Source organism: Ruditapes philippinarum, unplaced genomic scaffold, assembly GCF_026571515.1.
Source record: "Ruditapes philippinarum isolate M1 unplaced genomic scaffold, ASM2657151v2 ctg1613_1_1_1_1, whole genome shotgun sequence".
Taxonomy (NCBI): domain Eukaryota; kingdom Metazoa; phylum Mollusca; class Bivalvia; order Venerida; family Veneridae; genus Ruditapes; species Ruditapes philippinarum.
Genome location: NW_026866318.1, coordinates 113,584 through 185,672, shown reverse-complemented (window position 1 = coordinate 185,672; position 72,089 = coordinate 113,584). Strand labels below are relative to the sequence as shown.

Sequence of the window (72,089 nt, the reverse complement as noted above, 5' to 3'; positions counted from 1 at the left end):
ATAAGATCATGTACATGATTCAAGTTGATACAAGAACATATTTATATGACAATGATAACAAAATGAAAACGGGCTGAAAAATTGTTCATGTTTAGCATACTTACTTTTACCCCGTCAGTGTTTTGCCTTATGCCCTGGGTTGTTTGACAGTGGTCCTATGTTGCTGGGTCAAGTGCGTACATTGAACAGCACCCTTCCTTGTGTTATCTTGTTTTTCATATTTTTTTAATGTTGTTATCAAAAAAGACTTCTTCATCATCGATGTCTTTATATTCCGTATTTCCGTGAGTTAATGAATCAACGTTTTTGTCCTCCTAAACGTTTGTAAATATAGGTTACTGCAGCAGTTTTATTGATGTATGAGGACATTTTTTCTATAGTACTCAGACATGAATTAATGACTTAGTCACCCCTAAAGGGATGCTCTTTTGGTATGACTTCCTAAGGCGAAGTTATCACTTACTTACGGAATTCCATAAACGACAGCCTACTGTTTACTGTCAACTGCCTACTGTCAACTGTTTACTGTCAACTGCCTACTGTCAACTGCTTACTTTAAACTGCTTAATGCTGACAGCGACTGTTTAATGCTTACTGTTAATTGATAAATACATACTGCTACACCTGTCTAATACCCGATTAATTGCCTGAAAGTAAATGTTGACTTTTTATGTCCTTGTTCCAATGTGTTTATATGTTACATTGAGGCCGTTTGAAACAGTATTGGTCAAGGAATTACTCAGTATCATTTATGAAGACTTTGACTGAAACCTTGGAACTTGTTACATTGATATATGTACATGTATAATTCTCGTTTTATTAAGAAGAAAAATAAGTATATATCTTTGCAGGCATCTGAAACTTTTCCAAATCATAGACCTGTAAACTTTATAGAAATGTTAAAATAACCAAATATTACAATTTTTTTCTGTCGTTAAATCTTGTTCGGTAATTTTGAGCTACCAAATATAACTGCTTGCTTAATTATTTATACATGTATATCCCTGTTCAAGCTTAGATACATCTACCATATAACATGTATATTATAATATTTGTTCATTAAATGATATTGACCCTACCCTATAACTATAGAGCTTAATGGTATTTTTAAACGGAGGCCTTGTAATGTCATGAACGTCTTTGTTTTTACATTTAAATCACAATGGTCAGTTTTAAGTTCGCATTTTGAAAATAATGCTATAATGTTTTGTTAAAAAATAATCTAGGTAATGGTTCTCAAAACATAGATATATAGATTTTCAGAAAAAAAAATTATATATACCAGTCACGTAGTTTATTCTGATAAACGTTAAACGTACTGGGAGAGTATACACACTTCATGGTCCAAATCATACATGGAACCGTTTAGTTCTATCTAAAAAAGTTACTACTTGTTCTGGTGATTGTAGACCGTACATTTATACCTAAATTCTACAAAGCCTTAGATTTGACTCAAGAAAATGTTACTTTAGTAGATGTTAAAAAGCATGACGAGTAACATGTCAATTATTGTGTTATAATTGGAAAGTCGATGCATAATAAAATCATTGAAAGATCTTTGAGTTACTTAGGCATTATTAATACAAAGTGTTGTTAGTATTTGTTTATCGATATGATGAACTGCGATATCCTAAATTTGAGTCACTATAATGCCTTCCGCATGTAATTTCTTAGTTTTTTGCAGTATTGCCTGTGTTACATTCTGATTTTTATAATTTATGATAAAGGCATTGAAACCACATGATAGAAAACAGATTAATCAATATATTGCTGTTATTCAGTTAACTTGCCAGATATTGGAGCTTCAGATGTATTTCTTATGGAGCTAATGGTATAACGTAATCTTCATCTTCCTAATACATACTTTTCGCGATCCCATCCATTTAAAATTGATGGACTAAGACACTGTTTAACCCATTACCCGATATATACGCCTTTTAACGCCTTTTTCACCCCCTTTTTTGTTGTCTCAAATGGTGAAAAATGCCTTATTTAGACCCCAAACACTTGTTTTTGTTTGAGAAAGGCTGTTTAAAAAAGTGACCACATTTTGGGCGCGACCCCCAACCAAAAGATACAGGGGGTTGCCAGAAGGAGGCACAAGAAAATTTTTTTTTGAGAGGCTAAAAATGACCCCAGATCGATCATAAGGTAACGTGTAACCAACGCCGAAAAGCATTTGACTCTATCTCAATCCATTTAGAATTTGAAGCATTTTGAAATCAATTTTGATTGAAAAAATCAACGCAAAATAGTGATTTTTGGCAATTTTGAGATGTCCCCTCGTTGCCATGGTAACAGGAAATTTAAGTCTGGGCATGTTGTTACAAAGGCAATGGTCCAGTCAACATTTGTGCCAAGTTTGATTAGTATTGAAGCAGTTTTCATAGTTTTATAGCAATTTGAACTTGTAACGGAGAGACTTTTCAATGAAAACAGACATTTTTCACAAAATGCTCATGAAGTAATGGGTTAAATGTGGACAATGTTGAATATTGTTTTTTTTTTTCAAATTGGTCATGTTACAACATTCAACAAACAAACTTTGCTCTATGGTTAACATATATATAACCATTTTTAATTCATTTTGTCATAATTTTGTTTTCCGGGGACCTAAACATAAACAAAATTACAAGAAAATTAAGATATTTTATTTTTAAAGAACTTTTTTATTTACAATTAAAACGAAAACAAAATACAATTACTGATTATAACACCACATAAAAAGTATGTTTAGTCCGAATAATGAGACCAGTAAGCTAATATTTTCTTGTATACACCGTTATTTAAAATAAAAATTATGACACGCCTGTAAAAAAATCAAAATCTATATAAAATATTTGTAAAGTTTCGGGGTAAGCAATTAATATAAAAGCAGAAATATAATTAAAAGTTCTGTTATGAATTATATACATGTAGCTGTTATGAAATTATATTAATGTACTCTGCAATGTAAAGTGATATACACGTTGTAAGAAAGGTAACTTAAAAATGCTTCATATCATATCATAGAAGCTCTACACTATCACGATGTCTTAGAACTGTTTAACATTGTCTTGTGAATTGAACTTGTCAAACCTCTAGAACCCTGATAGAAATAGTAATGACTTTCATTGGATGATTCTGGCAAATACGAAGGCAGACTTGCTCATTGGTTTTACTAAATAGTAAAAATAACTAAAAGTTCACTTTTAAGTGTGTTTGTTAACAAGATAATTATAAAAATTATATTAAAGATGGATTTTAAACAAACACGTCAAAAATATATTGTGACATTAACATGATCATTTTGTCTATTAGAAATTTTTAAGTAAATTTAAATAGTTAAGAATCTATTATTTCTCATAGTTTTTCAATAGCACAATTGAATTTAAACAAGAGAATAACGATGGCTTTTCATAAAAGTAAAATAAGCTGGTCCAAACTGTAATTTATCACTTCATGTTTGCACTCTTTTCTTAATGTCATTGAAATATTGAACGTTTTTTGAAACAATTTGAATACAGGCAAGTTTGTCTTTGTTTATGCTTTCAGAAGGAAGCCGGGTTAAACTCGCCTTTAAGATCCAATACATTTATGTAGTCTTTTCCTCTTCCATTGTAATTTCAATATTTTTATGCAGGTGTATTGGTTCTGTTACTTGTCTCTGAAGTCAATGAAAGTATAGGCTGTTCCTCCATTGAAATGTTTCTGTCAGATTTATCATCCTCTGTACTAGAATAAATTGATTCTACAATTGTATTATTAACCTTCAAAGCACATATCTTTGCAACATAACTATCAATAGTGCAATCATTTTAACAAAAATGCATTGCATAACATCTAATAAGGAATTACACATTTATAAGCTATAACTAACAGCCAATGAAAACTGAACCTAAATGATCTCGTAAATGAACTCACATATTTTTGATTATGGGAGAATGTTTAGCCTAAATTTCACCAGTGATTTCACCAGTATATTACAGATATTCTTCTAGAAATGTATAACATTGTCAAATGAAAATTTAATAAACTATGAAATTCTAAATAAAATAAGGGAGTGTTGACATAATGGTCCAGATCTCCGCCTCTCAACCGAGGAATAGTGGTGGGCTCAAGCCCATCCATGTTGATTGTTGAACACAGATTCTTTGTGAATAAGTTATTATTAAGTTGATTTACCCTAAAATGAGTCCTATATTTGACAATTTATCAATCACCTGTGCAAGAGGCACGTGGAACCATTTCATAACATAATCAATGCAGTATGCAATGGTGGGACATACACAAGTCATTGCAATGAATTCGAAATTACAAATTATTAGGCTTAATTATAAAATAATCCTTTTTTATTTACTAACCATTGTTTTCCCAGCAGATTTTTTCAACAAAATGGCGGGTGCACATGTGTGTACATTCGGAATACTTCTATTTGATCCATACATAGACTTAGACTGTCAATAAGCAGTTAGCAGTAGGCAGTGAGCAGCAGGCTGCCCAATTAGCAGTAGGCAGTGAGCAGTAGGCTGTCGTTTATGGAATTCCGTACTTACTTGAGTTACAGACATCTTAATATGGATTACTCAATTTACAATCCAACATGTTCCAGTGAAATTTACCTTATTGCGTTTTTATTTGTCGTCTTTTATTTCGCTGATGATATTCTTAATATGCGTAAGTTTCAAAGAATAAAAACTGTGGAAGTTGATTCTGTAATTTTTTCATAATATAATGCTCAATGTAGTAGGAATAGGATTAACCAGTATTTCGTTTTAAAACTCACTTTATCTGGAAGAAAAAATACAAAACGAAAAAACGAATTGTCGGGAGCAAAGGTGGTGGTGGTGGTGGAAGTAGTAGTGGTAGTAATCATTAGTGTTTTTTTATTATTATCATTATCTTGGATGATGTTATACTGTAACACTAACATTAAGCAATGACTTGTGATAAATGTGTATCTGTAGGTCCAATACTGCTATATGCTGTTTGAAAATATGGTCATTAATCAAGTGTAACAAGAACATTATAAGAATGGAATGGCAATAAAACATGTTTCTAAATTAAGTATACAATTAAATGGTAATTTCATTTCGTTTCAAAAACAGCTGATGAGCACGATTCAATATAAAAAGACACGTTAATGGCGTGTTGCCTAGAGACTCAACACAACTATTTATCACTGTGGAAATTACTAGATCGATTAAACAACAACATTCCGAATTATATAATCATTAAGGCAATTAAACTTTTGTTAACAATTTGCTGCAATTGTTACCTTTGCAACGCAACAACAATGGCAGTGTTTATTACACTGAATTGGAAAGCAATTGAACTAAATAGTTTATTGACTAAAATAGTTATGATGACCTATAAAGCAAATTTACTTTATTTGCGCCCGCATTGTTTTTGATTATGCCGCCTTAACCGCCTCCGTGGTCGAGGGGTTAGTGTCGATGACTTCTTATTTAGTTACCTCTCTGGCGTGCTTTCGATCCCCGGGAGATGCATTGGTAATTTAGCGCGGAGGAAGGTAGTCTAGTACTGGTGTTACTCTCTCTCCAGGAACGATGGTTAGGAAACTACCCGCCTATATGACTGAAATACTGTTGGAAAAAGGCGTAAAATGAAACAAACAAACAAACAAATAAAGCGTATTTTTTAATACACATATGTTCGTACGTTTTTAACGAGGGTCCATCTGCCCTTTAAGGCTAAAAAGGTACGGGCCCGGTACATGTCAACAGTTATTTCCTTGAGTGGTTTATTGTTTAGGCACACATGGTAATAATTACCTTCCTTCAGAGTATTAGTCGAATATGTGAATTTTGATCCGAAAGTAGGTCACTGCACAGAGGTCAAAGAAAACTAAACTTACAGTAACCTGAAACAATATGAAAACGGCTCTTTGTGTCACGCAAATGACCTACCTTTCAAGTCGTCAATTCTCGTCGTTCCTGCCTATTTGATAAGGCCACACCTCTTGGTTTGAATCAAGACATCGGCAGCCAGTTCTTTGAATGCGACATTGACTCTCCGTCTTTGTGAAGTAGTGTGACGTGACCTCTATGTGCTAATACAATACATGTATATTCGTGTCCTTGGTGAAACGAAGTTCTCCGTAGTTTCATACCTTCTGCCGAAACGCTGTGCCCATCTTTCATAAAGTTTATTTTAGCTCAAATAACAATTGTTTTATTTGAATGTTTACTATTGTATTGCTAGAATACTTAGACGTACCAAATATGTATATGTATTAATTAGAAAACATTGATCTGTTAAGATAACGATTATTCGTTTGTTAAAATAGTTTTCTGCTTGTTTATTTGTTTGTTTGTTTGTTTCTATTTTCCTTTTTATTTCTTTTTTTCTGTTCTTGTTTGGTGCTGCTTTCTTTGTATTGGTTTTGGTTTGTCTCAAGCATTGAATCATCTTATACTCTTACAGAAACAAACTCCCTCATAGAAAATAAAACCTCTTAAGAGGAAAATATTCTTGATGAATCACACTTACATTCTAAGATGTAAAATAAATTTTAATAACAACCAAACTCCCTTAGGCAATTAATTCAATTATTTTAAGATGATAAATTCAAGCGATACCTCTTCTATTCTAAAAGTACATTCAACGATAATAAACACTCGTAGAATATTGGCGTCAAAGATGAACATCAGCATTTAATTGCAAACCATGAATGCAGTAAAAATATATTGCAAATGTAAATAGATCAGTCATATGCTGTCACTCAATTAAAAAATATACCTGTCTTCTTGCAGTCTTTAATATATAAGTATGATATAATATATCAGGAACGCTACAATTAGTTAGAGCAGCAGCATTATTTCAATATAAGCAATAATGCTATTGGGAAATAAAACACTATAATATAGGAGTGATAGCAACGTTCAATAACAGGGTTTTAAAATAGTTTATATATTGGTATTCAATATGGACTAAACCATTAATCACGCGGAAAATTTCAAAATATATTCCGACAACATAGCTTACAGCGCAGGCCATGAATTGACGACACAGCTGTACCGGCTGATCTTGGTCCCCACTGCTTTTATAGGTAGTGTCTGTTCCTGCAATAGGCCAAAAAGATTTAACAACCACAGAGTGCGTAAATAATGTTCGATGCCCACAGTTTACCATGATGATAATGATTATCTTTCTTAAATATTCTGCCAGAAAGGGGCCTCCTCATCTAAAATAAATGCGTTACCGATTAAACAAATAGTTTGTAACATTTTTAATATAATGTTTGGTATAAATAGTTCTTATGGTAACAACCAATACTTTATGACAACTGAAATATGATAAGTGATGTCGCCCTACTTTAAGCACTATTGATGTGAAAAATAACACGAGAAGGCCTATTGTGTTACGCATGGATATTACATTTTCTACAACATGTGGTATCTTATGGAAGATTATTAACTGGTTCCCTTCCTTTTTGACCGTATTATGCTGCTTTAAGTAACAACTGTCGCTTAATCCAAATTATTAGTATTATCCAATATCGTAGATGAAAACAAAATAATGTTGAAGGCAAAAATCGTTTAAAAAATTTGTCTTCGAATACTGAAAAGCAATAGATTGTTGTTAGCTAAAATAAATTACACATTAACCATTGTAAAGTTTTTTATGAAGTTTAAGCTGAATTGTTTTGAAATTAATGTCCACACTTCAACGGGACACTCCTGTGAAATTGATCCGAAAAGAAAAAATAATAATTCACGAGAAATTTTTTTTAGGCTTTTGATCTCAATTAAATTTCTATAAGAAAGCGGACAAATTTCTTACAAATTGTTATTGCTGTAGCAGAATTGCGCTTAATTGAGCGGGGTTTTAATGACATTAATTGGTTTGGTATGCAAGTTATTCTGATAATTATACAGATCTGTATTTATATAAAATATTTGCAAGCTGTTGCTAAGCAACGGTTTATTAATGTATAACAGTGTCATTTTTAAAATATGTCGCGACAAGCTGCTCATGAAACAGCATTCGATTACAATGTTCTTTTTTTAAAAAAAAAGGATAACGCTGATATCAATATTGTATCTGTAAATCTAAACACTTGTTTGGACATTGAATGGTTCACTTTATAGACAATGAATACAAATGACAGTTGAAACATAAGGATATTAATCAGTTTGTGTCTTTACTTTCATAAGGTTATGTATAAGTTTTATTCAAATAAGAAAATTACTATATCGTTACTATCGTGTATACGTTTCCTACATTAACTTTGTGTGCAAAGTTTCACATCATTGGCTCTCTTCGTTTTTCCAGAATTAGTATTCTTATTCTGAAAAGTGACCTTAAATTGAAAAGCTTTGCAATGCTTTTCAGCCAAATCGTTCAAGGAATAGCACAAAAAAAGATTTTCATTTTATTTCAGAGTACATTTCGTAATTATATTTTGCATATTCTGTTTTAAGTGCCCCAGTTAATCTTATTTTTTTTATATTTTTTAGACTTTTCGACCTCAGTGAGGTTCCTTTAAATGTGCATAAAAATAGGCCCCACTTGCAAAGTCATTAAACAAAGTGATTGTAGAATTAAAACGAAATATATGCATGTATGGAAGTGTGTATGTACCATAAACCTTTTATATTTGCCTTTAATGTTACCATGTCAAGCTTAAATAAATCAGATATAATACGTACAAAAACATTCATGTCATCAGTTTCATATTTATATGCCATTTTTAGTCATATTAATTTAAAAAGCTTTTGATAAAGAAAAAGTATGTCAGACTGTCTAACAGTATTGGCACTTCTGAAGTAAATGTAAAAGTACACACCCACATTGTCAATGAAATCATATAGAAGAAAACCACCTGAAACTTCCTCAATTAATATTCCGCTTACTCGGCAAATTGTTGTCAACACCATGATATATTGACATATAAGAATTAAATATGTTTTTTTTCATATTAAATTTGTAATCAGATAGTTTCATCTTAACTTATGCAAAGTATTTTAATGGAATGAAGTGGTAATTGTTTCAACTGATGTAAAGTTAAAGGTATTTTCGTTTATTACATACATTAGAGGCATGATTTAGATTAATATTTTTTAGTTAAGAATGTCTGTCGTGCAATTATTCTTATTTGTAAAAGGATGTCAATGGTTTTAACACAGTCATCTGACCTATAAAAAGTATGTTCTTATACTTACAAATTATTCGGTATTAATAATAATTATTGCTTATTCGGTCAGTGACGGGGTACACATTTCGTGATTAAATAGTTCTTTCTGACAATTTTTTTCATATACTTTTAAGAGTTTTGCATTGTCTGTGACTATGATATCTCCGAAATAGGTATATAACTACTAGTAACTTCTAATCGTCTTCGGTTTCATTATTTGGAAATTTTGTTTTCTTATTTGGTAGCATGGTGCTTTAGCGTATAAAGAACAGTGTGGTTAGAGAGGTCGTATTTTGCCACTTAATGACACTGGCTCTTGTTACTGAGTCGTGATGGGGTTGCGTTCATTGAACGCCGCCTTTCCTTGATGATCTTGTTTAACATATTTTTTTTTTTTACTTTTGGTTCATCTGCCCAGCTCAATGGGGTGAACTTGTGACTTGTAATTAAAGGGTGGACTGGTTCGAAACGTTGGCGGTGCGAAATTTATCCGTTACTAGTGATCTCCCACATTGAGATTAATGGATATTTGTCTCAGACAGATGATTTTGAAATCAAGTGTGATTTGTAGTCGGTCACTTGTGGATTAATAATTAATTACTTGTAAGTTATCCAGGAAAGCCGGCGCCGAGACAAGATCAAATATATGTTAATATCGGTGTCAAAATTAGATAAACAAACAAGCAATACCAAACATGCGTAAACATATGTTTACTGTCTGTAGGCTAGATACAAAAAGTATATGATTATAAATATAACTATCGTACAACATTATAATTAAATACGAAAATAAATACTGTATCATTTAGGTGACAAAATAAAGTAATGTGTGTTTTAATGTTAAACGAAACAACGTATTAACCCAAAACGAGACTGTTACAAATTCAAATAACTGCTTTTTGTTTATTATAATCTTACGTTCGTCACTAGAGTTTCACAAGCCTCTGCTGGGGGCGTGAGGGATGTTGCACTTATTCATTATCCCTCATTTGCAGACTCAATCAAACCGAGACTGCAATTTTCATGTAATTGTGTTATGATTGATGCTTCCCAGATATCACGTTGTTTCTAGATGTTTTTTTTTACTTTAACGCCCGCTTCTGTTTGCACAATTTCTACCGCTTTTCGTGTGATATGCAGCAATTAAATGCAACTATTCTTTTCCTGGCATATAAATGTCTATTATTTGTGTGCTAAATTTTATTCAAATTCAGCATTTATGTCACAATTAACTAAATGGGTATTTAACTAAATAAGACAGGTCGACATCAACACAAGAAATAACATAGACGCAAAATTCGTGCTTACACATACATGTATTACTTTATTCTATATAAGGATGTACTTTAAATTCAAAGCACGCTCGTTATAGTTTTCCCGTTTATAAGAATAAAAGCATCTAGTGTACCGACCAAAAGAGTTCCATATATATAAGGAAGCTGTCAAGCTTGCTTAAAGAACGTCAGGAGTTCTTCTGAAGTGTCAGATCCTGCTTAAAATAATGCACAGAGGGTCACCTGAAGTCAAGTAATGTTGGAAAGTCGTCGTATGATCTCTATTGTGTTGGTGCGACGTAAATATCAACCACAATAAATTTAATTACATAATATACTGCTTTTGTTATACAGCTTCAAATTGTATCGTTCAACCAAAATTCATTCAAATGTGAAAAAGAGTAATCCCTTGGAAGCATAAATCACAACAAAACTACATGAAAGTTGCAGACTCGGTTTCATTCAGTCTATACATGAGGGATAATGAAAAAGTGCACATCTTTCAAACCCTCCAGCACCGACTTAAGCGGTACTCAATTTTCAACACTTTAAAGTGCTAGAATCAATAATACCGGCGACCAAAAAATGTAGCAACAAAAAAGTGAAGAACGGGGCAAATTTTACAGCTATCAGCAAGGCATTCGATACCTGCTGTTATGAAGTATTAAAGTCTGGAAGTCGTAACTTTGTTTACATATCTATACGTGCACAGTGCCGCCATATTCTTTATAAATGATGAATATTGATTCTAGGTCTTAGGCTATTATTACAGTAATAGCAGATATTCAAGGCACGGCGGAAATTTAACCAGTTTGTTTCATAAACAGTTTCCTACCAGACAGTTATATTTTCTCGTTCATTCTTGCCAACGTGTCGAGGTTATCTATTTATATCCATTACAATGGGCTCTTTTGTGGAAGATAAGTGCAATAATGGTATATAGACATCTGAACAATAACTTTAAAGATATTTGCTCTTGTAAAATTTTAAAATGTTTGCAAAGTTTTATAACCTTATCAGTAAAATAAAAAGTTTCATCAATTTCAAATACATTATTCAACCAAATTGTATATGAATCATTATATGTTATGTACACTTTCAACAAACTGGCAGTATGATGTAATATTGGTGTTTTTAATGGGGTGTCTGTAAATGATGCATATTCATATTTCGTTGACGATCTGTAACTGAACTTTAACACTGATACATGTATTACATTTGGTATTGTGACATGACTGCTTACTACTGCTGTTGTGGCTGGAGTGTGTCGGGGCAGCATCTAGTAAACGTTGCCTTTGCCCTGTTGATCTTGTACTCGTTTTTTGTTTGTTTGCTTTTTGTTATTCAAAAAAGAAGCTGATGGTGCAATTTTATAAGTTAATGTAGAAAAAGGGTCACTTGAATCGTAGAAAAGCAGTAGCAATAACAACATATTTACTCTTTTGCAGTTCTGTTAAAGATGATACAGTGTGATATAATGCTATATATAGTATATTTTCTTGACTGCAAGACAGAAGAAAAGAAATGAAACAGAGAAAAACAAAATCCCTTAAGAACGCCCAAAACAACAAAATTGAATACCTTGCAGGCTCGGTTTGATTGTGCATGTTGATAGACAGTACTAGAAAATGCAAGTAACTGTCAACCCCCTCCCCCATCCCCCTAGCAGCGACTTAATCAAAATCCGTTTCTATATTAAGCTGGCTTAGAACATTCTCCATTTTGTTTTTAAAGTAAATATACAGGATTGATAAGATAGTTGTATACCAAAACTGAAAAAAGTATATGAAAGTGTAAGAACAGTCACACTGTCAATTTGTCACAATTAAGAATATTTATATTTAAAGACACGTTATGCTCCATAAACGAAAGAAATTCTTCATATCAGTATAAGAACTTTAAATTAATGGTTTAGGAGCATGTTGAATGTTGAATGTTTGTTACTTAAAAAAGTAGCAAAAATAAGAAATGATTTGTCATAAGAAAAGCAATATGTAAATAAAGCTTTATTTTGACTTTCATACACTATAACTGTATTAATTGCCAAAAGAGCAACAGAAGAAAAATATGATGATGAGCTTCTTTTTTGAAACAATAATCTTTGCACCAATAATCAAAAAACTTTTGAAAAATTGAAATCATTTTTCTTGTATAATGGACCATTAAAGTAAAAGGAAAAAGTGATAAATCGCAAATAAGATTGAATATTGATTGTGGTAATTTTTTTTTCTTTCTTCATTAATTTTGTAAATTTGCGTTTGATCATGTCGTTATCATGTCGTTATCACTAACATGCAGGGAAAATCGATGATAGAATCACATACATTTTCATCTGATGTCTGTGAATTAATGAAATTGACTCAGTCTAAACGAATTATCCTGTATATTTATTTTGTATAAACAAAAGCAACACGGTCCTTGTAGCAGACACTCTTCGTAAATAATCAGTGCTTCATCGCCACAAAATAACGTTTGAATAAGATCATGTACATGATTCAAGTTGATACAAGAACATATTTATATGACAATGATTACAAAATGAAAACGGGCTGACAAATGTGTTTATGTTTAGCATACTTACTTTTACCCCGTCAGTGTTTTGCCTTATGCCCTGTCCTGTTTTTTTTTTGGGGGGGGGGGTTGTTTGACAGTGGTCCTATGTTGCTGGGTCAAGTGCATGTTGCGTACATTGAACAGCAACCTTCCTTGTGTTATCTTGTTTTTCATATTTTATTAATGTTGTAATCAATTATTCAAAAGACTTCTTTACCATCGATGTCTTTATATTCCGCATTTCCTTGAGTAACTGAATCAACATTTTTGTCCTCCTAAACGTTTGTAAATATAGGTTACTGCACAAGTTTTATTGATATATGAGGACATTTCCTCTATAGTTCGAATTTTTTTGGACTCAGAAATAAATTAATGATTTAGTCACCCCTAAAGGGATGCTCTTTTGGTATGACTTCCTGAGGGTAAGTTATCAATTACTTGAGTTACAGACATCTTAATATATGGATTACTCAATTTACAATCGAACACGTTCCAGGGAAATTTACCTTATTGAGTTTTTATCTGACCGTGTTGTCTTTTATTTCGCTGATAATATTCTTAATATGCTTGAGTTTCAAAGAATAAAAACTGTGGAAGTTGATTCTGTAATTTTTTCATAATATATTGCTCAATGTAGTAGGAATAGGAATAACCAGTATTTCGTTTTAAAACGTTTCTTATCACTTTATCTGGAAGAAAACATACAAAACGAAATAACGAATTGTCGGGAGCAAAGGTTGTGTTGGTGGTGGTGGTAGTGTTGGTTGAAGTAGTAGTGGTAGTAATCATTAGTGTTTTTTATTATTATCATTATCATGGATCATGTTATACTGTAACACTAACATTAAGCAATGACTTGTGATAAATGTGTATCAGTAGGTCTAATACTGCTATATGCTGTTTGAAAATGTTGTCATTAATTAATTGTAACAAGAACATTATAAGAATGGAATGGCAATAAAACATGTTTCTAAATTAAGTATACGATTAAATGGTAATTTCATTTCGTTTCAAAAACAGCTGATGAGCACGATTCAATATAAAAAGACACATTAATGGCGTGTTGCCTAGAGACTCGTCACAACTATTTATCACTGTGGGAATTACAAGATCGATTAAACAACAACATTCCGAATTATATAATCATTATTGGCAATTAAACTTTTGTTAAAAATCTGCTGCAATTGTTATGTTTGCAACGCAACAACAATGTGTAGTGTTTATTGTACTGAATTGGAAAGCAATTCGGAAAGATATGTGTCAATTATGTTAATTGATTTCAATCAATGATTTTGATTAAAATAGATATGTGACCTATAAAACAAAATTACTTTATTTGCGCCTGCATTGGTTTTAATGATGGCGCCTTAAGCGTATTTTTAATACACATATGTTCGTACGTTTTTAACGAGGGTTCATCTGCCCTTTAAAACAAAAAATGTACGGACCCAGTACATGTCAACAGTTATACCTTTGGGTGGTTTATTGTTTAGTTTATTGATTGGTTTTACCTTCCTTCAATTACCACAGAGTGTTAGCTTTGATCCGAAAGTAGGTCATTGTACAACGGTCAAAGAAAATTAAATTTACAGTAAAGTGAGACAATATGAAAACGGCTCTTGGTGTCACGCAAATGATGTACCTTTCAAGTCGTCAATTGGCACTAGGGGCTCACGCGCTATAGTATCCCTTCTCGTTGTTTCTGCCTTCTTTGTAAGACCACTCCTTTCAAGACAGCAGCCAGTTCGTTGAATGCGACATTCTCTCTCCGTCTGTGCGAGGTAGTGTGACCTCTAGGACCCTTCTTCTATGTGCCAATACAATATACGGATCGTTACCTGCCAACAGTGTCCTTGGTGAACGAAGTTCCCCCTAAGTTTCATACCTTCTGCCGAAACCCTGTGCCTCTCTATCATAAATTATTTTGTTTAAACGTTTACTATTGTATTGCTGAAATACTTAGACATACCGAATATGTATACGTTACTTACGTATTAATAAAAAAACATTAATATGTAAAGATAACGATTATTCGGTTGTTATAATTGTTTTCTGCTTGTTTGTTTATTTACTTTTTCTTTTTTTTTCTGTTCTTGTTGCTGCTTTCTTTGATTTGGTTTTGGTTTTTCTCAAGCATTGAATCATCTTATACTCTAACAGAAACAAAACTCCCTCATAGAAAATAAAACCTCTTAAGAGGAAAATATTCTTGATGAATCACACTTACATTCTAAGATGTAAAATAAATTTTAAGAACATCCCAACTCCCTAAGGCAATTAATTCAATTATTTTGAGATGATAAATTCAAGCGATGCCTCTTTTATTCTAAAAGTACATTCAACGATAATAAACACTCGAAGAATATTGGCGTCAAACATGAACATCAGCAATTAATTGCAAACCATGAAAGCAGTGAAAATATATTGCAAAAGTATATAAATCAGTCATTTGCAGCCACTCAATTAAAAACGTCATACCTGTCTTCTTGCTGTCTTTAATATATATGATATAATATATCAGGGACGCTACAATTAGTTAGAACAGCAGCATGAATTAAATATAAGAAATAATGCTATTGGGAAATAAATCACTATAATATAGGAGTAATAGCAACGTTCAATAACAGGGGTTTTAAAATAGTTTATATATTGGTGCTCAATATGAACTAAACCATTAATCACACGGAAAATTTCAAAATATATTCTGACTACATAACTTACAGCGCAGGCCATGAATTGACGCAAAGGCGTACCGACTGATCTTGGTCCACACTGCTTTTATAGGTATTGTCTGTTCCTGCAATAGGCCAAAAAGATTTAACAACCACAGGGTGCGTAATTTATGTTCGATGCCCACAGTTTACCATGACGATAATGATATCTTTCTTAAATATTCTGCCAGAAAGGGGCCTCCTCATCTAAAATAAATGCGTTACCGATTAAACACATAGTTTGTAACATTTTTAATATAATGTTTGGTATAAATAGTTCTTATGGTAACAACCAATACTTTATGACAACTGAAATATGATAAGTGATGTCGCCCTACTTTAAGCAGTATTAATGTGAAAAATAACACGAGAAGGGCTATTGTGTTTAGCATGGATATTACATTTTCTACAACATATGTCTATAATTGTAATGTATCTTATTGAAGGTTATTGACTGGTTCCCTTCCTTTTTTGACCGTATAATGTTGCTTCCAGTACCAACTGTCGCTTACTTCAAAGGTATTATCCAATATTGTAGATGAAAAAACAAAATGTTGAAGACAAAAGTCGTTAAAAGAATTTGTCTTCGAATACTGAAAAGCAATAAATTGTGATTAGCTAAAATACGCATTAAACATTGTGAAGTTGTTTATGGCAATTTTTCTGAATTGTGTCTGAAATTAATGTCCACACTTCAACGGGACACTCCTGTGAAATTGTTTTCCCCAGAAAATTATAATAATTCAGAAGAAAGTTTTATTAGGCTTTTGATCTCAATTAAATTTCTATAAGAAAACGGACACATTTCTTACAACTTCCGCCGGATTTTTACAATTTATTGTATGATAAAATTGCCGCAATTTTATTCCTTCAGTGTAACAGATTATAAGTGAATTAAATTATTTATGTATACATAAACTAAACAAAGAAAGAACAAAACTATATCCATTTTTCATAATATACTCATTTGTTTACATAATCTAACTAAAACATGTTAAAAGATTTAAGTGTTCTGTCTTTCTTGTCTTCAATCAATAAGTTTAATTAAAACCTCTATACAAATTCTAAAAATAGCTTCATGTAGTTTATTACATCGTGTATTGAATAATTTAATCAGTTTAACATTAAAGTGGTCTACAATAGGCACATTTTCCATGAATCATTCAAATATTGATAAATATAATTGATATGTATCATTTTGATGTATTCTTATAAGATGCGTCATTTAAAAGGATGTTCTTGTAAAAGAGTTCTAATTGATCTAGCATGTCCATAAACTGGTTCAATCAAACCAAGTCTGCAACAGTTACAATTTTATCGTTTTAGGGGTTCTGTTTTTCTCTGTTTTAGTATGAACATTTATATGATTTTATGATCTGCCATACATAGATATGTTATATCGGGTCACGTCCTACACACTTACCAACAGCATCCATATATAATTATTTCGTGGTTTGCTGTCACATGTGATACATAAGTATTTACGGTACTATGAACATTCTATTATGGACCACTCCACTTTAATTTTGTTTTTTTATGATTTTGCTTACTGAACATAATGAAGCTAAATTATATACTTGTAATTATGGTGTGAATTAGAATGATTAATACCTATAGTGTAAGTAAGGAAAACGGTCTGCCAGTAATTATTAGACAATATACGTCATCTTGCATCCATATAAAACAATTGATAACTTAGATAACTTTATACATATGTTCTTGAACAGGCTAAATCGAACAAAGCCCGTTACATTTTTGATTTGCCGTGTTGGGCAATCTTGAAAGTTTCTCTTTTGAACTTTTGTATATTCTCAACCATTTTAAAATCAATGTTTTAGAAACTTTTATCTAAAACTCTTATGTTAAGTTAAGTTTGTTTGGTTTGACATTACTTTTACATTAACATGACAATATTGCTGGGATAACGAATTAAAGATGGATTGATTGTCGCTAGGCAACAAACAAAATTAATGTATATTTTTTTTGTTATCTTCAACACAAGCTGTTTCTGAAATTTTATGGATAACAATAAAAAACGCACTAAGTTCATGGATTCAATTCTGAAATAATACAATCAATTTAGGTGTGTATGCATTTTTAGACTTGTAAACAATTTAACAATGATAATGTAAAGCTCCGGATTTGAAGTTTATACGGCTTGATAAGACATGTATAACAATGAACTTGTCGTATCAACGGGTATTCTTCTTTGTGTTATATGCTTTGTAGTAGATTACGGGGCTAAATTGCGAGAAATGTCATTTCACAGGAGCAAAATTGTACAATCATGTATTTAAATTTAGACGAAAAGCATATGTCATAAATGAATAGTTATTCCACCTGGACAACACTTCATCCTAAGAAAGGTTAAATGAAATTAAATTAAAGTAAATTATGTATATTCATGTTTAAGCATAACAAGATACAAAATATCATCTGATGGAGACGTCATGAAGAAAACTAATAGCGTTTTTACACCAAATGCAAAAACGTGACATATTAGAAAAAATAAGATCAAATGAACACCAGTTGTTACATGTCCATTTATTGTTACGCAAAACGTTTATACAAAGCCTAGGGAAACATGTTTCAAATAGATTTAGGGATATGGTTTTAATGCATGTAAAAATGTCAGACAAAACCCAATAAACACACATACATGGACCTGAATGACAACTAAATGTGTTTCTTAATTAGACTGCAACTTCCTTTATTGCTATTCAATATTGTTTTATAGTCAGCACGCCAGACGGACTAAAAACAAACAGCATATTTATAGAATGGTACCAAGTTACCCTTAATAAAAGTTTCTATAAAACTGTGCATTAGTAAAGCAAGTTATATTTAGACAGTCTCGATTTTTATACTATATACACTCTTTTACAGGCTTTATATTCATGTTGTCCTGATAGGCACCTTCCCGGTGGCCCTGTGTTGCTTGGTGGTGTAGGATTTGTGGTCATTGAACGCCACCTTCCTTGTTGATATTGTTTTTCCTATTTTATATCAGCTGACGGCCGTTTATATAGGCAATACTACCTTTCAAATATATATAAACACTTTTTAATAAATGAAATATTTGAAGAGAATTATAATTTCGGTTCAATTGAAGGATTGCAACAAAACAGAAAATTTAAAGTAAATACATGTACTCTTGAAAAAATAAGAGCTCTGTTATCTGATTTCCCATGTGTAAAATTAACAAAATAAATGGCAATTCGTGCTCATTTTGAAAACCGTCTTGAGGTAATTTTAGTCCTCTTTGTACTTTACATTAACTATTTGTTCGTTGAAATTTAATTAATACAGCCTCCTCTTGAGCTGTTCTAAAATATGTTTTCAAAGATAATAAACAATGCGGAGATATTTGCAACTCAGCAAAATTTGCAGCCGCATTTAATTGAAAGCTACAAAAGTAGAAGGGAATACATCTTATAAAAGTGGGAAAATATTAATTACTTTCACTTGTCATCGTCTGAAATAAGGATTTGTTTCACTTATATGAAATAAAACCGGTATCCTGCTAGAAGTTCCTTAGACCATACGAGGGATGTTAGAAAAGTATCCGGAAAGGTTTCATAACTTTTTTATTAATAAACATATCTAGATAAAATAAGATAAAACACTGTTACTTTGGAGAATTATGCTTATGATCCGGTTGAAAAAAAATCACCATTTGCATTAATGCATATGCTACCATTTCTATAGCCATAGTGACTGTAGGTAACACACACATACACATATATATGTATATATGTATATATGTATTACTTTTTCTGCCGGACTATAAGCCTAATTCCCGAAAGTATCAATGTTGAAAATTTCATCACGATAAGTAAGTGCACAAATGAAAAAATATGAAACATTTTCGGATACTTTTCTAACAGCCCTCGTACATCATGAATGTCACCTTTTCCTCTTACAGTTTTGTTTATTATAAAACAGTGTTTGTTTTTATTTGATAAAAAGTAGGGCGAAGCAACCAAGGAGATAGTTATTTTGATACTTCACTATCTATTGCTTTACTAATTCTTCATATAATTGTTATTGTCATTGCCAATGCAATGACATTTACATACCTATTAATTAAAGTCATTCTTTGCCGATGAAAGTCTTTTGCGTATAAACTGTCTACGTCGGTAGTGTTTATTTCACCATTCTTCTATGTTGAATAATCAGAGCAGGCGTCTATGAAAAACATTTGTAAAGAAAATGTAAGCCGGTGCTGGGGGTCATGAAAGATGCTGCACCCTAGACCTCTTGAAAAATTGATATATTTCATGTATAGTGGATGTAATATTCTGCAATCACATTCTAAAAAAATAAATTCTGGAAAACCTAATTCTATTGCCACATAGTTTATCATAACTTCTGATAGTCCGTCATGATTCATGATTATTTGTATTAACATAATTATGTCAAATTGTTGAAAATCGTTGTTATCAGCTGTCTGGATGTTATTATGTTATCGACCAGATAGTCAAGTATAAAAATTATTATCTTTTATTATTATTATTTTTATTATTATTATTATTATCATCATCATTATTTCCATCATCATTATTATTATTTCATTATGAATCTTGTCATTATAATTATTTCAATGTTGCCTTTTAATATTACAATAACATGTTTTTAATCAAATCAAACTTGTAAGTAAAGACCCAGTATGCCCAAGAAATGCTTTTATTTTCATATCTCAACAGTTTATTTTTGGTTTACTTGTGTAGTTCCAAACAGTGACACAGTGACAAATTACCAGAACCATCATTTTCTTCTGTTGCTTTATGGAAATTAGTACAATTCTTGTGATTAATTATTTTGCAAAGAAGTTATAACAGTTTGCTACTTATATGAAAAGTGATTTCATATTTAATGCTTCTTGTCGAAATAAGCATCTTACATGCTCTAATTTATTATCTAATGTCATAATACTCATGTTTCATCTTTCTAAAGAAATACAATTTTATGCGTTTCTGATGCACGTTGTGCCTTAAAGGTAAAATACATTTTAACAAGTTGATTTTAACATGTAGTCAACAAGAGACTGTGTGTGTTTAAATCTATTTTATACAATTTATATTCCCTTGGGTATTAATGAAAATTCTGCAACCTGTTACTTAGCAACGGTTAATAATGATGTCGTTTTAAATGCGTAGTAGGTGGTATTAGATATTTATTGCTTAACCGTACATTGTTAACAAGTTTTAAGATAAAGTGGTGATGGAGACAGTATTGGATTTGCAATGTTAGACAAATATCGCATTAACAATACGCTGCTCTAGGAAATCCATCAGTAATTCATAAGTTGTTCGCAAAGAAAAGAACGGTTTTAAAAAGTTTGGATGATAGGACTTCATCGTTTATAATGATGTACATTTATCAGGTACGTTTAAGCAGTATTTAATTGATTACTGAAAAAATAACTCGTTCACGTTTACGTGTTTTTCTATCAAAAATATAATATTATTGCCTTAAAAGTAAAGCATCATTGTTGGCTTTTGTAAGATAATGTTTGTACGATTTATCATATGAGTTAGGAATAAAAAAAATCATCATTTTGTGTTCTCTTTAAAAAAAAAACACAATAAATATTGATTTTAAAACAATGTTTCTTTATTAAGCAATTTTTTATTTATGTGTTTCTACAATACTTATATATACCATTATTTTGTTAATCAATCAGAACTATTTGATCTTTTATTGTAAAATATGTGAATAAATCATAGTTTTTTTTGTAGTTTTTTTTGTTGTTTTTTTGGTTTTTTTTTTGGTTTTTTTTGTTGTTTTTTTGTTGTTGTTTTTTTTTTTTGGGGGGGGGGGGAAATACGTACTTCCGCTATGACTATTTTTTTCTTATATAATAAAAATATATATCAACAATGTTCAGGCAAAAATAGAAGGCATAATTAAGAAGAATGAAATTGTTATTTATTTAAAAGTTTATTTCCATGACATGATAATTATGAAGATAAAATTACGTATTTATTTTTTTGTTTTATTTGTATGCATCTTACATGTAATATATTGATTATTTATTTATTTATTTATTTATTTATTTATTTTTATTATTTATTTATTTATTTATTTATTGTTTTCATTTTCAGAAAACAATTTTAGTTTTCGTACTTTGATATAATTATTTATTTATTTATTTATTTGTTGTTTTCATTTTCAGAAAACAATTTTAGTTTTCGTACTTTGATATAATTAAAAAAGTCTAAAATGATATGATTCCAAATGTTTAAAAACGTTTTTGCATACTTAAATTTATACAGCAACGGCATTTATGAGATTTTTATTATTTCACCACGACACGCTTTAAAATGTCATGAATGAATTTATTAATGAATAAAAGTTACAAAGAAAAACTGATGACTTGGTACAAAGTTTTGGTTACATCTAAAATCTTTAAATCAAACAAGTTATTATCAGGTCGTGCAAGGACCATTGTAGATATTTGAGGCAACTGTTTACGTAACTTATCAAGACTGACCGATTTAATTTAGAAACTTTATCGTATGTACAAACAGCAATATGAGACTTAAGGTAAAAAGAAGAAGATGATTTAATGTTTATTAGTCACGTTGCGGTTTTGTTTAATGTAATTCAATACTGTTATTCAAGCACGACGAAATTAGGCTAGAAAAAGGTAAACACTTGGTGAAGAAGTATTTGATAACAATGTTGATAACAAGCGATCATGCTATTAGTTAAAAAGCGTTGGTTTTTAAACAGATGTTCAAACTATTGCAGAAGCGTCAACCAGATATATTATTTACTTTGTAGGGTATATTTATTTTAATATAAAAAGGTTATTTGTATAGCATTTGTTTGTTTACATAGGATATAAGTCTACATATATTTGATCATTCAGTAGTATTTTCTCTTTATAAAGTGCGCTTAATGTTCTATTGTTTAGCAAGAAATCAAATCAATATCAAATTAATAGTAATAAATCCAATTTAAATATATGCGTGAACGTTGATTAAGATAAATGAGGCATTAAAGGTAAAACAGCGATACAATATTATATAAATAATGCATTCGTTTGTGAGAAACAGTAAAACTTTCATACCGAGAAAAACACTGTTATTCAAATACAGTCTTTTACGAGGGATTATTTTTTTGCTGCTACTCACAAACCAAAGTGCTATTTATTTTATTACCCGGAACAAATACTTTATTGGGACACTGTTTCTCTATGTTTTTATCTTTCCGATTTTTTACTGTGAAAATGTACTATTACCTAGGTAACTGTACAAAATTTCAAGTCACGTGGTACATTACATTTGAATTATCTGTTGGAATAACTCCCCAAAAAAATAAAAGTGAGGGATATTTATTAACAATATCTTACAATATTAATGTCATTATTTACGTATTCTTAACATTAAAAGACTAGGTATGAAATAAGCATTTGATACATATTGAAAATGACAAGTATTCTGTATAATGTACATTTTGTAGTTCTATGTATGGAAAAGTATAACAACATTGCATTTTTATTGAAATTGCATTCAAAGTAAAGCAAGCAAGAAAAACCAACATAACAGTGAAAGACAGGTGATACTATTTCAATTTGCACTTTTTTCCGGTTCAAACCGGAATAGCTGGTTCGAGAGTAACTGTCAAAAACGGTTTCGAGGTCTAGCTAAGCTTTCGCAACGCAATTACCCAAAAAAAAACGTATTTCCTGTCTGTAAAGACCACCCGTGTAGTAATATTTGTCTTGAATGTTACATATGTATCTTATTTCTGAAAGAAGTTGCGAAAACTAATTATTTCATTGTAGCACATTTTTCTTATTGTAGCGTATGAATTCAAAATGACATTCATAATGGCGTCGAAATGTCGTCATTTACAGCATGACTCTTGCCTTACATGTGAGATGTAAGATGAACATCCATAGCACTCTTGTGAACAGTAGAAAATCCATTCTAATATGCAAGAAACTTTTACAACAACTTTGTTTGATTTATGAAATGAAGCAATGTTTTTTAGTCTCATATACAAGTTATATTTGATATAAGTATATAATTTTTTAGCACCCAATTAAACATTGTTTTAAAAGCAAGTGTTAATTACAATCAGATTTATGTTTTGTATTGAAGTGTGTTATGGCTAATTAACTCTTGTTGATATATTATTTACCGTATAAATATAGCTATTGATGATGTCAACATGCAATATCATGAAGCAGAGTATCAATGTTTGAACGAACACATCTGCGGATATTTCTTAATTCAAATTTTCATCATTTTCGTGTTTGAATGTTGAATTCTGTTTGAACACCCATGAACAGGCTCAATCAAACCGAGCCTGCAATATTTTTAATTGTGTCGTTTTGGCCGGGTTTTTTTCGGGGGGAAGGGGGAATTCCATTTTTCATTATTTGTTATTGTTGATGAAATATTTGTTTAAATATTGCCCAAACTACCACTCTTAAACTGTATACATAACATCACATCAAATTACATTAGTCCAGTCCAGATATTTTAGTCGAACCAAGTAATTATCTATTGTGGAAATCTTTTAGTTTAACCTTATTTATATTCATATTGCGAACACCAGCGTTATTTTCTTGTAGGAGGATATCAGTCATAGCAGAAATGTAGCTTTTGAGATAATTTGAGATATGAAATCCATTTAAAGCGATACTCCCACGAGTTCCTGTATAATCTTACACCTGTATCATTTTCTTGTAAAAAAATGTGCTAACTCATTAATACGGTATATATCAAGGGAGTGTCATCTCAAACCATTTCAAGGTTAATAACTGGATAAATTATGATATCATTTAGATAGTTGTAATCAATTTGTAACCTACGGTGGCACAAAGGTGACATGTGTGTATTTTTATTTATCTCGTGGCCACGAGATACTATGTCGTGGCCACGAGTTACTAAGTCGTGGCCACAATATATCTAAGTCGTGGCCACGAGATACTATGTCGTGGCCACGAGTTACTAAGTCGTGGCCACGATATAGCTAAGTCGTGGCCACGAGATATTATGTCGTGGCCACGAGTTACTAAGTCGTGGCCACGAGATACTATGGCTGCCGGTACAGACCAGAATATCCAGCTCGAGGGTAACTGTTTCCGTCTGTACCGACAGCCGGTGTTTGATTCTTTTACTTGCATATTATTGAACAATTATTTTCTGAACAGAAATAACGAAAACTCATATTCTTAGTATGCACTTTTTTTCTTAAAGTAGGGTATGAACTTACAACTTCATTCATAACGGTAAAATGACGTCACCCCAAGAACACCATTCATAAAAGGCGCGCGACAATCACGTCATTTAAAGCACGCGACTTGTCTTAAATGGAGTTGTAAGACAGCTTTTTCTAGCACTGATGTAAACAGTAGATGTTCCTTTCTGATGTGCAGGATTAAGGATCTCCACTAGTTGTGATTTTATGGTGTTATCCTAGACTTTACAAGTCGAGACATGTCAGTCTTTCTATCAAATATTATATAGGATTTGTTTATTGTTGCTCGGCAACGGACAGAAATGAGATATTTTTATCGCTTGATTTAATACAAGCTGTTCCAAGAATGGAATAATAATATAACAATACAGAACTTTATTCAAATATATATTTCAAGATGTTATTGCCTTTATACGAGTAGAATATCATACTTATCATCGTATATTGAAAGATCGATTTCTTTTGCATTTGCACTGTATGTATTCACAATATATGGCAATCCATATTAATAACTTAATGAGCTACTACTTTTGTCATTGGTTGTATTAGACAAATTGAATGATATTTACGGTCTCATTATCAATGATTAAATCCAAACAAATTGAATCTTTTCACAACGAAACAAACATCTGAAAAATCAATACATGTATTATTTTCAAATGATGAGGGAAAGAAAAGTAACTGTAAATTGTGACCTTATCTAGGTCACTTTTTTCTTATAATAGTTTTTTCTCCAGAGTTTCAATTTCTTTACAATAATTGGTAAGAATATTTCATTACAAACACGTCAATATTGTCTGAATATTATGATACATATTTCTCGAGAGAATAAAGTTCTACCATTTAGAGATGTTTCTGATTATTAAATAGAAGAAAAAAATGTAAGGATAGATTTCAAAACTGAGGTTGTGGGTATAAACAGTATCGTAAAAAATCCACCATTTGAAAATTTGTTGCGTTATTCTGCTTGGAAAAATGTTTAGCAGTCAAATACAAGTATCATGAAGCTTTAAAAGCAAGGTGTTTAATCGTGTATATATTAAGTATGTGAATTTATTTCTTTTGATACGATGAGAGCATAATTTGAGTTATTTTTCAAAATGTGAATTAATTTCTCATTTTTTTTACTTTTTTTTTCTACCGATAAAGATGTGCACTCAAATCAAGTATGAAACCATAAGTGCCTAATTTGAGTGTTTGAACGTGTGTACATTAAGCAAACATTTAAACTTTTGAATTTATTAATTTCAGCAGATCATATACACATGTACTCGTATGAAAAAGAAATATTGTTAAAACACTTGCCTTAAATAAACCTTTTCCGTATATTTATTTCTCGAGTCTTAAAATATATGGGAAGTAAATCAACTATATTTTCTCAGACAAAAAAAATGGAATAACTTAATCATAAAATGTTACCAGTATTAAAGGTTAAACTAATTTCCCGCATATTCGTAATATACGTATTGCAAATACCAATCCAGAAAGCCAAAAGACAATTACATGTAGCAGAAAGTAGAACCAGTATAATTGCAAAAACAAATAAACATAAAATCAAAAGACAATTACATTAAATTTGCAGAAAGTAGAACTAGTATAATTGCAATAAAAACAAGCATTAAGTCAAAAGACAATTACATTAATAAGAAAGTAGAACAAGTGTTATTACAAGAAAAATAAACATAAAGTCAAGAGATAAATAAATTAAATATACCAAGGAGAAGTACCCGCAGATTTGATAAGGGGTCTTTTACGGAATTTTAAAGTACATCATAGCAACATTAAAAAAGGGCTGATTTAATGTTATTTTAATAATAAAACGCAATTAAGTCATCAATTACAAAACAAACATTTGTGTAGAATCATTTAGTATGATCCTGAGATAAAGACGAAATAAGTATCTTTCAGATATTCTGTTACAGTCGTTTTGTGTTATTTAATATGCGTTTAGATGTAGATAAAATAGATCATTTTAGTTAAAATATATACAAATTGTCATATTGTTGTTCTTATCGTTTGTGCCGAGGTACATTGAAGGTAGATATATAATTAACAGTTATTTTACAAACTCACGTACCGATACTTGGAACTTCTAATTGTTGAGTTCTAAGACAGCTGTTTTAGAAATATTTTTAGTTCAGTTCATATTGATGGAACCGTCAAATACCTCGGGACTGTGTCGTTTAACTTCTTTTAAAACTTAAACTCGGTTCGGCCTTAATGTGACTGTTAATGTTAATTGATAAACTAATAAACTATTTGGAAAATGTGATATTTAATTAAAGGCATTATTTTGGGCAGTACGTACGACCTATCATTAAAGTTTAACTAGATCGATGCACGTAAATGTAGCAAATAGTTTAGTGAATATATAACGAATTATAGTTAGACCTGACTGGCAGTTTATCGTAAAAGTTACAATGGTTTGATTGTCATTCAATATTGCTTAATAAACAACGTTCAATTAGGCTTTATTGTGAAATATAACAAATTTACGGTGTGTTGCCTAGATACCCTACGAAAATAGTTTATTGATAAATTGTTCGTAGTCTCTATCATTATCTTTCAGTAGAACAATAATAGTCTAAAAATAGCATCATGCTTATGTTAGTACATTATAATACTTTTCAATTATAACTTTTCAATAATATCTTTTTAGATTGTATAATGTAAATTGTATCATAGTTTGAAGATATTTTTGTTGAAACTGTGTCAGAGTTTAATCGAATATCAAAACATACACAATGCGATAACTTTAGTGCAGGTACGAGTTACCGGCACCCCAGGTTCTACACTGTCTGTCGGGGATAATAAAAATATAGCATGGTCGTTGATTTGCTCATTTTTTTGCTGCGATTTACTTATTCGACAACAGGAAATAACGATAGAAAAGTACATTGGACAGGTTATTTTTGCCAGTAGTTACATATTATGACGACAGGGAACGTGTTTTTTGTTTGTTTATTTTTTTGCCAATGATACAATAAAAGAAAGAACATGGGTCGAAATATGTGCCTGATCTAAATACTAAAATATACCAACTGTCATTTTATCCAAACCATCAAGGTATATCCGAATGAATTGTATCTAAAAGATATATAAATATTTGTTTTCGTACACAAATACCAGGTTACAGAGAAATTGTTGGTTACATGTAATTGTCAGAGAAATTGTAGAGTTTTCCCTGCTGTCGTATATTAAACCTTTTGCTTATTACAAATTCATTGTAATTTCAAGAAATTATATAGTTTGCTATGAGCAACGTTCGCACCACTCAAGAAAAAAACATCAATTTAATAAATTCATATTATTTTTCTTGCTTGACTTAGTTAAATGATAATAAACAATTTTAATACATTGGCATCTTAGCATGTGTGCAGCAACGATTTATTGCAAACCACGAAACCTAGGGGAAGAATAAATCTAGCATTTATAAAGAATATCAATTAATTTCATACGACCACCTCAACACCAGAACTGTCTCACTGGTATATGAAAGTCTGAAATATGAGGGTCTGAAATCTTTGTCACCAAGTTTTAGTATCAGTTCTGAAACGGAAAAACGTCGTTTATTATATATATTTTTACTTAGTTTATATATCATATCAGTCAATCTTGAAACACATGCTATACGCAATAAAAACACCTACAACTAAAAGCAACATGCCATTCAACAGTTTTAATTGTGAAAAGATGTTGATGTCGTGGCAAGGGGTGGTGGTTGGTATTTGATTTTTGTTATTGATGATGTTTCTTCTTTTAAAAAAATGCGTATTATATTTCAAAGAGGCTTTATATAGTGTGGAAATGTAATTCAATGAAAAACAATTACTTAGTGTGCCCAACGATAACAAAACAACGTAAACCGAATAGTAAAGCTAGATTTTTCTAACATATGTCTGGGGTATCTGCCTTTGAAATAACATGACAAAAAGCAAACAATTCAGTGAAAAATAAATCGAAAAACAATCTGAAAGACTAATTAAATTCGTCCCGTTATCCTATTATAGGAGCAGCCAAAGATTACATAAACTCTGTTTTACAGTCTTCATTGTGTTTATATATCTACGAGTATATGTAACTGGAGTATAAGTATTGATTATATACATTATATAAACTGGCAAACCCTATTTTCATTATATGTCATTTATTTTGCACTATAAAGTGACCTAATTCCGTTTGCAAAAATTGCTTCTCTTAATTGTGTCAACAGTTGTTAATACCGCTATTATATTTTTATAGTTATTATCGGGGGATATTTCATCTCTCAGTACATTGTAAAAAAACTGTGGAATGTTTCTTTGTTACGGACATATTGCTAAGCAACCGAATTGCATTTCAAATTTTCACCTTTTTTCCGTGTTATTCATTTGATGTTATGAATTGAATAACGATAAAGAAGAAAAGAAGAATGCTGTTTAGATATTTGATACTAGAATTGACCAACATTAGATAACTGGTAACACCATATACGCGCACAAAGAATATGATGTTGTGAACATATTCAGTTTTCAACAACACGTTATCTGCGTCATTAACAGTGTAAATGTTGTAGGAAATATAATACTATATAGGAAATTATATACTACTGGACTGGAATGTTAGCTTCCCAAATGCCTTATTTAGTTTGTATACTTTCGAACTAAAGGATATTTCAAGTGAATGAATGTAAGTAATTATTCATATTATTTTGCGGTTGTTTTTTTTTCAGTCCAATTTGGTCAACGCGAAGGATATTTTCATAGAAAACAAATATACTTATAGGGGATGAACAGAACAAAATTGAATGGAATAAATCACTGATAAATCACTATAATAATAACCCTCTCGCTTTATAATTGTCTTGATATTTTTGTATATTATTTCTTGTTGCTTTCAAGTCAGATGTATATATTGGGAAATATGAAGAGGTATAATAAGAAACAGACATTTGTTTTTATGCAATGTAGAATAAGTCAATTTTATAATAAATGATAGACGTTTGTTATCACAAAAACACAAAAATGTATATTTTATTGTAATCTGCTTCCAGAATAAAAGAGGATTTTCCGAGTGTCCCTCTTTTTGGCCCGTTTAAGAGTTATTTCTTTGAAAAAACACACTTAAAAATACTGCTTTTTGGGCAAAATAGGACAAAAACAGAAAAATTGTAGCAATATATTTTTATTTTTCAACAATTTTTGTTCATACGTCTGAACAAAAAATAAGAATAGTGTAAAAAATAACAAATATATTAGCAGTTTCAAACTTGTTCATACGTATGAACAAATTTTTTTCTCAACTTGTCAAGATTTTGTTCATACGTATGAACACTGAATAAGTTCAGCAATATTGAGTATTTTTTAACAAAATTTTGTTCATACGTCTGAACAAAATTACCTCACATACTGAAAAATAGCACCATAAATTAGACAGACGCTTCAATGTTGATCAATTTTGTTTTCAACTTTTAAGTTTTTTGTTCATACGTATGAACACTGCATGGTCATTTTGAAACAAATTTGTTCATACGTCTGAACAAAAACTGACACAGAGCAAAAATACCCACTTCGATTTTGTTCATACGTATGAACAAAACTATTTTTCTTTTTAAATTGGCAGGTTTTTGTTCATACGTATGAACACTGGAATAATTTTGTGGTTATTTTAAAACAAATTTGTTCATACGTCTGAACAAAAACTGACACAGAGCAAAAATACCCACTTCGATTTTGTTCATACGTATGAACAAAACTATTTTTCTTTTTAAATTGGCAGGTTTTTGTTCATACGTATGAACACTGGAATAATTTTGTGGTTATTTTGAAACAAATTTTGTTCATACGTCTGAACAAAACTAACTCACAAAGCGAAAATAGCACATTAATTAGCATTTCAATTTTGTTCATACGTATGAACACTGCATTATTTCAGTAATTTTGTGGTTATTTTGAAACAAATTTTGTTCATACGTATGAACAAAACAAACTCACAGAGTGAAAATAGCACATAAAAAAGCTGCTTCGATTTTGTTCATACGTATGAACAAAACAAACTCACAGAGTGAAAAATAGCATATAAATGAGCCACTTTGATTTTGTTCATACGTATGAACAAAACAAACTCACAGAGTGAAAAAAAACACAAAAATTAGACACTTCTATTTTGCTCATACGTATGAACAAAACAAATTCACAGAGTGAAAACTAGCATATAAATGAGCCGCTTGGATATGTTCATACGTATGAACAAAACAAATTCACAGAGTGAAAAAAATGCATATAAATGAGCCGCTTCGATTTTGTTCAAACGTATGAACAAAACAAATTCACAGAGTGAAAAAATGCATATAAATGAGCCGCTTGGATTTGTTCAAACGTATGAACAAACAAATTCACAGAGTGAAAAAATGCATATAAATGAGCTGCTTCGATTTTGTTCATACGTATGAACAAAACAAATTCACAGAGTGAAAATAGCACATAAATAAGCTGCTTCGATTTTGTTCATACGTATGAACAAAACAAATTCACAGGGTGAAAAATATCATATAAATAAGCCGCTTCGATTTTGTTCATACGTATGAACAAAAATAAAAAAAACACTTTTCAACTGGTCAGGTTTTTGTTCATATGTATTTCAATTACTTTGTGCTTATTTTGAAATAAATTTGTTCATACGCCTGAACAAAACAAACTCGCAGATGATTGAACAAATGTCCCCGAAATTGGAGAGAAAAATAAGAGGTTTAATCAACAGTAATTACATAAAATAAATACAATTTAAGATATTCTGTCATACATATGAACAAATGTCTCTAATAGGCATCATTAGATTAGAGTAAAACAGTGTTTAATATGAATTCAAATTTGTTCAGACGTTATGATGAAGAACATTTCTTCACAATTTGCCAATATAAATATTTTCAAACATCAAAAATAATTACATATATTAAAAACAAGAGCCCGGTTTGAGCCGGGTGATGCTCCCCAAATAGGTTTTGGACACAGGAAAGTACAGCTCTTGTAGTTTCAGAGTTATGTCCCTGGAAAAAGTTCAAAGTGCAATAATTCCAAAATAAGGCAAGGCAGAGTTATTGTTTTTATGCACTGCACTTTTAATTAATGCGATCTATCAACCTACAAAGTTTCTTGTTGATATCTCTTATGGTTTCCGAGTTATGTCCCGGACAATGTTCAAAATGTAAAAATGAACAAAGGGCAATAACTATAAAATTTGGCAGGGCGGAGTTCAAGTTCTTGTGCACTGCACATCTACCCATTGAGACCCATCTACCTACAAAGTTTCATGTTGATATCTCTTGTAGTTTTAGAATTATTTCCTGGACAAGATTTTTTTAAAAGGGGAGATAATTCAAAAATTGGGCAAAACAGAGTTATGGTTTTTTTTGTACTGCACTTTAACTCAATGAGATCTATTTACCAACAAAGTTTCATGTTGATATATCTTATAATTTTAGAGTAATTTCCGAGACAAAGTTCAAAAAGAAAAAATTAACAAAGGGCATTAACTCGAGAATTAGGCAAGGCAGAGGTATGATTCTTGTGCACTGCACATCTACCCATTGAGATATATCTACCTACAAAGTTTCATGTTGATATCTCTTATAGTTTTATAGCTATGTCCTGGACAAGATTTTTCTAAAAGGGGAGATAATTAACAGAGTTATGGCTCTTTTGCACTGCACTTCTACTCAATGAGATCTATCTACCTACAATGTTTCATCTTGATATCTCTTATAGTTTTAGAGTTATGTTCCGGACAAAGTTCAAAGTGTTAAAATTAACAAAGGGCAATAACTCCAAAATTAGGCAAAAAAGAGTTATGGTTTTTGTGTACTGCACATCTACCCTTTGAGATCTATTTACATACAAAATTTCATGTTGATATCTCTTATAGTTTTAGAGTTATATCCTGGACAAGATTTTTCTATAAGGGGAGATTATTCAATCAAAGCACAGATGGCGCTGAATTTGTTTGGGTCTCAGAATGTCAGAAAGGTGAAGGTTGTGAGATTATAAACCAATTTGTTTTTGTAAAGTGCCACCAATGCTTTCCAGTGTTTTAACTGTAGTAAATTGGCTATAAGACTAATTGCAACACTGATAGTCAATTCAATGTTTATTTGACTTAAAAAAAATGAGTTGCCTCAACTGGGATTTGAACTCCAGCCCTTTCGATTCATAAGCGAGCGTGCAAACCCCTCGGCCACGGTGGATATATATGTTATCGGCCTGAAGAAAACCATATTATTCTAAATTAGGGTTTGTAACTCGACGCTAAAACAGATGTAAATAATCATGGAGCTTACTGTAAGCATGTATATCTATAAAGAATGAAACAATATTAGAAATCTTCGACCATTCGGGAACTACTTTGCTTGAAAATTAATGCGCCGGTCATTTGACATTCTTTACGCATTGATCTCCCCTGAATTTTTCGGCGTTAGTGTACATATAAAGGGAAGTAACCGCTTCAAAAAAGTGGACTACTTTAGGCATTTGCAATTAACAGCATTCGACTCTGAAATTTCGCTACCATTATTTGTTTGGTCTGACGACCCAAACAAATAAAAACCGGGCAAAATAGAGTTATGGTTCTTTAACACTGCACTCCCACTCAATGCCCTCTACCACTGTATGAAGTTTAAACAAATTATCTCCAAGGGTTTTCAAGTTATGCTCCGGACAAGACAAAAGACGGACAGACGGACAAGGCGGCGACTATATGCTCCCCCAAAATTTTTCGGGGAGCATAATAATTCCAGATATTTTGTCCGCTAAAGGGGATCATTAGAAGTTAAGTGTTTTAAGTATGAATTGCAATTTGTTCAAACTTTTGACATTTCTTTCACTGCCAATATAAATGTTATTAAACATCAAAAATAATTACTCAAAATAAATACAATTCATACATTTTTTTGAATGTGTGCATCTAATCAGAAACTGATGATGACAGAAAAGGGTAACACTACATGTCTCAGCCATTTTATGGAGGGGCCATAAAAACATCTTTTTTATTCAAGGGCAATAGCTCTGAAAAAAATCATTAAGCAGAAATTCTGTGTTATATGCGCAAGTACTTGGGAACTACAAATCATTCCTGTACAGTTTCATGGAAATTGCATAAGTGGTATAAAACAGTAGTGCGGACAAACTTTATTAACACCTTTTTATTTAAGGGCCATAACTTAGCCAAAAATCATTTAACCGGAAACCCATGTTATATGCAGAAATTATTGAGTAATCAATTAATCCTGTCTGTAGTTTCATTTATTTTGCGTAAATAGAACAAGAGGTGTTCAATAGGTCTGGACAATCTTTAATAAATAAAATTCATTAAAGGGCCATAACTCTATTTTTACTATATACACATATGAAGGAGAATCAATGACCCCCGGAACAGGGCCAATTTTAACCCAAGGGCCCTTATTTGAACAAACTTGGTAGACACCCATTAGAAGATGTTTCATGCTAAATTTCTTAGCTCAAGCTCTTTGGGGTTTTTAAAAGAAGATTGTTTAAGTTTTTACTATATACATAAAGGGAAAAACAATTACACCCTGAAACGGGGCCAATTTTTACCCCAGGGTTTTTATTTGAACAAACTTGGTAAACACCAACTAGAAGATGTTTCATGCTTAATATCTAAGCTCTAGCTATTTGGTTTTTTTTAAAAGAAGATTTTTTAAGTTTTTGCTCTATACAAATAAGGAAAATCAATGACCCCCTGGGGCGGGGCCAATTTTGACCCCAGGTTATTTATTTGACCAAACTTGGTAGACACTGACTAGATGATGTTTCATGCCAAATATTTAAGCTCTAGCTCTTTCGGTTTTCTAAAAGAGGATATGTATTTTAGGTTTTTTCTTTCAGTTGCCATGGCAACCAGAGTTCTGCTTGGAATGAAATTCTTTGAACAATTTTTAAAGTTGACTACCAAAGGAACATTCCTGTGAAGTTTCGATGAAATTGGCTTAGTGGTATATGAGGAGATGTCGTTTAAAGTAAAAGTTAACGAATGTACACCAGACGGACACCGGATGAAAAGCTATCACAAAAGCTCACCATGTCACTTTGCGACAGGTGGTCTAAAAACTAAGCACAATGAAAGTAATTGTTCTTTGACACTAGCACTTCCTCTTTCTAGTCTCTACTACTGTGTGAAGATTCAATGAGATAGTGTTGATAGTTAAGAGGTTATAATCCAAACAAGCGTTATGTATGTTATAAATGGAAATAAATCAGTGTCTTGGTTAATTGACACAACACTAAGTCTTCCAGTTTATAGTCTCTCCAACTGTGTGAAGTTTCAACGAGATAGTATTAAAAGGTTAGAACTGAAGCAAGGTACAGTTATGCTTCTTAGACACTGTACTTCCTCTCACTTTGGTCTCTTTCATTATGTGAAGTTTAAATCACATTAATTCCTTCAATACTTTTCAAGTTATTCTCCAGATGGGCAGAAGGACAAGGCCATGATTATATTATGCTCTCCTTTCCTGCAGCATCATAAAGTATTGGAATTGCAACTGTTCTTGAAAGTGAAATAACTCTTTTCCTTTCACCTGAAAACAAAAACAAAAAAAAACCACTTTCATTAATAATAATTATTAACCCTTCAATTCTATACAGCAAAAACAATGCAATGCCTGCCAATAAAATCCAGTTAAATGACAGAGTTAATTTTCTATTTACCCTGATAAGACAATGAATATAGAAACATAATGAGATAAGAAATTCTTAAGCCTCAGGGGCTATTGCATGTCTCCAGCAATTATTAAGATATTTGACTTTACAAAAAACTTAAACCAACGCAGACGCCACTACAATAGCTCTCATATTCTCCGAATAGTCGAGCTAAAAATACAAGAGCCACCACCTTGCCAAGGGCAATGCTGGACTTTTTTTACTTTTTCTAAAAGCAAACAAATAGTTATAGAAGTTAAAAAAAATAAAAACAAGAGGGCCATGATGGCCCTGAGGTCGCTCACCTGTATATAGCCCCCCCCCCCAATTCTTACCCAAGGGCTTTTATTTGTTTATTTGAACAAACTTGGTAGATACCCATAAGAAGATGTTTCATGCTAAACATCTAAGTTCTAGCTCATTGGGTTTTTTAAAAAAGATTTTTTAAGTTTTACTATACACATATAGTTAAAAACAATGACACCCCTGGGGCAGGGCCAGTTTTGACCCCCGGGCTTTTATTTGAACAAACCTTGTAGATATTTACTTAAAGATGTTTTATGCTTAATATCTAAACTCTAGCTATTTGGGTTTTTTCAAAGAAGATTTTTAAGTTTCTGCTATACACATATAAGGAAAATCAATGACCCACGGGGCGGGCCAGTTTTGACCCCAGGGCTTTTATTTGAACATATTTGGTAGACACCCATTAGAACATGTTTCATGCTAAATATCTTAGCTCTAGCTCTTTGGGTTCTTTAAAAGAAGATTTTTTTAAGTTTTTACTATATGCATATAGGGAAAATCAATGACCCCCTGGGGCGGGGCCAATTTTGACCCCAGGGTTTTTATTTGAATAAACTTGGTAGACATTCACTAGAAGATGTTTCATGCCAAATATCTTAGCTCTAGCTCTTACAGTTCTTTAAAAGAAGATTTTTTAAGTTTTTACTATATGCATATAGGGAAAATCAATGACCCCCCGGGACGGGGCCAATTTTGACCCCAGGGCTTTTATTTGAACAAACTTGGTAGACACTCACTAGAAGATGTTTCATGCCAAATATCTTAGCTCTAGCTCTTACAGTTCTTTAAAAGAAGATTTTTTAAGTTTTTACTATATGCATATAGGGAAAATCAATGACCCCCCTGGGGCGGGGCCAATTTTGACCCCAGGGTTTTTATTTGAACAAACTTGGTAGACATTCACTAGAAGATGTTTCATGCCAAATATCTAAGCTCTAGCTCTTACAGTTCTTTAAAAGAAGATTTTTTAAGTTTTTACTATATGCATATAGGGAAAATCAATGACCCCCCGGGGCGGGGCCAATTTTGACCCCAGGGCTTTTATTTGAACAAACTTGGTAGACACTCACTAGAAGATGTTTCATGCCAAATATCTTACCTCTAGCTCTTTGGGTTCTTTAAAAGAAGATTTTTTAAGTTTTTACTATATGCATATAGGGAAAATCAATGACCCCCTGGGGCGGGGCCAATTTTGACCCCAGGGCTTTTATTTGAACAAACTTGGTAGACACTCACTAGAAGATGTTTCATGCCAAATATCTAAGCTCTAGCTCTTAGGGTTGTTTAAAAGAAGATATTTAAAGATTTTTCTTTCGGTTGCCATGGCAACCAGAGTTCTGTATGGAATTAAATTCTTTGAACAATTTTTAAAGGTGACCACCAAAGGAACATTCCTGTGAAGTTTGGATGAAATTGGCTCAGTGGTTTATGAGGAGATGTCATTTAAAGCAAAAGTTTACGGACGGACGGACGACGGACGGACGGACGGACGCCGGACGAAAAGCGATCACAAAAGCTCACCCTGTCACTTTGTGACAGGTGAGCTAAAAATAAAAGAAGAAAAGTAAGTTATCCTTTATTTTGCTAATAGGTCTGTCTGGTCACATTTGTTGTATACCGGGGGTAGTGACCCAAGTATGAATCATTTCCATAAATACATGTAAATGACAAAGTAGCAAAATTCAATATCTGGCCTGATTGAGGTCATTTTAAGGTCAAGGTCATATCAAAATTATTCAAACATATCCGTTTGGTCACAAGTGATCCCTATATGTCGCCACTACTCCATAGAGGCGACACAAAAATGAAGAAATAACATAATTGAAATATTATTTATATAAAAAATATTATTTGTGAACACCAAATTCCTTAATTTTGAAGATAAAACAGTATTTCTTACTATGAAAATTATTTACTTTGTAATTAACTTGAGTACTTAGACATATAAATTCATTAAGATAGTATTTAAGCTAATATGAATTTGGGATAAATATAATCTTTGTTATTCTGTGTTTTTATGGATGTTACAGAAATAAACTAATGATTCTTTTTACAGTTACTAAACTTATCTTGTTCAAAGTTATGATGCATTATAGAGAAGAAGTAATCTTTGCAGCTATATAGGAATGTTTCACACAGCAATAAAATAGCCAGTATTTAAAAAATAAGAACTTGAAGGAAACCAGGAAGAGGTGCAAAAGTTTGAGATGTTGAAAATATTATTGTGAATAAAATTAGTCAATAGTTAAAACATAGATTCTTTAGCCTTAAATATAAAAGTGACATTATGCTCAATTTATCATTGTCACGTTGAGCTGGAATTTATTTAAGAAGATTGACTGTTATGATGGTGATTGACCAACAGTGAATATTGGACAATGTTTAGGATAAAATATTATTTGGCCTAAAATATAAGCAAGAGGGCCAAGATTGCCCTAGATTGCTCACCTGACCCATCGAACTCATCCGAACAATTACCTAGACAAGCATTCTGACCAAGTTTCATGACAGGTGAGTCAAAAATGTGACCACTATGGGGATAACAAGTGAGCAGTGTGACCTAGTTTTTGACCCCAGGTGACTCATATTCAAACTAGACCTATAAATCATCAAAACAAACTTTCAGACCAATTTCCAGGATGTATGGATCAAAACAGTAGCCACTAGGGTGTTAACAAGATTTTTCTATTTTTAGCTCCTGTGACCAATATAAAGTAATAATTACATCAAAACAGTGGGGGACTACCATATCTGTTAGAGAATGCCCATCATTGAATAAGCTGTACATCAGTTAATCAAAGAATTTATTGAACTTCAAATTTTTTTTAATTTTATTTAATTGAATCAAATGATATCTTTGGATAATCCTGCTGACATTCCACATAAACTTAAAATTTCATCAAATCGATAGTTATTAATTGCAACAATTTAAAATCTTAAATTTTTCAAGAAATTTTTAAATTGTTTATAATACATTGTGTGTATTTAGTGATGCGAAATTCAGGCTTGCATATGTTGCAATATGAAAACTTTTAATTTACTTCACACTGTATAATATCTTTTGCAAAGATTAGTCTTATTATACAAGTCAAGTATTTTGTAACTAATTTCATGTATAGAATTTAAGAAAGGTACCTGTATGACATTTTATATTGAACACAGTTCAATTAAATGCATTATCTGGAAAAAAAAGATTATTTTATTTCAATAGCAAATTGTTCTTATTTTATTCCAAGCATTTCAATTTTCATTCAATTGTAAGATAACTGGAACAACTTTTCATTGTGAAACGGAAAAAGGATGAAACTCCTTAGTTGTCTGGTAAATTGCTACATATTTCTCCTAATATTTCCTATTATTTTACATTTATTGTACTATAATATACAAAGCATGTTACTCACAGAAATTTTATTACTTTAAAATATAACCAAAAAGAGTATGAACTGTGAGCTTTAACATCTGAGCCTGTCTACAGGTTGGGGTCATGCTGGTGAACAAGTGTGCAAAGTTTCAAAGCCATATGTCAATGGACTTTGAAAATATTTGAGGTATACCAAAAACTTTAACATAAGCGGTTACCCCGACCCCGACGCTTGGGTGACTACAATAGCTCGACTACTTATTCTTATTGAATAGTCGAGCTAAAAATAACTTTTGGTTTCGAAAAGTGGAACTAAAACTATATAGATCAACAACACATTATGTGATACATTCATGGCAAACAATTAAATATCACCTTACCTGTTTAATTTTAAGGTGATAGAATAGTTTTTCCAAATCTCTGTTACTTGCTTATCTTTCCTACAATCCTACAACTTTCTTATGCTGACATCTTCCTAGCCTTGTATGTTGACTATTTTGCATTCTGCAGTGTTTACGAAAACTTTTTTGATCATCCTGGACATTTTCTCTATTGTATCTATTGTATGCAGAATCTGTCACCATAAGATGTGGCATAATCTTTCTATCAGTGAATTTTCTTTCTTTTTCTTCGGACACCTTCAAACAGTGCACAAACAGTCTCATTGTCATTTTCAACTAACTTAAGAGCAAAATGAAATGTTAATGAGTTTTGTTGTCTGATAAAATTTGGAGAAAAACCTCCCAGCATACTGGCACATGTACATAAAATACACTTTCCAGATCAAACTTTCCTCTTGAAATAGATTTGTTTGTGTACTGTGAGTTTCAACAATGGTTGGCATACATTGATAAAATTATGTACTGTCCTTAGAGGTAGTTTCCTCATACACTGTTCACCACAAAAAGCAAAAGCAAACTATTTCAGTGCTCCAAAGACTTCCTTTTCATTCTCTTTGAACTGGCTACTTCCTCTGAAATTACAATTATTATATACAATCAAAATTATAACTAACAAAACCGGGCATTGCCTAGCTTTTTTCTATTATTTCTTCAGTCAAACACATTAGAGGAAGAATATTACAGTAAAAAGTACTCTTATAAAACACAATTTTCTTGTAAAAAAAACCTCTCAAATTTCATATTTGACCTTGACAGTCAAGGTCATTTAAATGCCAAGGGCACAGTTGAATTAATCATCAAGTCAGTTTTGTCATAAGTAAAGTATTCTTTTTTTCCAAGAATGAATCAAATATATAAATAAATAACAAAAGCAAATGTCAGTCTGACCTTGATGGTCAAGGTCAAATAGTCAAGGTCACAAATATTTGAATGATTCAACATACTGGTTTTTCCCAAGAATGAATCATATTAATGTATAAATAACACAGTTATAGCCAATTGTCTTTAAATATAAAGTTGTTTTATTCATTAATATTAATATATATAGAAAGTTACAACAAAACAAGGTGGATTTTAATAATTTGACTAACAACAGAGAAGTGATCTACTCTGTAGCAGGAGACACAAAAAGCACTTAATTATATGCAGAGTTTTCAAACATTTTTTGTTGTCATTTGTTGTTTGTCTTTGTAGCGTCTGTTTATCATCTGCTGTTGTATTGTATCAGATGGTTCCGTAATGTACGCTTATTAGCGGAAATACACGGAAACGGCCAAAACAATTCAATTATGGTATCTCGTGCAATTTTATGAACTGTTTTTGTATGTCCACTTGTCTTGTAAGTTGTATGAAATAGATTTCATTGAATTTTAACATATAAATAAAAAATAAATGATTAAATCATCTGGTACTGAATTGTATTCAAAATAAAAAAGGACCAAAAAACTGCTGTGAAATTTTGAATATATATATATAAGTGAGAAAAGGACTTAACATTTTGCCAATATTTCAATAAATTAAAGGGACTCCACTGAGGTTTTTTGACATGGCGGGACTGGAAATAATTTTTTGAGATTATTACTCCATTTAATGAAGATCTATACAAATAACTAATGTGCAAAATTTTAGAACATTAGCTCGCTCCGTTTTTCCAGAATAATTATTATAATAGTGAAAATTGACCCAAAATTGAAAAGCGTTTAAACGCTTTTCACTCAAACACTTACAAACTTACTTGCATGATTTCAGTCGGCCATATTCCCTAGCCATGAATGATAACTCCCTGTTTCCCCGTCTAAAATTCCACCAGATTATTCCCCTTTTAAATGAACTCAAAGAAGGGACCATTTTAAAAGACTTTGTATTTATTTATTCGATTTTTTGTTCAGAAACAGACAATTTTTTCTTTACCTTTGTATAATTTGCTTTCTATCTATATATGGTTCTTATGGTAAACATATGAGTTTTGATGGTAAACAAATGAATTTTCTGAACCGAAAGTAATCTAACACACACAACGTTGCTGTCATCACATGTAAACAATACATTAAATCGGTAAGAATATTGAGATATTTGTTTGACTATCAGTTTCAAATGCAAAATATTAATATGGAAAACAACTATGTGTAGTTTATGTGTATTGTTTTAATGAGTTTGTCTGCTATTTTAGTTGTAAAAGCCATGTACACTTAGTGTCGCTTCATAGCAACCAAGTTTAAAACGTGAGCGGTAACTGAACGAGATATGGCAAAGCGCATGCTCGCGCACTGACTTCCGCTCTACTGTATCGAAATACTGCATATACATATAGCGAAAGTTCGTAAGTGTCAAATCAGACTGAGAGTAGCACAAACATACAATTTTCAATGCATTTCTTGTATATTTCCTAGTAATATTTTATTTATATTTCTGTTTTAAGTGCTCATGTTGATCTGTATGAAAAAATAAAATTTTATATTTTTAGCCTTACAAACCTCAGTGGAGTTCCTTTAATGAAATTTAAGTAAAGAAAATGTATAACATTGAAGGAAGTGGCTAGCCGTACGGGCCCGTACGGCTAGCCAAAAGGTCTAGCCGTACGTGAGTCACGTACGACTAGCCAGGACGCACTGTATTGGCTAGCCGTACGGCACTTTTCAAAATTATATGGAAGTCGAAAATGCATATGTTATTTTATGACTTTAAGCGAGGATTTTAACCAAGAAACAGCAATTGTCTTCGAATGTTTACTCTTGAGAAATTAATCGCATTGTTGGCTATCGATCTTTGTCATCTGGTTGCATTTAGACAATTGAAATAGTTTACAAAGTTTTGATAATAATCCTTTTTTTGTTCCATTTAGTTTAATTTTCGAAACCTTTAAAATGGAAAAAAACGAAATTAATTGTTGTTGGGCTCTGATAATTGCGTCAATTATCGACGGTATAGAAGTTATTTTGTACATCATTTAGGAAAGTTTCCATTTTCCGTTCCGTTTATCTTCTGTATTTGAAAATTATAGAAATATTTTTACTTATCACCGTTTTCTTTTTTCAATGTTCTTTTTATTTATTTATTTATTCCACTCCGATCAATATTTATTTGATCCATGTGCTTAATTAACAAAAATGATTTAATAATTCATCTTTCATACAAATAAAACAACAAATGATATGCATGAAAATCAACGACGGTATAACTTATAACATGCAACTTTAATTGATAGATTATACAACGCTTGTTAGTATTCATTTTTTTACAAAATGACGGAGCATCTTTATTAAAGTGAACACACGAGGACAAATGCAGAGACTTGATTAAAATCCTCGTTTAAAGACACAAAATAACATATAATTTTAAAAAGTGCCGTACGGCTAGACAATACAGTGCGTCCTGGCTAGTCGTACGTGACTCACGTACGGCTAGACCTTTTGGCTAGCCGTACGGGTCCGTACGGCTAGCCACTTCCAACATTGAAAACATGGTGAAATCATGCTAGGCAAGTAGCCTACCTAACTTTCCGTAGACAGGTTTTTATTTCATAGGCCTACTCTTATTTTTTATAACACATGCATCAAAAATCGTCTGTATAGTTTTGAAGAAAACAAAACAAATACAACAACAGCTAGTGTTGAGTAGCTTCAACACTGATCGCACGAAAGTCTATTTATCAGTTCATTGCGGTAAACAATACGTTTCATAATCATAATGGAACTTTATTTACAATGAACCATTTATATCATTTTACATTGCGATATAATAATGATGGAATAAAATAACAAATACAAAACTTACCAATAAAACAGCAGCTTATGTCATTCATCGTGTGTTAGGTCATGTGTACACAGCGCTTCACCAATCCGTGTAATGACTTGCTGATGTAGAGTCGACTGTTCCATTGTAATACACGGGTACATCGGGTCTCATGCCGATGGTTTAAAATTGCAAATTTTATTCTCTTTTTTCTTAAAATATAGTTTGATAAAAAGATGATTTGCAAAAAGTGTCTTTAAATTTTAAATTTTCTCACCGGAGATGATAAGGAAATCTTATTGCAGTTCAAGGCCGCTCTAAGGTAACACCCCTTATATCAAACGCAGAATGAATTGGGCCAGTTTCAATTAACGCGTCGCGCGCCGTTTTTATTCTGCTAATTAGCACAGTGACACAGGCATGCAAACTTCCAGGTTAATATTTCGCCATAAACTGACATTTGGAGAAGAATTATGAGGACATGTTCAACAACATCCAAGCTGAAGAAGTAGAGGTAATCGACTTAGATTTATACCTGTTGAATTTTTTTGTTTGAAGTCTTATTTATCAGTGTTTATTACATATAAACACTAGTTACCAGCTTATCTGGAAACTGCCCGAGTATTTTTGTCCAACTGCAGGAACTTTAAAATTGAACAATACATTTTACTGCATGAAAGTCCAATTTCTAAAATTTAATCAGTTAATAATTTTAGGGGGGGAAATACTAATTAAAGTAGATCTATGTATACAGTATATAATTTGAGATTTATTCACATAAATCCTTTACATTTTATTGATATTAATCATGAAGAGAATAATCCAGTATTATATCACAGGAACCTGAAATTCTATCCAAAACAAAAAAATAACGATTTAAAAAAAAATCCCATACATATACTATATTATAGTATATGTATGTTTTTTTTTTTTTAAATCGTTATTTTTTTGTTTTGGATAGAATTTCAAGTTCCTGTGATTATATATTAGATCTTGTATCATAGTTTGGGGACCTTTCTGTTGAAAAAGTGTCAGAGTTAAATCGTATACATATACATGCACAGTGCGGTAACTGGAGTGCAGGTATCAGTTACCCGCACTCCAGATAATGCCCGTTGATTGGTTCATTTTTGCTGGGGTTTACTTATTGTGACGGCAGAGAAAGGGAAAGCGGCAGAAATATCATATTAAAATGCTCGGTCATTGGTTCATTTTTTCTGGGGTTTCGTATTATGACAACAGGGAACGTGCTGTCATGTTTGACTATGATACAAAAGAGAAAGAATACCAAAACACTCGGCAATCTGATTTATACTCGGGGGCTACGCCCCCTCGTACAAATCAGATAGCCTCGTGTTTCGATGCTCTTTCTATTACATAATCTGGATAAATGGAGGAAATTCTTTTTTTTCCCTATAAATTAAAGTTTTTCAATACTCTGTTGGTTATATGCTGAAAAGCCCTGCAACAATCTAGTTTTATTTTCATATGAAAATAAATATTACATGAGTGATAGGATCGAGCCACAAGTGATTCAGTAAAATAGTTTTCATATATGATATCACAAGAAAATAAAATGTAAATAAATAGTAGATTATAGAAAAAACTGGAATTTTCTATTATACTTTTCTTCTCTTTTTTGACCTTTATATATTTTTTTCTAATATGCTGTGTATTCTGATTAAGAGTTTAAAATTAGTAAATTTTCAACATTGTTTTCCAGTCTGCTCTGCTGATATCCTTAGTTACCAAGATTAGGTGTAATGTAATAATCAGCCCCCCCCCACCCGGCTGTCAATAAGAATTTAACAATCTCAACACTTTCTAATACGCTGTGTATTCTAATTTCATGTAAATTTTCAACATACATTATTCATTTGGCCATCTTATCTCCGCTGGTATCCATAGTTGCCAAGGCAAGTAGTACAGGGCTCATCCTGGGGGGAAATTTTAGGGAGAAGTGACGACCTCGCGAAAATTAGGGAGAAGGGAAACAACCCAATGTGTATGCATTAACATGCATGGCTATACATCCTTTAATTATAATATAAACACAATTAACATCACTTATAATATTTCTCCAGTTTATTAATTAATAGTAGTATTAATTAAAAGTAGATTAATTATTTAGTAGTAGATCAGGCAATTGCATCTTAGCTTTCTCTAAATATGTGTTTATATATTTTCATGTACATTTGTTGATAATAATGTGTAAAAAATGATGATAAAATCAATTTCATATTTTTTACTTTACTTTCCTCACCTTTAAAAGAAAAGATGAAGTCACATTGGACATTGATTAATAATATCTGTTCTATTCTGTTCTGGTAACAGAAATGTCTCTCAAAGTCCTGAATGTTGTAATGTCACATCTATATGCATATAATTATGCTTATAAAACAATTTTCAAACATCAAAGAATATGTAAAATATGTACTGCAAACATTTGTGCACATTATATTTGATCACTAAAATTACATACATTCATTTCTTATTGAAAAATTTGACTGAGAAATTGTAGAAAATTAATTTCTAATTACCTCCCTTTATTTTCATGAAATGTTAAATTCGGTAATATCTTTATAAATAATGCTTTTTAAAATTTACAATATTGATAAATCTTAATCTGAGCGTCATATTTACGAATTTATTTTGAAACAATAAGAACACTTCTTTCCAGACAAATGTTGTTGTTATATACACGTTACATGATATACGACCGATATGTAGTTAAGCCGGGATGTCTTGCCCACGTGCGTAAACTGTGTCAAATTTGGCATTTCTACAAAGAGAACAATGCCAAACATCCCTACTGTCTACAACATACCAACCGCAAGATTTTTGCGAATTGGCTTTCTTAAATTTTCGCGTATCAGAATCAGTAACTTTCTTATTGCTCGGTTACGGCATTTCGCCTTGTAGCCATGACGTGAGCTGAGCGACATAACAATTTTACAGTAAAAATTGATGTTAACAGACTGAAATCATTCTAAACTATGATTAAGTTTTTAATCTGGTTGCTGATCATTAATGAAATTGATTATTTTTAATTGACTAACAGTTTTGTGATAGCTCGGGTCAGGTACGTATATTAATATATATACCTGCTCGGGTTAAAAACCCACCATCGAAGTGCATCGTGTACATCAATTAGGGAAGATTGTACTTGTTTAGATAATCGGGTAAAAAACAATTTATAATTATCGCCAAATCCCGTATTAAACTCGCAAAACTATCACACAATTATACCGTTTCGGGCCGATGCTCTCATTATTTACTGTTTAGAGTAGGCGGTCTATCGCTTCGCTTACAGGTAGAAGGGTAGTATAAAGCGACGCTCTGATTGGATAATGATAATAAGCGGTCGTCATATGGGCGGATACAATCTCTGCTCTTTACATCGCTAAGTAATTACTATTTGGGAATTAAGATTTTATCGGCGATGTTGACTTCTCTTTGATCAATCGGAAGAGCGAAATTGGAATATTCACGGCGAAGTTTTCGCCTGAATCGCCCTTCCGGATGAGCCCTGGTAGTAATCATCCCCCTCCCCTTGTCATCAAAAAGTTCATGTTCAAGTATTGTTTTTCTCGTTTATATGAATTTATAAATATTAAAATAAAAATTATAATTTATAAATACTGTAGTACATGCATTATTTATTTCATTATTTTATTTATGCATATAGACAACTTGAAATTAACTATTTTTTCTACTTATAAATGAAATATTGATAAAATATAATGTGTATTTTTATTTTCTGAATTTTCACAGTAGAATTTAATTATTACTCTGTGCATTGCAGTGAAACATATTTTCGTATTTTCACTGTTGTCTTGTTCTTAATTCAGCCATTCACACAATTAAAGTAGAAGTCTAAATTGAAAAGAAATACATGTATATTATTAGTGCAGACCTCAGAAGAATTTGAGTTTAATGTCAACTAAAATTGTTAATTGCTTTTTCAGTATAATTATAATAAGAAATAAAAAAGATAAATGTATTGAATAAACTCATTAATTAATATCTAACATGCATATCTTAATATGTTATTGTTCACTGATTGAAAATTAATCATTTTGAAATTTTAATACCCAATTTTCTATTATGGCAAATAAACCATTCATCGCTTTTAAGTTAATACAGGGGCATTGTTAAATCTTTGTTATGAAGTGATATAATACTGATATTAAATTATTTGCTTTGATTGGCTAAAGGCAGGTGGTGTCACATAGAAGTCCTTGTTGAATCCGTCCTTGTTCACATCTAGTTAATTCTATATATCGCCTTCCAGGAAAGGCAATAATAATCATAATCACAGCATCATTATTAAAATGATGATCACCTAAATCATCATCAGTCTATCACCACCAGAAACGTCATCATCATCACAGCCACTATCATCAAAATGTCATCACCCTATTAATTATAATCATCATTTATATATTCAGACTCAAAATAGGAAAAATCGTCATAATCATTTGTGGTCAGTAGTACTTATAATGGTATAGAGTTGGGGTACTGCCAGAAAGAAAATACCACGGTATACCACGTTTTTTTCCTAAAAAACACGGTATAAACCATGGTATACCACGGATTTTCATTGTACGCTATAGGTTTATTTTTTATCTCTAAAATAAGTATCAAGGTAGGCTGGTATAGAATTTCAAATATCAAAATTAAGCAGATCTATAAAATACAGATTAATCAAAGTATCATTTAACTTTTTTTCAATCAGGTACTTTCGACATCAAATAAGCTGCGCATGTTGACAATCATAAATTAATTGGGTCATGATCAGTTCTTGTTTTTAGCTCACCTGTCACAAAGTGACATGGTGAGCTTTTGTGATCGCTTTTTGTCCGGCGTCCGTCTGTAAACTTTTACTTTAAACGACATCTCCTCATAAACCGCTAAGCCAATTTCATCCAAACTTCACAGGAATGTTCCTGTGGTAGTCAACTTGAAAAATTGTTCAAATAATTTAATTCCAAGCCATGGCAACCAAAAGAAAAAACTTAAAATATTAAAATATATCTTCTTTTAGAAAACCGTAAGAGCTAGAGCTAGTCAGTGTCTACCAAGTTTGTTCAAATAAATGCCCTGGGGTGAAAATTGGCCCCGCTGGGGGGGGGGGGGTCATTTATTTTCTTTATTTGTATTATATAGAAAAAAAAACTTTAAAATGTTCTTATAAAGAACAAAAATAGCTAGAGCTTAGATATTAAGCTGACAGGGTGTTCACTAGCCACGAAATCCTGAGGGTCATTTTGACTACATTTTACTGACTACAAGGCCAAATCCCCATGATTTTAACAAAATTTGACCCTCCAGTTAAAATACTGAGGGTCAAATCAGGCCTTTTGGAAATTTGAAGGGTCAAAGAGTCATTTCAAGGGTCAAATGGACACCCTGTTTGAAACATCTTCTAGTGGATGTCTACCAAGTTTGTTCATATAAAAGCCCTGGGTTAAAAATTGGCCCCGTTTCAGGGGGTAATTGTTTTTCCCTTTATGTATATTTAGTAAAAACTTAAAAATCTTCTTTTAAAAACCCCAAAGAACTAGAGCTAAGATATTATGCATGTAACATCTTCTAATGGGTGTCTACCAAGTTTGTTCAAACTTGAGTTCAAATGTTGAGCAAATGAGTGCCTCAGTCGTTGCCTCTCTCAACCGTTAAGTTTTAGAACGGTCGACTAAAGTCACTTGGGCTCATTGGCATGTTATTTATTAGGTAAATAAAATAAGATATTGATAAAAAGAGTATCATACTCAAACATAGAACTATCACTTCAGTTAAACGTTTATTTTTATTCCTTAAAGCTCATTATTAAAATGTTGTACATCAGAAAGCTATTTTTGTGTACATATAGGGGTTACTTTTGTCGGCGGTGTCGGCGTCCCCTTAAACTTGTCCGGAGCATAAGTCAGTCATTATAAGTCGGATTGACTTCAAACTTGGTATGCATGCTTCTTATAATGATCCGAAGTGCAGTGCACAAGAACCGGTACTCTGCACTTCTTAATTTTTGAGTTATTGCCCTTTGTTAATTTTCATACTTTATTTTTGTCCGGGCCATTTCTCCTAATGTATAAAAGCTATGGACTTGAAACTTCATAGGATGATAGATCTCATTTAGAAGAAGAACAGTGCACAAGAAGCGGTGCTCTGCACTTCTTATTTTTTGAGTTATTGCCCTTTGTTAATTTTCATACTTTATTTTTGTCCAGGCCATTTCTCCTAATGTATAAAAGCTATGGACTCCAAACTTCATAGGATGATAGATCTCATTAAGAAAAAGTGCAGTGCACAAGAGCCGGTACTCTGCATTTCTTATTTTTTGAGTTATTGCCCTTTGTTAATTTTCATACTTTATTTTTGTCCAGGCCATTTTTCCTTAAGTATAAAAGCTATGGACATGAAACTTCATAGGGTGATAGATCTCATTAAAAAGAAGACCAGTGCTCATGAACTGGTACTCTGCATTTCTTATTTTTTGAGTTATTGCCTTTCGTTAATTTTCATACTTTATTTTTGTCCGGGCCATTTCTCATAAATTATAAAACTTATTAAAAGCTATAGACTTGAAACTTCATAGGATGACAGATCTTATTGATAAGAAGTGCAGTGCACAGAAACTGCTGCTCTACATTTCTTATTTTTTTAGTAATTGCCCTTTGTTAATTTTCATATTTCATTTTTGTCCTGGCCATTTCTCCTAAACTATTTTGTTCACAAGGTGATACATCTGACTCGCGGAGTTCTAGTTATTAGAAAATTTGAAAACAGTGTGATGTTGTTAAAACAAAAAAAAAATACACAAAAACAAGTCTAAAATTTTTCCCATTGCTGAATAGGCGAATGCATAACTACCCTGTGTGCATATATCTAGGCGGCGTTTACCTAGACTGATTCACAGATGCCGATTTACCAAAGTAAATGTGTTACGATTTATTTGAAATAGTGTAATCCTATTGGACAAAAAAATGATTTCAAATACTAAAAGTAAAAGTAAAGGCGACAATTCCTGCTTTTTCCACTGAGATCATGCAAGTCGACAATTCTGGCTTACATGTGGCTATTGATAAAGCATTCAATTTTTGCTGAGAACTATCATGGAATGATAAAAGTCAGCGAAAGTTGTTTGCAAAAAGGTTAATTCAAAGAAATATTGATATAGACAACAGAAAAGATTTCATTTTGTACATTTTACAGATCTGTAATTGATTTAAATAAGAGCTAGCTAAAAGAAATGGTTTTCAGGTCTGTACCGTGGTACATACTGCAGATGTCTCAGACAGTGGTTTACCAGTATACTAGTTGAACCGCGCACTTCTACTGAATGTGGTCATCATTAGAAAATTCACTATCGCCTCTATTACCATCAAGATCTAAATTATCAACTCTTTCATCATTATAATAGGAGTACTAACAATAATCATTGCTTTCATAAATCATCATTTTCATCATCATTATTATCACTTCCATCATCAAAATTATAATTTAAAATCCTCATCATTATCAAAATCATATTCATTATCAAAATCAAATTTATAATTATCATTTTATATATCTATATTATGTTTATGTGCTTGACAGATATATAGTTATGAAAGTGTTAGAAACTTTCTAAAAGATTTGTATGAAAAACTTTTAAGGAAGATCATAATTTATTATATACCTTTATGTTGCATTATTTGTATATAATTACAAGAAAATTATAGTTTTAATACCAGAAAATACTAAGTTTATTATACTTTTGAATACACATAAAATTTACAAAATTACTTTAAAATTCACCTGTTAAAAAAGAAAAGCGTTTAGAATTCTAAAAGGAAATTTTTGAAGTGTACATGTACTGTTACTTGTTATCTCATTAGGAATGTTTTTTTTTTATTTGTATTTTGTAGGACCTTTTATTGATTTGGAGACCAAGGCAGAGCAGGAGCGCAGCACTAAAAGAGCCTGGGGAAAGGCCTGCCTTATTTCGTGGTGGAAGCTTGCACGAAACAGGAAGACATGGCAGTGTTACATGAATGATTATATAATGACAATACAGAAAAAAAGTTTGAGGGTTAATGTGTTTCATGTGTTCAACTGACTACTCAAGTCAACATCTATACTGTAATGAAGCTTCAGAATTTAGCCTTTCTAAAGAATATTTAGGATCTTAAGTGGATGGACTTGTTAACCCATTTCCAGTAACATTTTGATGTATTCATGATATATAGCTGTGTATATGTTCTAGAAACATATTATTTCTACCAGCCAATGAAAGAGAGAGATGTCTGTGTGAAAATCTAAGCTAACTGAAATGTGTGAGCAACTCAATAGTTTACTAGTTCATGAAACATGCCATGAAAAGAAAACAAATCTAGAAAGGGAGTCAGATATCAAAATAGCAATGAAAGAACAGAAATATCTAAAACTTGCAGAATCCACTTGATTTAGTCTGTTTGTGAGAGAAAAATTAATGTTGAAGTGCAATATCAACTAAATTTGCTGGAATTATCCCAACTGGCAATTATGAAGCCTTGCTGGAATTCATATTACAGATAAAGTTTGCTGGACAGAAATCATGTCTAAATAATGAAGATACAGAAGTGGCTTTGATATATGAGAAAAATATACTTGAAAAATGGAATAGCTTTATTTAAGAAATAATTTAATACGCAAATACCAACTTGTGAATTTGGTTTTCGTAAAATAATGAGGTTTTATCTATATTTATGCATACAAGGAATGTATACCACATTATTAATATTATCACACGCTCAATAATTTTTTATGCCCCCGGCATATAGTAATTGAACTGTCCGTCTGTCTGTCTGTATAAGGATAACCTAAAACAGCAAGTTTTTTTATCTTGAGTTCTACCTGCACCAATGGCTTCATAATTCACACATTCACTAATCAGTTCAAAGAATACAATCTCCAGGGGCAAGTTACTCCATTTTTACCAAGTTTTTGCCCTTTTGAGCACTTTGAAAATGAAAAGATTAACCAAAACCGTCAAATTGGATATATCTTAAGTTCTGTCTATACTAATGGCTTCATAATTTTCACATGTACTTCTCGGTACAAAGTGCATTGATATTGCTAAGTAATATTACTGTGCCGTCCATTTTTCAGTTATTTCCCTTTTTATCACTTTGAAAATAGGGCATTGTATGGTTAACCTTTTTAGGCAAGTTGGATATATCCTAAACTCCTTAATACTTCTTTTACAGTATTATGCCCCCGGGCATATAGTGATTGAACCGTCCGTCTGTCTGTCAGTACGAGGTTAACCTAGAACGGCAAGTTGGATTTTTCTTAAGTTCTACCTGTACCAATGGCTTCTAAGTTTACACACTTACTAATCAATACAAAGTACATGATCTGGGCAAGTTACATAACTCTGGCTTTCATATTTACCAAGTTATGGCCCTTTTCATCACTTAGAAAATGAATAATGGTTAACCTAAAACGGCAAGTTGGAAATATCTTAAGTTCTATCTATACTAATGGCTTTATAATTTCAACAGTCACTTACTTATCAATACAAAGTACTTTATATTGCCAAGTTATATAACTGTGTCATCCATATTTCCCAGTTATTTCCCTTTTTTTTCACTTTGAAAATAGGGGCCTTGTCTGGTTAACCTATTTCGGCAAGTTGGATTTATCTTAAATTTCTCCTAATTGCTTAATTTCTTTAATGATATCTTTCATATTTAGTAGGTGGATACCTTTTGATGGTCCTCTAATTTTTTGTGGAGTGAGCGGTCTCTAGGGTCAAGGTCAAGGTCACTGATTTTAAAAAATAAATATAAACATTTTGCTCATACAGCCTTTATATTTTAGTTGATGTTTTAGTTTAATACAAACATGGGAGGTCCTCCTTCTTTGGGTGTAGTAAGGGGTCATTTGGGTCAAGGTCAATGTTACCAATGTCAAGGTCACCAATGTTAAAATTGATTTTTACAATTTTACAGGCGTATTGACCTTATTCTATAGACAGATGTTATTTATAATTGATAGAAACATAAACTTTGATGGAGTTAGGTGGTCAGTTGGGTCAAGGTCACCAGTTCTAAAAATAGATTTTTACACATTTGCTCATACAGCCTTTATTAAGTGACAAATATATTTATATTTGGTAGGAAGATAACTTGCATGGTCATCATTTTGATTGGGTATGGATCAGTGGGTCAAGGTCACTGGTGCTAAAATAGATTTTTACACTTTTGCCCATACAGCTTTATTTATTGACAGATGTTTTTCATATTGGTAGGAAGATAACTTGCATGGTATTCTTCCTTTGGATGGAGTTAGTGGTCAGTTGGGTCAAGGTCACCAGTGCTAAAAATAGATTTTTACACTTTTGCCCATACAGCCTTTATTTTTTGACAAATATATTTTATATTTGATAGGAAGATAACTTGCATGGTCATCATTTTGATTGGGGTAGGGATCAGTTGGGTCAAGGTCACTTGTGCTAAAAATAGATTTTTACACTTTTGCCCATACGGCTTTTATTTATTGACAGATGTATTTCATATTTGGTAGGAAGATAACTTGCATGGTATTCTTCCTTTGGATGGAGTAGGGGTCAGTTGGGTCAAGGTCACCAGTGCTGAAAATAGATTTTTACACTTTTGCCCATACAGCCTTTATTTATTGACAGATGTATTTCATACTTGGTAGGAAGATAACTTACATGGTATTTCTTCTTTTGGATAGAGTTAGGGGTCAGTTTGGTTAAAGGTCACCATGCTAAAAATAGATTTTACACTTTTGCCCATACAGCCTTTATTTAATGACAGATGTATTTCATATTCGGTAGGAAGATAACTTGCATGAAGTTGAATATTTTTCATCTTCACAAGTCAGAGCAATGACTTGGCAACTTATATTTCTCACAATTACAAAATGCTATGACTTTATCAAGCTATATTACTTGTGTTTACAATTTTTTGGCAATTTTTCTGTCCTTTACTGAGTGAATGGGTAAACATTTTTTGAAATATTGCTACTGACAAGAATCTGAGCCGGGGGCATTTGTGTTTAACAAACACGTTCTTGTTTACATTGTGATACATTGAGGGACTTTGAAATAACCTGGCACAAATGTGTACTACATCAAGAGGATGTGTCGCATTCATGAACCACGTCCCTTTTCAAAGGTCAAGTTCACCTTTTATTTTGAAGGTTCACACTATCACAACTAGAGATAGGTACACACATTCGTGTCCGGAATATACTTTGTAACTTTTTCATGCATCGAAGGATTTTAAAATAACTTAGCACAAATGTCAACCACATCTAGATGATGTGTTGTGTGTAAGACCCATGTTCCTACCTCCAAGGTGAAGGTCACTCTAATAGTTTGAAGGTGCTTAAGGTCATAAGAAGAGTTTGAAGGTACGCATTAGTTTTCAAACTGTAAAGTTGTCATGCAGTAGAGGATTTTAAAATAACTTTGCATAAATGTCTATCACATCAAGGTGATGTGTGCATCCTTGTCCCAAGGTGTTAAGTTTGTTATAAAAAGTACTCATTTCACAAGAACAATGTTAAGCAATTAGTTATTTTCATGGGGGCGTCCGTGGCCGAGTGGTTATGGTCATTGACTTCAAACCACTTGCCCCTCACCGCTGTGGGTTTGAATCCCGACAGGGACATTGGATTCTTTCATGTGAGGAAGCTAATCCAGCTAGCTTACGGAAGGTCGGTGGTTCAGTGCATTATTTCAGGCACAAACTGGCTCCTCCACCAGTAAAGCTGAAACGTAATCATATTACCTATACTGTGTCAGTGTGACGTAAAACCCAATCAAACAAACAGTTATTTTCATTCTGTTTTCTTTTCATAATACCTGCATGCTTAAGAACCCTTTTTTGCGGGATATGTCACTTGCATGACAGCTCTTGTTTATACAGCATTACAGTATATTTTTTCCAATGTCTCTTATTTATGAGGAACATAGTTTCATTATGTGGTTCTTTGAATCGAGTTTGGGGTCACTGGGTTCAAGGTAAAGTCCTGCATTTATATATATTTGATAAAGTTGATATTTCTTAACTTCATCACAATTTATAACAATAACTTACCAACTTAAATTCTTCAATACGCCATGACTCCATGTCAAGTTATATAACTTTACAATTTTTTGGCAAATTTTCTGTGAATGACTGAGTGAATGGGTAAACATTTTTTGAAATGCTGTTACTGATAAATAACCTAGCTGGGTGAGGGCATAAAATTTGTGTTTTCAAACATGTTCTCATTTGTCATTGTTTAAATCAAATCTGAACTGTTATTGTCAAAGGGTTGTTTGTTAATATAAATGTATGAATGAAATCAAAGCGGCTTATTTATTTGCTGTTTTTCACTCTTTGAGTTTCTTTTTGTTCAGACGTATGAACAAATTTGCTTCAAAATAACAAACATAATAGCTTAAGTGATACAGTGTTCATACATGTGAACAAAAACCTGCCAATTTAAAGAAAGATATTTTTGTTCATACATATGAACAAAATCGGCTGATTTTTGTGCTATTTTTTGCTCTGTGAGTTTGTTTTGTTCAGACGTATGAACAAATTTGTTTCAAAATAACCACAAAATTACTGAAATAATGCAGTGGTCATACGTATGAACCAAAACCTGCCATTTAGTGTAAAAAGTTTGGTTTTTGTGTTCATACATATGAACAAAATTGAAGTGCTAGTTTATGTGCTATTTTCGCTCTGTTAGTTAAATTTGTTCATACGTATGAACAAAATCGAAGCAGTTCATTTATATGCTATTTTTCACTCTGTGAGTTTATTTTGTTCATACGTATGAACAAAATCGAAGCGGCTTATTTATGTGCTATTTTCACTCTGTGAATTTGTTTTGTTCATACGTATGAACAAAATTGAAGCTGTTGCTAATTTATGTGTTATTTTTTACTATGATAATAAACACTGCATAATTTCATAATTTTGTGGTTACTTTGAAAACATATTTTTGTTCATACGTGTGAACAAAACAATTGTTCAGACGTATGAACAAAAATATGTTTTCAAATAACCACAAAATTATGAAATTATGCAGTGTTTATTATCATATATGACTGTATGAAAAAACCCTCACAAGTTTAAAAAGAAATTTTGTTCATACGTATGAACAAAATCGAAACGGCTAATTCTTTGTTGTTATTTTTGTCGTTAATTTTGTTCAGACGTATGAACAAAATTTGTTTCAAAATAACCATAAAATTATGAAATTATGCAGTGTTCATTATCATATGTAAGAAAAAACCCTCACATGTTGAAAAAGAAATTTTGTTCATACGTATGAACAAAATCGAAGCCGCTTATTTTTTGTTCTATAAATATTTTCACTGTGCAAGTTGGTTTTGTTCAGCATATGAACAAAATTTGTTTCAAAATAACCACAAAATTACTGAAATAATGCAGTGTTCATACGTATGAACAAAATTGAAATGCTAATTAATGTGCTATTTTCGCTTTGTGAGTTAGTTTTGTTCAGACGTATGAACAAAATTTGTTTCAAAATAATCACAAAATTATGCCAGTGTTCATACGTATGAACAAAAACCTGCCAATTTAAAAAGAAAAATAGTTTTGTTCATACGCATGAACAAAATCGAAGTGGCTATTTTTTGCTCTGTGTCAGTTTTTGTTCAGACGTATGAACAAATTTGTTTCAAAATAACCACAAAATTATGCCAGTGTTCATACGTATGAACAAAAACCTGCCAATTTAAAAAGAAAAATAGTTTTGTTCATACGTATGAACAAAACCGAAGTGGGTATTTTTGCTCTGTGTCAGTTTTTGTTCAGACGTATGAACAAATTTGTTTCAAAATAACCACAAAATTATTCCAGTGTTCATACGTATGAACAAAAACCTGCCAATTTAAAAAGAAAAATAGTTTTGTTCATACGTATGAACAAAATCGAAGTGGGTATTTTTGCTCTGTGTCAGTTTTTGTTCAGACGTATGAACAAATTTGTTTCAAAATGACCATGCAGTGTTCATACGTATGAACAAAAAACTTAAAAGTTGAAAACAAAATTGATCAACATTGAAGCGTCTGTCTAATTTATGTGCTATTTTTCAGTATGTGAGGTAATTTTGTTCAGACGTATGAACAAAATTTTGTTAAAAAATACTCAATATTGCTGAACTTATTCAGTGTTCATACGTATGAACAAAATCTTGACAAGTTGAGAAAAAAATTTGTTCATACGTATGAACAAGTTTGAAACTGCTAATATATTTGTTATTTTTTACACTATTCTTATTTTTTGTTCAGACGTATGAACAAAAATTGTTGAAAAATAAAAATATATTGCTACAATTTTTCTGTTTTTGTCCTATTTTGCCCAAAAAGCAGTATTTTTAAGTGTGTTTTTTCAAAGAAATAACTCTTAAACGGGCCAAAAAGAGGGACACTCGGAAAATCCTCTTTTATTCTGGAAGCAGATTGTATATAATTTTCCTTTTTGGTTTGTTTTGGGTTACATTAGGAGGCGTTGAGTTAGTTTAATTAAAGATGGTATGGCTTCAGAGCAATTTAGTAATTTTGCTTTTTTTATTATGTGATATCATTTTAATAAACAATATGCGTTCAGTTGTACTCTAAAAAGCTATTCTCTATTCTCTAATTAAACGCTTAATTAGTGGTTGCATTCATACATGCGCGTAAATTCATTTTTTCCTTCAACGAAGCATTTTAATTGGCAATAAACCCCGCATGTGAAGATATTTTCTGAGAATGAATCGATCTGTCAAAAAAAGTAAACAGATACGTGTATTTGAAGCCTAACTATAAAAGTACATTGTAAGAACAACGACATTTTAAAGTGGGTTGCATAAATTATATTATAACAGTAGCTTTATTTTTAGGAAAATAGCTTATTTTATGTTAACTGTTGTAGCAGAAATCTATCTTAAAGCTTACATAAACAAAATATTTTTTTATTTACTCGTGTCATCAGCAAATCCATACACTGCTGTAGGTCTTGCAAATTAAATAAATAATGCAACCAAACGAAGCATGCACAAACGTATGCCACATGCATAATTCGTTCTTATATCCAAAATTCAAGGCTTATGTCCGAATTTATTAGATTTTGCTCAGATTTGTTATAACTGATGATCCTTTAAAGTGTAAAGATTTATAATATTACATCATTATTTATTTGTTATGCAAAATTGTTTATTGGTGATATTTAGACTATTGTGATAAAAGGGATACCAAATTGGCATATTCATTGAACTTTACATCTACTTTCATGCGTTGCTCAGAGAATATTTGGAAAGTGAATGGAATATATTTGAGCCGCGTCACGACAAAACCAACACAGTGCGTTTGCGACCAGCATGGATCCAGACCAGCCTGCGCATCCGCGCAGTCTGATCAGGATCCATGATGTTCGCTATCAATTTCTCTACTTGTAATAGGGTTGGTAAGCGAACAACATTGATCCTGATCAGACTGCGCGAATGCGCAGGCTGGTCTGGATTCATGCTGGTCGCAAACCCATTATGTTGGTTTTGTCGTGGCGTGGCTCATTTATATTTTTTATTCTTCCAAAAGGGTATGCACATTTAGCAAGGAGTCTGTTTCTTGTCTCATTTATATACTAGTGTCTGAGAGTATTCCTTGTAATTTCTTAGACTAAGCAATAAACCTTCAATAAAGAATGCTGAAAGAATAGAACTCTTTCAAATAGAAGCATTGATTTATGGGAATTGTTTCTATAAACAGTTGATTGCTGGCCATTATTTTAGTTGTTATTTAGAGTGCACTTCAGCTTTATGGTTGCAAGTTATATGCAAAGGTATAAGAGTGCAGTTAAGTTTATTTTAGAGGTAATAAACGAGGTATTCTTAAGGAAACATGTAACGTAGTAACACTTGAAAAAGATACATAACTATAGAAACTCGATGTTTGTTTGTCTAAATAGAGAACAAAGTTATGTTTTCTTCTCCTTTACTGTTTTGTTACAGACACATATTTAATGTTTCCCTTATCAATACGAACTGTTAATTGTTGCTGGAAGGACAAAAAAGACGAATGAAAATGATGAAATCTTTTTATGAAACAAGGGTTTGATATGTGAGAGTTTGATACATATAAGATGAGAGTATGTTATATGAGTATTTGGTGTATGATATATGAGTGTTTGATATGTGATATATGAGTGTTAGATATATGATACATAGAAGTCATATGATGTTGAATCTCATATGATTTTGATACACGAGTTTGATATATGTGATATATGAGTATGAGTATATGTATTGAAAGTGTGATACATATGATATGACGGATTGTGATATGATATGAGATTTTGTAATAATGTGATATAATGATTAAATATATGTGATATGAGGATTTGATATAATATTATGCTTAAAGAATTTAATATAAATGTTATAAAACTTAAATGAACTGCTATGGGAATTTGTGATATATAAGATACGAACGTTTGATTCATTAAATGAGAAGTTGATAGAATATAATTTGAGAGCATGTATACTCAAATACAGTTTGGTGAATAATATAATTGTATGAAAATAAATGAGCCGCGTCACGACAAAACCAACATAATGGGTTTGCGTCCAGCATGGATCCAGACCAGCCTGCGCATCCGGGTCTGTAAGCGAACAGCATGGATCCTGATCAGACTGCGCGGATGCGCAGGCTGGTCTGGATCCATGCTTGTCGCAAACCCATTATGTTGGTTTTGTCGTGACGCGGCTCAAATGTCAATTGATATTATTTGATATGACTGTGTGGTACATATAATATATATACTTCCTCAATGTAGTCTCATCATATGTGATATGACAGTTTAATATCAAGTCTATATCTTTATTGTTTCAGATATAGGGTATACATGGTTACAATTACAGATCTCGGGGCCAGCAATACAAGCGAGGTTGTGGACTTTGCAACAAACCTTACGGGTACGTGGTTTTTGTTTTGTTGAAACTGACTAAATTTGTTTTTTTTTTTATAAGATAAGCCAGTACATTCAGAATGCACAATACAATTTGTGTGATAAAAATGATACGTTAAGATAATGTATAAGACATCAAAACAGTAATACAACAGAAATTGTTGTTATATATAAAGAAGAGATTTGTTTCAGCGAGTATGCTAAATATGTTACTGAGAAGTGAGAAAATGTGGATATTCTATCGCATCGATGTGAGATATATAGCATAATATTCTTCACAAAAAAACTGTTGATTTTTCTTTTTCTTTTCATGCCTTATAAGTAAAACACGACATTTTAAAAGCTGTTTAAAATGAAGCATGGGAAACAGACGACGCTAAAAAGGACACGACTTCAGGCATTCAATGGCTACGTCAACGCTGTGTATTTAACGTTATTCAAATTTATAGTCACAATTGCGGCACAACATTGTTGATGACATACTGATATTCATCACATACCCGTGCCGATTTTGCAACTCCGTAAAAATGGTATTGCGCGGCTGCGGATGCATTTTGACTTGACGTAATAGGGTTATATAAACATAGTGTAAAGACGCGCTAAATGCAAACGTTAGGCGCGTCAATAAAAAATAATTATTTTGCAAATTAAACAGTCTTTTTTGAGTGTGTGATAAATAGAATATTACATTCGCTAGGTTCATTACTGATTTTATTAAAGTCGTTGAATAACATAATATTGTGCTCGCCAGAGGCTCTCAAAATATAATTTTATGCAACTCGTTAAATAAATTCAGTACTTAACATACACTCAGTCAATATCTTCTATATAATCTTATGCTGCTTTATGCTTTTGATCTGGCTTGATTTTGCAGGTGATATGCAAGATAAAGTCATCTAGTAGAATTTATGAAATGGAAAAAAGTGTGAGCAATAATGGTTTCACTAGCTGTATAAATTTTATTTTCATAAATGAAAAGTTGTTACTTTTTTAAATACAAGAACCCTTAGTTTGATTTACACATTATATAACTTTTTTATAATATTTCCATTCATTTTCATTTTTACAGACACATTTGATTACGTTCAAGTGCGATCAAGGGGGATACAACTCGAAGAGGCTCTTATACTCTTTGTAGTTGTCGGACTTTGGGCATGCGCAATGGTGCTATTTGTGAAGCAGTGGGATAATATTCGTATTTTACAACCTCAGGAAACTCGTTATAAACACAGTCCAAAGAATTTGCACACAATAAAAATTGTGAAAAAGGCTCAAGATAGTGTAATATATAAAAATTATAGTCGGAAAATGTCGTTGACAATGGTAGAAAGAGAGAAGAAGCTTTTACGGATGAATACAGTTCCGATCATGGAAAACGTGCATTCACTGCAGACTATAAACTCATTCAAAAAACTTTCCACTATAGAAATGGAAGAAGGGATTCAAGAGGAATCGGACAATGTTGACGTAGGCTCAAATGTGTGACGTAATTAATGACGTCATATTTTTGTATATACGACACTGCCACAAAGTGTGAAAATTTTCTGTGATATGTTTCCTGATACATACAAGTGTTAATTATTCCATAATCATAAAATAGTAGAAGTATTATTTAGATGGGAATGTAACGTAGATGGGTCGGTGTTATGTATAATTTATTATTTCATCCCTTTTCTCAAAAACAATATCTTCGGTATATATTTTTACAATGTTACTGACATTTAAGAAAACGACACATTTTGTGTACATATTTCATAGTTCTAAGTTCCTATACGGCATGTGTCTATAAATCAGTCTATAATACACTTTTGCTTTTAAAATCATATGTTTTACAAACAAATTTGATGTCATTACTAATGAATTGTACCTAATTTCTGAACGAAAACATGTGTATCATTTTATATACTAGGGAGTTTACCATAATACTTTTTAAGGATGCAAACCATGGCTAAATATATCTTCTGAAGTTACGTAACGTAACATTTTTGAAAATATGAAAATATATATGTATTTCTGCGAAAAAGCCAATGTGTGATTTGTGGCAAAATATGAAAAAGGCATTTATGAGCATCTCTAGTCCATAATGCTACTGAACAAATATAAATTTGTGTCAAGGAAAAGTGTGATTACGGACATCAACTACAAATTATTTTTACTAAAAAACAATAAACAACATGTTAGCGTTCAATTTTAAATCCAATTTTAAATCAGCCAAACTGTATTACATACGAGACACAGTTTTGAATAATTGCGTAAAAGTAAGACGCTGATAGGAAACATTGAACGGTTGGTTATACACTGTCAGCCAAAAAGTCGCGAAGTAGCAGTGACTTTAGCTGTTTAAGACATATATATTTTCGCATTAACGTCTAACTTACTACTCTTCGTAAGCATGCCTCCTGATAAATAATCAAATAACGTTTAAACAAATGGTTGAACAAATCATCATCGAGGCCAATTTATGCGAAACAGACTTGTAGATTTTTTTTTTTTTGAAAATTTAGACGTTCGCATTGGACAGAAAACGAGGACAAAGTCTACACAAATTGAAAACTAATTTCCTGCCTGCTATATATTAGTCGATAAAGTACAGAACGAATGCCTTAATTAGCGCGTGCTTAAAAATACATTTACAGTTATTGCATGCCCTGACAGAAAAGGGAAATGCAAGCAATTAAAAGTACATTTGTTTATCATGTAGGCCTTTGCAATTTATTTGCTCAACGTAGGAATCTGTTACGTGATCAGACCATGTCAATGCATAATAATTTCTGTTATTATCTTTAAGTTAGCAATTGTTCCTGCTACATAAGTGGTGTAGCAACATTAAAACCATATTAAATACGCCCTGGGGATGGTAATTGAATAGACCAATTTGTGTAGTGAAAATTATGTTGGTGTATAGAATATACCAAATGCTGTATTGATCATTAAAGATTGACTTTATAAAAAAAAACGGTATGGTAAAAATTGAAATGTCAAATGCATTAGTTTATTACAATATCCCCATTAGACAACACCAGTCGCGTATGTATAAATGTCAGGGTATCAAAAGCAAATTTTACGGAACGTTAAAGGCTACATAATTCAAATTTATTTTGTCGCATGGAATTTGTAGGTTGTTTTTTTAGTATAACAACTGTTTAAACGAATTTAACTGTTTAAATCTATATTAATTTCCATTTGAATGGAATTTTATTTCGTTTAAACTAATTAACTTTCTCTTTAAACGAAATAATTAATTAGATTTCATGAGATAAATGGTTTGTTTAAACGAATTTGTCTATTCCTTTGATACATACTCATGTCAAATTGAGGAGCAATGATTGACTATCTAGTATGCTTATCAACATTGATTGGACAATGAAATGTGTTTTGCAGTGACATATTAGTTCTTAAACCTCGACAGGACATTTCATTTCTTACTACTAATATATACCACATTTATTGCTCAAAACGTCGCATGATTCTCTTTCCTTACAGAAGTATATTATTAGATATTACGATTACACATTATGCCTCAGAAATCCATATTAATTTTATAAAGTTCTTTAGAAATGTTTAACATGTGTTAAATAATGTTTCAATAATAGATTTAGAGCATGTTTTACAGGCAGGTTGAATATGCAGTAATGTGCCGTAAAGGTAGAAAAATGTTAACGGCGTAGTATTTTTGGCTTCCATACACATTCACTGTTATAATTATACTAATTGCCAACAATGCAAAAGGAGCAAAGATTGTTCAAATACATAGCAAATCAGTATTTTCTTAATACAGTAACAGGATACCAAAAATAAAAAGGTTTTGAGAAATGGAATAGAATTTCTGAGGCATAATGGGCCATAAAGTAAACTTTAACAGGCACGTGTGCAAAACGTTCTTCTGTTCTACACATTAAAAGAAATAAGTCATTTTGATTTGTTTTGTTATTTATAGGAAATGATTTGTATTAAATATCTTAGACTGTACATAATGTATTATATATATTTTTATTAACGTTTAAACTTGGTTTATGTATTAATTCAAATTTTTTAGCAATTTGATTTTGGGTTCTGTAAGTTAAGGTTTTTACATATATCATGCTCAAAAATTCTACAAAAAATTCCCAAAATAAAATTTGTAAATATTACTGAAATGATGCCTTATTGTTTTCATACAATTAGTAGAACTCTTTATTAAGCTTCTATTAAAAGAATTTTACAAAGTACATATATTACAATAATTATAGTCACGTGGTACTTGCAAATGGTAATAAAATATTGAAAACATATGATCGAAATAATATCAATGTTCTTAATTTTAGTTCGTTCATTGAATTATTTAATTTATAAAGAATCATTTAGAAATTGTTGGATTCAAAATATTGTTTAGATTTAAGTTTAAATTCTTTGTTATTAAAACGGTGTTAATTTAAAATTCAAAGAAATTAAGTTTTACAATTTGACTTCGAACATTAATTTAAATTGAATCTTTCGTAATATTATATGATTGTTGTACCAGTGCTAAAGAGCAGATATTTTGAATATTGAATGATGTATTATATAATGTATTGAATTATTGTATAATGTTGTACGTTAATTATATGATGGTGCGACCATGTGTATTAACCTTCTATTGTTTTGTGTACTGTTAATGTCACTAAACTGTCATCATCTTAGCAACACTTTTCGAAGTAAAAGTGGGGCAATTATCATTACCCACTTTGCGTCGCAAGTAGCGCCGGAGCGGGCGTTGGTTTACCGTTTTGTTTAAGTTTATGGCAGAATGTCAGAATGTTTCTTGCCGCACGAAATCGTGCTTGGTTCAAACAAGTATCATATTCAAAATAACGATTTTTTCATGTATAGCTTGCCCAATTGCAAACCCTCACTTTGCCAAAATGTTTTAAACCGTCTATTTACAGTTAACCGGATTTCGAGAGAAAAAATTATCAACAAAAGCCTGAAGCTTAATGACCAATTGTGTCTCAGAAATGATTTTATTTTTATTTCTCAAAAGTATTTTTTATTTGGTGAACTTTATAGTATTCAAAAAGATACTCATTGGCCAATTACCCTGAACCATCTGTTTCATCTGTTGGTTATCGTGATCAGTAAGTGAATAAGTATTTTGTACTGAAGTTTACATTTTGCTACTTTTATGACATATTATTTCACATGCATTACTACTTTCTTCTGTAACAAGCTTCTACATTTTCTAAAATCATTATGTTAACATTAAGTTAACATTACAAAATTTATTTTTGCCCTTTTCTAAAGAAGTAAAAATGTATTTGTTTCTGAGGCATAATGTGCCTTTGAGTAGGGTCAAACTGCTGGAATGCTCAGACTGGCTTGACACTAGTCTTTTTGTTCATAATTTTCCTTACCGCTGAAATTATTGAATTTGATAATTAAACATATATTTGAATTACTTACATCATGTACCTTATAAAGTAATGAAAAAAATAAAAAGTGATTTTTAAGATGACATAATTTGCCTTATACAAACAAAGTGTAATAATTTTATTGTAAGCTAATTTTAGCGTTATACCATATTGGTGTCTATGGAAATATAATAACGATTCTCAATTATGGCATGAAAAAATAAAGTTATAATTTTATTATATCTGAGAAGCTTCATAGCTAAATTAACTGAACTCGTTGAATAAAACAAACATAACTTTACTTTACTTGTAAAATAAATTCAGTATTGAACCCACATTTAACCAATATCCTCTTTTTAATTCATCTATTTAAAAGAAGTATTCGCAAAGTAATTCTTATTTTACACATAGGTTATAGAATTAGAATTCATAAAATGTCAACCGCCTTACTAACAGTTTCAATGTTTTTACGAAAATGAAGGCGATTTCTTTGAAATTGTTTTTGTTTTGAAGTTTTGTTTGTTTGTTTGTATCATTTTACGCCTTTTCCCCAACAGTATTTCAGTCATATAGGCGGGTAGTTTCCTAACCATCGTTCCTGGAGAGTTACACCAGTACTAGACTACCTTCCTCCGCGCTAAACTACCAAAGCATCTCCCGGGGATCGAACCCACGCCAGAGAGGTAACTGGATTAGAAGTCATCGACTCTAACCCCTCGACCACGGAGGCGGTTTGAAGTTTTGTAATATGTGATGAAAATTGTCACCAATAATGTGGATGAGATGTGTAAAACAAGTTCAATGATGGGAATATATTCCTATATCATTAAACATATGTTTATATGTTTACTGTAAAACAAATATCATTTTCCTTTAATATGTAAATATATGTACACAATTATGATGAAATGGGTCATGTATTATGATAAATAACATCACAATCTTCTTTATATTATATGTACAATATGCTAAAAGATAAAAAATTAAATACATCTATTATTTACATTGTTTGTTGTTGTTGCTGATGTTGTCATACAGTATGCGACACCTTTCAGCAATTATAATAGTTATAGTTAAAGAATATTTCAGAAGAGTTATATTGTTTTTATACGACACTGCATAATTTTATCTCAAAGGATTTAGCAGACTAGCCAAAGACGAAACAACAATTTAAGTGTAAAAGGGCAAAAGGGCATAAAACAGAGCATAACCATAATGATTTCAGTGACCAAATTACGAAACGATTATGACACAATGACAAACAGGCGCTCCAGTGCACGTCTATATACATCAAACTTTAAATAATTCAATACAGCTGAGTCTGTAATTGTCCATTTTTCCTTTGTTTTCATCATTGCTCACTAAGGATCTCCCACTTTCAGAGTTTTTTACAAGAGTTTGGCATTAAATAACAGTTACTGCTTATCTTTCTCACACAAGTCTTAAACTAGACAATACAAGTTTTGCAATGCAATGTGACACTATAAATCAGTCCCGCAAGCCATAATCCGGGAGAAAAACATTACATGTAGATGATAGAGATGATGTCCGGTTTAGAAAGGGCTGATTATTGGTCATTTTAGCTTTTAAACTGACCTGTAATTAACCTTTTTAATAGTACGAGTATATATACTGTTTTGTTTTTACGATGCATCAACAAAGTTTTGGTCACATGGCACCCAAATTGAAAAGATGATTTGGCTAACGTCGGACGTTCAAATTTTTAAGCAACACCAATGGTCAAAACTACCTCACTTGCTAGATCTACGAGATACATAGATTTTAGTAATTAGAACCCATTTAGTCTCGATCACGAGTTTAACGGTGACTGTAATTCTGATGCTTCAACCCGTGAGCCTCATGGGGAATAATAGTTGCTACCATCAGACTAAAGGCTGATTGTGGTCTGTACTGGTGGTACGGGAATATTCAGTTGCTCTGAATGACTGTAAACTATCGACGTCTACCATGGGTTCATACATTTTAAAAAGGAGTTATACGTTTAAACATAGTCTAAAAATTGTATAAGTGGAGAGATCAATGTGGTCAATAAGGTAGTTGAAAACCAAATATTTTATTCAGTCTATTTATAAGTAAGATATAATAGAACGTGACGCATACCAAACGCCTCCTAGCTCCGGTTTGAGTGGTATTCAGTCCACAATACTAAAATTATATGAACCTTGAAGAACTAGCACAATATAAAGACAGAATCGGACATAGTGATGTATTCCTGAATAAAAAAACTGTATCAACAATCGTTTCTCTTCTGAAAGTCTGACCGTGATTCAGTCAGACATTAATATAATTTGAGAAGGTGAAGGTTAACTCTGCGGCCAACCAATAAATTTGTATTGAAATATTTGACGAGGATACTTTTAACGAGCGTGTCTAAATTATGAAATACTCCCACAATTTCTGATTTTCTTCCTGCAGCTTACGAAACAGGTAAACAAGTACAATATTCAAAATTAAAACGTAAATGTTAAGCAGGTGTCGCTTTCTCAAAACCCAAGAAAGTTATTTGATATTAATAATACCGTTTTATATTAGAAATGTATTCAATATACGAAGTTGTTTATTAAAAGCTATAACCGGATTTAAATTGAAACCGACATGTTCGCAATAAATAAAAACACGTAACACAAGAAATGGATGAAATACTATTAACCTAAACTTTAGGCGAACGAAAAAAAGCTTCTTTTCATATGCCATTAAATATCCTCCAACATAAACAATCTGGACATTAAATGCAAAAATTGTCATAGAATTTATGTCTTCATTCCACTTATTTTATCTGCAACGTAGCAAAATATCAATCCTTTCTGCCCATTAACAATACATTACTGCTTTGTTTACAGGAAGTAGAATATTGAAGCAATACTTAAACAAGTTCTCTTATGGTGAAATATTACAGTTATAATGGAAAACTCGAGACACAGAATATCAAACAATTCAATTTAAGTGAGGTTTTAAGTTAAAACATCATCATTCTTCTTCAGTTAAGAAGATAGCTATTTTACACATTTTCATAATTTTTGAGCTATATTGAAAAATGGAAGATGTTCCTGTACATTCGAACATGCCCTGTAAATATTATATTTAGTTTATGTTTGAATTATTGGTTTATGTTTGAATGATTGGTTAGGTAAATAGATGGTCTGCTGCATACCATCCTCTGCAATCAGTTTCTTTAAAAACGCTTTACAATGTAAATTACTGTCAAAAACATATCCCTCTAAACATTATTAAAAGCAACTGCCTGTAAATGTTTATGAATCGTTTTTGTTTTATTACAATGAATACAAATAAGTATTGCTATAGCATACCATGTTACATTCTGTATCATTCAGGCTCGGGGCAGTTACTTTGTAAATTAAAGGAATGCATTCCATCACCATTACTTTGGGGTTTAGTGCAGTATCAGTACCAGTACCATTACTTGATTTGGGGCAAGTTATGCAGTACATTACCATTACTTGCACTAAGTAATGTAGTATCATTACCATTACTTTTGAGTATAAGACAATTTCTTTTTTGCAAGCTAAGATGTTTTGCAAAATATCAAACTAATCATGTACATTTGTATACCATTATTATTAAATTTTTAAATATTCATCTCTGTGTTTTACCTTTAAATGAAAATACAACCAAATTGAATTTACATTAAATTGTATTTTAAGTCAGTAATAATGCCTATGCCTTTTGTGATAATTAGTCTGGTACATGGTATCTTAACATAATGTAACAATGAAAACTCTACAAAGGTACTAATGTGCCCAATGGTCAAACAAAGGCAAGTGTTTAATAGTAATTTTATCTTGCATAAAGGGTTATGGTTGGTAGCAGGGCTTTTCATAAAGATGTATAAAATATCATCATTTAATCCCCATTCTACACTGAACAGTACTTGCCTGCAAGTACAATAAATGCTTCAATTGGCACTAATGTGTTATATAACAGTGCAGACATATAAGTGAGAAGGGATATTGAATTTTCATGGTTTTATAAAATAGCAGAAAAACTGCCGTCTTGCTGATATTTCCAAATCCCCCTCAAAAACATTATATAGTTGAAAAAAATCGAAATGACACTTCAAAATGTTCATATTTTAACATTTTTGCGTTGAAAACAAACAGTTCCACCAACGGGAAAAACCTTTTATTATACCACGGAATTCTTTCATCCGGTTTTGTTTCTAGTATCACGTGATCGTACAGGACAATACCGCGATCTGTGCTCCGGAACGCACGGAATCAGGGTTTTTATCAAACATATAGGGATACGAATAACCGCTTTTGTTTTTATATTTGTAGAAATTCATGGCACTAAAAATTATAATTGAATAATTATTTCATATATATGATGACCAATTTATCGATTTAGCTTGAAATGAGATAGGGGCCTAGTTAATGACCAAAATTGATAAACGATCCCGGGCATACCGGATACCGGGATTTTTCCGGATCAATGTTGTGACACGTGACCGCGTTAAATAAATTATCTTCTCCTATTTATATTGGCTACGTAGTAGATTATGGAAAAGAAAACCCGATAAATTGACGCTTTTGTCAACATTCGTTCCGGAATTAAGGTGTCAGTAATGATGGATTTATACAATAAACCTAACTAGATCAGTAATTTCCATTTACTTAAAATTTTATTTCATTTGTTTCATTTTACCATCTAGAGGTCAGTGGCTTTAAGGCCATCAAATTTTTATCTCGTGTTCTTTGGATCAACCATACCATATATGATGTAGTAGGTTTGGTAAAGTAATGCAAAGTAATGCATAGTAATGCATCTTTATTACCTGAATTTTGCATTCCAGTACCATTACAACTTATGCAAATTGACATGCAGTGTCATAACATTGCATTACTCTCAAGAAAAGTAATGTATTCCTACTGCATTACCATTATCAGTATCATAACCCCAAGCCTGGTTTCATTGAGTTGTGTTAAACTGGTTATCTACAACGAGTAACTAATTTGAACTATACCACTATCTTCTCAAATGTTCTATCGTTTATACATTAATTAACCGCGGTGCGGGATTGAATAAAGTTATTTAATAAACAAAACAGTATTACACAAGTGTAATAACAATATAACGTGACATAATCTGCTTTATATAAAATCATATACAAACATCTTACATGTCAATCATTCTTATTTTGGATATGTGATATGTAATAAATAGAATATTATATTGATGTAGACTCAGTAGTGAATTTATTGAAATCGTTGAATAAATCATTCAAAATTATGCTCGCTAGAGGCTTGCATATGTTTTTCTTTATTCAACTCGTTCAATAAATTTACTATAAGACCTACACTCATTTAATATCCTGTTAATAAATATACGAATGAGCGTGTTATTAACTCGACCCTTGATTCATAGAATAATTAAAACTCTCGATTATACCAGAACAAAAAAGTGTAGTAAAACACCATTTCCCACACCCGTTACTAATAATGTATTTTCTGTGAACAATTTGACACGTGATATTTGAGGACAGAAAATGCTGTAGACGAAGCTCAAAACAATTTACATGTTTCACTTATAACAATCTAGTTTATGTATTTTCATTTTCAAAAGATGGCATGCTGCTTTTAAGGTATTTGACTTTACCGAGGAAGTCATGTTTTGCACATTAGATTTTTTGCTGATAAATTATTGGTAGCATGGTATCATGATCATTAACTATTATGAAACATAATTTACGTCGTGTTTTGTGTTATTCTTAATTTCGCTTGCGATTTATCAAGATGTACTGATGAGAATCGGTGTTAAATCTTAACGTTTATTATTGTCATCTGCAGGGGATAATTTATAGAAGTAAATATAACATACCTAGAATTAATAATGGTTCTATTAAAATATCCGCACATTTCTTTTATTTCAAACAGTCATCATTCAATTTTAAGTTTTCAGTACTGAATTATATATATATATATTTTTTTTGACAAGTTGATACATTTATTTAAATAAAATAAAGTCAACAATATGTCATTTTGCAAAAAAAAGGTTTTTTTCAGATTTATGTCAGTGACAAAAAAGGTATTAAGTTATTAAATTATAATACCTTTTAAATTAGAATACATTAAATATCTGTATATTCATATTTTCATATATTTAAAGTTAAAGTATATAAAATTGAGTAACATATAGGAATGGACAGCTTTTGGCGTCATCCTCAGAGAGAGAAAAGTGTTTGCTTGCAATTCTTTAGATGATTGATACTGTCTTGATAAAAAAGTTAACTGTAACTAATAACACTTAAGTGACAACAGATTGCTGTCAAATATATCTGTCAATCAAACCATATTTAATTAATCAAAGGAACAAGGACTTCAGCGTTTGTTATTT

General features: G+C 31.6%; 3 long non-coding RNA genes across 4 annotated transcripts; 2 read left to right on the top strand and 1 right to left on the bottom strand.

Moving 5' to 3' along the window:
• The first annotated feature begins 20,894 nt into the window (after positions 1-20,894).
• Positions 20,895-66,722, top strand: LOC132732111 (uncharacterized). 2 transcript variants are annotated; one of them, XR_009625985.1, is made up of 3 exons: positions 20,895-21,063; positions 60,276-60,358; positions 61,421-66,722. It is a non-coding gene; the product is annotated as an uncharacterized LOC132732111 (long non-coding RNA). The 2 variants fall into 2 exon arrangements; XR_009625986.1 differs by lacking the exon at positions 20,895-21,063 and adding an exon at positions 29,337-29,564.
• LOC132732116 (uncharacterized) lies at positions 30,052-43,530 on the bottom strand. The gene is made up of 3 exons (XR_009625987.1): positions 43,427-43,530; positions 39,632-40,224; positions 30,052-35,463 (listed from the first exon to the last, which is right to left on the bottom strand). It is a non-coding gene; the product is annotated as an uncharacterized LOC132732116 (long non-coding RNA).
• LOC132732117 (uncharacterized) lies at positions 43,740-52,153 on the top strand. The gene is made up of 2 exons (XR_009625988.1): positions 43,740-43,898; positions 51,298-52,153. It is a non-coding gene; the product is annotated as an uncharacterized LOC132732117 (long non-coding RNA).
• Positions 66,723-72,089: the final 5,367 nt, after the last annotated feature.